At 40.5% G+C, this 72,089-nt stretch overlaps 1 protein-coding gene across 2 annotated transcripts; it reads left to right on the forward strand.

The window, feature by feature from the left end:
* Positions 1–5,650: 5,650 nt before the first annotated feature.
* Positions 5,651–47,327, forward strand: LOC138636778 (ephrin type-B receptor 1). 2 transcript variants are annotated; one of them, XM_069725005.1, is made up of 12 exons: positions 5,651–5,770; positions 13,589–13,751; positions 16,157–16,265; positions 17,509–17,573; positions 23,679–23,867; positions 25,003–25,250; positions 26,586–26,801; positions 37,147–37,296; positions 40,638–40,831; positions 41,967–42,122; positions 43,410–44,884; positions 47,221–47,327. In XM_069725005.1, exons 1-11 carry the CDS (start codon positions 5,666–5,668, stop codon positions 43,516–43,518), a joined length of 1,704 nt encoding a protein of 567 aa, XP_069581106.1. In that variant the 5' UTR covers positions 5,651–5,665; the 3' UTR covers positions 43,519–44,884; positions 47,221–47,327. The 2 variants fall into 2 exon arrangements, with proteins under 2 accessions (XP_069581106.1, XP_069581107.1); XM_069725006.1 differs by having other exon boundaries at positions 23,745–23,867.
* Positions 47,328–72,089: the final 24,762 nt, after the last annotated feature.

A 72,089-nucleotide genomic window follows, 5' to 3' on the forward strand; every position in this document is an offset into this window, starting at 1 on the left:
TCTCTCTCTCTCTCTCTCTCTGTCTCTGTGTCTCAGTCAGATGCTTGGAGGCTTTGACTTTGATTAATGGTGAGCCAAGCTCTGCATTAAAAGCCAGGGGCTGCAAGAGAGGCCAGATAAAAGTGGAGCACAGGAGCAGGGGATAGGAGGGAGGAGAGAGAAGTGCAGGACACAGTCACCAATCACTGTCAGCATCATCGTCCCAGGGTGACAGTGGGGGGACGCAGTTGGAGGGGACAGCAGTGCCTCATTGGGCTGAACCTCACCCTCATACAGGCGCGACACATTGTCTCTGGCAGGCTCTTTACACGTCGGCTTCTAGGACACACATACATGTGCAGATGCTCTTTAATTCTCTCTGGCCTGCTTTTCCTCTTGGAAACAGAGTCACCGTCTGGGGGACACTATGGTTAAACTTTTCTTTTTTTTTCTTCAGTAAGAAGTGAGAATGTACAACTGTACATTGTAAGGGAAAATGTTCCTGTTGTTCTCATTTTTCAGCTGACACTGAAACTTTGTCAGCACTCACAAGCAGATTAAGGTGAAGTGTTGGTGAAGAGTGAGTTGATGGTTAAAGCTGTCTTACCAAGATAATTGCAGCTCCAGTGTGAGTTTCTCTGGAATGGGTAGAAAAATCTATAAAGCTCTGATTGGCCCATTGTTTCTTCAATAAGAGATGTTGATGGTGAATCAGAGACTGCATATGCTCTCGCATACATCAACACTTAGCACTGGAAAACCTGCATAAAAAAATTGCCATTGTAAAAATGGATATTTTTCTGTCTGTGCACCTGAATGCATGAATTGAGTTGGGAGGAGGACTCTCCTCCTCAGCTCCCTTTTTTCAGTGCAGGAATTTCTGTGTGGAGTGCCCCTCCCTTGGGTCTGTCAGGAACAGTGTGTGCCTGTGCCTGTGCCCGGTAATTGATAATGCGGCCCAGGCAGCCCTAGCCCTGGTCAGTGGAGCGTGAACCAGCCTGAGAAGCAGAGAGGCTGAAGTGCAGTGAGGTGAAGCTTCACCCTCACACTCTCTGTCTTGGGTCTAAGAGAGGGAGGAGGGAGGGAGGACAGGAGGTGAGAGCCAAGGGAGGCAGACGGAACAAGATCCTTTCACACTGGCAGGATAAACAGAACCCATTCATTTGTATACATTTACATATTAGGCAATGATCTGACACTCAAATCAAGAAACACTGACCCCAATCAAAACTGTAGAATAAGCAAGGTTTTCCTACTCAACATGATTTGCAAGCACTGAGTAAAAAGGTCAGAGGCTTTTCTCCACACAGGACTCTTCTAACCTGAGTGCTTACGTAAGGATAAAGCATATAGATAAGGAACATAAATAGAATAACCACTGTGATAAAAGGATCATTTAGTTGAAAGAAGGTGCCATTTGCTACCTTTTGAACGGAGGGGTTATTCAGCAAGATGGTGAGCGGAGACCAGGTGGAGCGATGACTAGGCCTCAGCAGTGAGCAGGCCATCAGCCAAGTGGCTGATGGGCACAAAATGTAGAGCATGGGCTTGTGTGGGGCTGTATTTATGCCTGCAGATACGGGGGTGGAGATTTCTTTCCAGCACTGAACACCAAGGCTTTGAACTTAATATGAGCAGCCGCAGAATACGTTTTTCAATCAAACTCACTTGTGTATTCATAAATTGGTTTGATGAGTAAGTCTGGTTGGATTCATCTTTTAACTTCAAATTAGAGTTTATAGCACCTTGAAGGAGTTTGTGATGATACCATTGGTCCTGGGACACATTCATAAATGCCATTAAAGAAATTGATTTGTACATAAAAGTTAAGCAATTTATATTTTGATTTAATAGGTTGTGGCATTTGTAAATGAAAACCATAGAAAAATCATAGATTCATGTATTCGTGCTAAGAATTCTACTTACATTCTACAAAAACCTCTCATTGAGATTAGGACATTAACGTGCTAAGGTAGCATTTATTAAGAGCTAAATACTCCAAAGTGAGATAATCTGCTTCATCATGACAGTGTTTGTGTGACTTGATCATATTTCACCGACAGTACGCAACATGACATACAACATGAGAAACGGTCAGTAGATACTGCAAAGGATTTTCCAAAGGCAGAGAGCAGGATCTGCATTTTTAGGTCCTACGGCATTGATTTTTTTTTTTTTTCTGGGAGAACAATCAGCCCAAAAGGGGTTGAACCTCACAAACTCCCTCTCTGTTTTATGGTTAGCTCCAGTCTAAAAACTGTACTGCTTCTCTAGTTACTCCACTATGCCTTTGTAAGGCAAATAAGCACAAAAAAAAAAACCTGTCATCAAATTCTGATTCAATTTGACTGGTATGTGAAATTTTCCAAACTATCCCTGCCCACTTCACACCAGTCAGAAAACCACACAAATTAAGATATCTCAAAAAACTAGAAAAAATTAGACCTATCCTGACAGACTTGGCAGGAAGTCATTCATATTAAGGAGCTGAGGAGAAAATAGGTTTCTAGGTCTTCTAAACCCACTTCTTTAAAATTTCCACATTTTTCTGCCCAGAAAAATCTTGCTCTGCTGCACGTGTATTTTAAACAGCAATATTGGTTTGTTCAGAATGAAGAGAGGAGAAATTGTGGTAGTTAGCAAGACCTCGGAAATAGAAAATACCCCAGAAATCTTTAACTGGGTCAACAAAAATCCAAATGATCCCCAAAGAAGTACATGGTGATTTGAATGGTGTAGATTTCAAACCCTCTCCTACTGTAAAGCTTCAGCTGCTCGATTTGGATGAGGCCAAAACACTCAATCCTCACCAGCAAAGCCAACAGTATCTGTGACATTTATGAACTTGACAACTCAAAATTACATATATTAATAAAACTAATAGATGAAGAAAAAGTGAAAATCAGCATGAGGAGAATTTACTTTTTCCTTGCAGAGGAGAGACTTTATGGTGTTGGCCTATTTATAGACTACTATTAGCAGTGACAATATATCCACAGATTTCCTAAAGATCAAGTGAGAAAATCTGCCAGAGTGATGATAGGCAAAAAGACAGCGTGGTGGACTTTCTATTAGCATATGACACATTTTCTGCTGGTAAAAATTTGGGTCAATTTCAGTTCAATTCAATTTATTTTATTTCAGACTTGTAGTCCATATAGACTCAACACATATCTAATCTTGAGTTATGAAAAAAAAAAAAAGAAGAAACCAAACTGTTTCAAAAGGGTGTGGTAATAGTGGCTTGTAATGCCTAGAGACAGGCACTTGTTCTTAGACTTCCTTATAACTTCAATTTCAAGATATAAAATGACACAAAGACATAAGGATGACATTTTAAGTTTTATTACCAATGATGTCTTCCTTCTGTCCAATAATACAATCTCTGAGCAGCATTTGAGGAGTGAGGAGAAGCAGAAGGATGATAAAGGGATGACAGTGCAGAGGACAAACACGATGGAATGAGCAGAAAATTGTCAAGTGTCAGGGTTAATTGACAGCCCATGTGTGTGCATTCAGGTGTACTGGAGCTGAAGGATGGAACAGACTGTGCAGCTGGGCCAAAATGATTACATGACTATACTGATTTGATTTCAAAGGGCTTCATTTAATGAATGACATGTAGTTCATATACAGAAGGGGTCATGTTTTCCATTGAAGAGAATGTCATTTTTATAGGTATAATGTCTATGTAGAGTAGATAGATAATAAGGGTCCTTGTTTGGTTGCAGATACGTGACAGACAATAGTCTGCTTGTGCCTTTAAAGTGTCAGTTGCACTGGTTTGCTGCAAGCATACTTTTCTCCTCCTTCCTGCTCTGTGAAATATTTTGGCTCAGTATGACATAATTAATACTGAAATCAGGAATGGAGTATATCAAAGAGGGTGTCACAATTCTTTTGGTGATAACATTGTGCCCATGTTCCTACTTACTGTCAGACCACATAGTTCAACACAAATAGTTTAAGTCATTTTGGTTAAGTTTCTTACAGAAAAGCAAATCAGATTAAACTGCTCTGTTCATTTCAGATTAGCTGATTTATTTGAACATGCATTTATAAACTAATGTCCAACTGCAAGCCTCTTGAATGAGAGAAATGTGATATATTCAAGTTGGTGCAGTGCAAGTTAGTAGTATATAGGCATGGTTACTGGCTGCATGTATAAGTGCACAATGATGGTATTACTGTAACAAAAAAAACACACCCAATTATGCATCAATTATTTTAAAGGTAATGCAGAAACAGTACATTAGTAAATGCAAAGCAGTCACGTTTTCATGTTTTGGTTGTTGAAGACAATTTCCACTCTGATTGACAATGAAGGTCTATTCTATTCTCGTCTAAGTATATAGTGGAATTTTGAAGTCAGGACAAAATATAAAAGTAGTTTATTTGACTATCGTTTTGTGTATTTCCCTTGTTTTTGCCAGCGCCTGGTAGTAACGTCTTACTACAGCCAAAGGGTGGCAGTAATGCAGCTAAAAGCTGTTTGCTAACCACCCTAATCAACAGAAGGAGTAGAAGAAAAACAAATTACCACCAGGCTCCGGTAAAACGTGTGTTTTGTGCGTGTATGTACATGTGGCAGCGGGGAAGAAGGGTCTTTGAATCATAGTCAAATAGTTCCCAGCGAATATCAAATAGTATTTTTTAACTTGAAATGCCCATTGTTAGTATTCATACCAACATTTTTGAAATAGCAAATGTTCCTAACATTTGGTTGTCAAATTGTTTGCGAGGGGCTGTGTGAATAGGAGAATTTTAAAACTTTTGGAAATGTATTGACCATTTCATCCAGGTATATTCTGCCCATGTAACCAAAAGTACTCAGTCCAACATGAATGGTTGTGGGACTCCTGCCAGACTCGTTGTAACTGACAATTGTGGTTCAAAGGTGGCCAGAGTCCTGCTAACTGGAGCTGATACTCAGCCCAAGTCCATACCCACAAATCTTAGCCAAATCTGCCAGCTACATTTTTGCCAAAGCTGTCGGATATTTGGTCCTGCAGTGACAGAATATGGCCGAGTGCAGCTCTAATCAGTCTGACTCTGCTGGTAAAATGGGTACTGATGAGAGAGGCAGTTGCAGTTTAAACCTTCCCTCTGTGAGAAGTACTAATAGATAGATTTGAGGTGTACGTAGCATATAGCTTGTTTTATTAAAAGCACCCATACAGTATGAGATGTATAGCAAATGTGCTTCATTTAAAAAATGTGCACATTCATCTGAAAGTATTCACACTAAATGAAATGCTGAACTAAAATACCCTAACAATTAATTAATAATTAAAATAATTAATTATTATGGCTGTTAAAGCAGCACCTTAGATTCACATGAGATTTTCATATAAAAAAATAGAATAGAATGAATAGAAACGTTATATGTCTCTAGGGCTGTTCCAGAATAACTGGATGGGAAGTTGCACTGCGCATCTAATCCAGACTATCACATAATGCCTTAGGTAATACTGGAAGGGAACTTTTCACACTCATGTGTGAAATTCAGACAGAATTAGCAAAAGAACCGCCTGGATGACTGCACTGTTTTATTATGTTCAATGCCTACTTACAACCAACAAACATTTTTAGGTGAGACAAAACTGTAATCGTTACCAATAATGTGAGAAATGTACTGATTTGGTATCACTCTCTGCTTCCTACAGCTCCCTCAATAGTTCCCATCATGCACCAAATCAGCTCCACCATGAACAGCTTCACGCTATCATGGCCTCAACCAGAACAGCCCAACGGCATCATCCTTGACTACGAGCTGCGCTACTATGAGAAGGTAAGCCGTGTGTGTGTAAGTGTGTGTATCTGTGATGGTGAACGTGTCTCCTACTCTGCATATGCAAAGCAAGTTGCATGTAAAGCCCCCCGCCTGCTAAGAATCTAAGCTTTAACGGATATCTCTGAGCAGACTCCCCTGGGTTGATAATATGTTCTTTCATTGTGTTCACTCCATCTCTCCCACTGTTCTTTGGTTTCTGCTGCTGATGAAGTGAATAGGTTGACCTCTGCTCTAGGCCCACTCAGCACAGTGCAGCAACCTGTCCCGCTGAGAAAATGCATTGCGTCTAGAGGGAGTCACATCGACCCGTCTGCTCATACACAATACGTCTGCTTTATTAAGTCGCCAGCCCTACCCCACAGTGCCTATGCTGCTCCAGTATTGACCTGTAGGCTTTTCCCAAGGCCTTAGACATAATGATACCCCGAGATTGGAGACTAGCTTTTTGTTTGGGCCCTTGTTTGTCCTCCTAAAGCTGATCGATAGGTATAGCAAGGTTGGTCATGCACATTTTTTCCCCCAGTCTTTGTCATCTCAAGTTAAGACTTTTTGTGAGACTTCGTGCACCTTCACTCCTGTTCTGCTTTCCAAATAAAAGATAAAAATCAATAGGGTTTTATCAATGTTTTTCTTTTTTCTGTTGAGTTATTTACTTCGCACAAACTAATTTTGGCTAAGGTTCCTAAGGATCAATATTCACAACAGCACCTGAGAATAGTTGTGTCACATTTAGCATTTTCTATCAGGGAGAACAACAATCATGTTTTTAAATGATGTTTGCAGTTGGAAACTCAGTTATCCAATAATAGCTGCATTGCTTGCTGTTTTCCCCTCTGGCATTGCACAGGTCATGAAATTGAATCCGATTGCCATGGCCCTCGGAAACCTTATCTGCCAGGCAGCTTAGTGTCGTGTAAATAACACTTATAATGCCTCCCATTAGCTCATGAATATCAATGAAATCCTAATCCTATTGATGTTTATGTAGCGCGTCCTCACACAACTAGATGAGCACGTTGTAATCACAAATTAATGAATTAATGAGGACAAGATTGCTAATTGCAGTGGGATCAGGTGACAGGGAGGTTGTGCTCCAAGCTGTCTATCGCTGTTTTAATATACCTTAATATCCCCCCAACATGTACATATTCCATCTCGAACTTATCCATCATGTGAGTCAGAGTAAGACACAGGAGGTGAGTCAGAGTGACTCACCTTTTTTGTTACACACTGGATGGTAGAGATGAGATTTCCACTATGATGGTCCTCTTTTGACTCTTCTTGGATCTGACGGCTTTTATAGGTTCTAAACAGACCAGATCGCAGTCCAAAATATAGAAGGTTGTTATGCATGATTAAGCACCGACTCTCAGGAGGTGGAAAATGGCGTTAAAGGATTTGTGTAATTTCCATACTTGTTAACTTGTTATGTATTATGCACATGCATCATGACAAGTCAACATAAATTCGCTGTCGCACACCTTGGTTTTGGTTACTTGCAATGCATGTTTAGCTTGCTTGCTTGCTGTAGAAATGCGGGAAATTAAATTGCATACTATCTAGGTCAATTCTGCCAGCTCTCCATTGATTCCCTGAATGCCTCAGAGGTCCAGAAAATGTTGAAGTCACAGTGATAATGTGGCCTTTAAGTCATAAAAGTCAAATATGGGGAATGTCTCTCACACTCTCTCTTTTACACCAATAGGTTGTACCCAGTAAAATGGGTCATTTTTACACACATATACTGTGCATCTATTCTGTATATGACCTTGCTGTCCTTGCCATCTTTTATATGCATCTCACTGATGCCTGGATTAATCAGAGAGCAGTCACACTGTTATGGTTCTGGAGTTGATTGTCTCAGTGTGCCTGCCACAGTCAGCTAGTCCTTAGCGCAGCACAGAGCTGTCTTTCTACACACTCCATCTCACAGGAATCCACCTACACCCATTTATAATGGCAGCTTCTCAAGGAGCATGGCATTGTCACACTTTGTTGAGTAATACCTCAGCATACTCATAAAAGAAATATGCACTTCTTTTCACAACCTTGTCATAATGCTGTACTTTTAGTAAGTTCACCCAGACAGGGCTTTATTTTTTAAATGAGCAATTGTAAAGTGTTTTTCTGTTTTAATTGGGGTCATGATTGAAGAGAATGACAAATAAAACAGGGGAGAGGATTTGACAATGATCATTTTGAAGTGGTTACCAGTAGAAATTGCCTTGAATTACCAGACCAAATTCACTTTGTAATTAGATAGGCTTGGCCATACCACATTGAGGATTGTTTGCAGTAAGGTGTAGGCCTCAGGTTAATTTTGAAACAATTGAAGCAGCCTTTAAGAAAATGAGCATTGACCACCATATGATGTGTGCTGTCCGCCGAAACTCACCACACTGTGAACAAAAGGGAGTGTCCCCTAATGTAAGCAGAATGCAATGCCATATTGATAAAGGACCACAGATGACTTTTTTTTTAACATTATGCATAGTTCTCGCACCGGCATCAATTTCTCGATGCTTGCTATAGTTGCTACAACTGTAAGTAAAGCTGTATATAACTCTACCACTGCCGCCATTGTTGGAACTACAATTCCAAACAAGCGCTGGGGTTCAACATCATTACACTTAGACTGGTTGCTGATTGATCCACTCTTCAGAGTGCCTGAGAAAACCTAAAGGCAAAAAGGGTTTCCAGACTGCAAGTAAAGTGACAACTTAAAGTTGTGAGCAATAAGCGGGCGGAGCCCGGCCATACCAGAAAACCCTATAAACAAGTAAGCAATGCTTCATAATGTTGTCCACTAGAACTAGAAGACAAGCATCACACAGGTTGAAACAAGTCCAGTTAAAGCTACTCTTTGAAACTGCAGAAAAGGGTAACACGTAAATTCTAGTCACTTGTCAGTGTAATAGAATATTATAACAAATCTTTAAAGTAATTACATTTTATTTTGAAATCAGTACTGTTGTTGAGAAAAAATAGCTATATCATGCTATACACCATAACCATGGCACCAGTGTACATCATAATGTAGATCACAATTAATATATTTGTTTGATATCTCAAATCTTCCAACTATACTGCCATGTAAAATGTTACCAGTAATAATATTTCCAACAATACAAAAACAAATTCTAATCTTCCATCAGTGGCAATTTAAGCTGCAGATGAATGAAGGAAGGCGTAATTATGACTCAAACGGACTGCATTTTGGTAATTTCACTTGGAAACCGTAGTAATTGTTGAAGGGTGCTCTCTCAACAGGCTTCACTCCCTTCTTTAACCTTCCTTCCTATTACAGAGTAAGTGGTCCCAGGACCCTATAAATTGGCAAGCTAGATTAAATGAGTTCAAGGTTTGCGGAGAAAAAGTAGAATCTCATGCTTTCGTTCTCTCCATTTTCCTCATAGCCTTTTTCCTGTGGATGCTGGAAATTTTGGGGAGGGTGGAAATAACTCAGCATAGCTGAGGTCAGGCCCTCCATTAAGGCTCGAGCAGAGCAGCCACCGGCTCTGGTTACTGATAGCTCTGTTGGTGTCGGAGAGAGGGTGTGTGTGTGCATGTGAGTGTGAGTTTGTGTCAGTGTTTGTGCTTGAGTGTCAGAAGCAGTTCAGGTGTATCCATTCTGGCTGACAGCACTACTGTCATACGACAGTGTGAGAAATTCAAGAGTTAATGCAAGTTTTACAGCATGTCACCATGACTTGCAGCATACTGACCGGAGCACCAGCTGCATTTTTGGCACTCTGAAAGCTCTCTTGTACTTTACATACAATTAGCGATTCCTCAGCAGAGAAGCCAGATGAAAGTATTTATTATTCTTTTCTTCTCTCTCTGCCACCCTTCAGAGTCAAACACAACACGTTTTTTTTTCTCGACACACACAGATGTTCTACAGACAAGTTGGGCTTTTTAATGGAACCTTTGAAAAGCAGGACTTGTGCAGTGCTCCCTCAGTCCCCCAGCAAGGGTATTCACATTTCTTCCTTTAGACTTTCTCTTCTTCTCTCCCTCTTGTTTGTCACTCGACGTGCTCACTCAGGCTTTCTTGTTAGTCTCCAGGTGAATAGAATGCATACAAAGAGTCATCTCAAAAGGAGATGACTACAAATAACAAGAAAAAAAAGAAAACTGAAAAAGCTGAGGCAAATAAATTCCCTTCAAATTTACTGAGGATAAGATGATTCCTCTCACTTGTCTCTTACCATGCTCATTAGTGTTTAACATGCAGCTTTGGAGAATCAAAATGAAAGGAAAATATTAGCTTTTTTTGTAGCTGTGTGGTGATATAATCTGCTGTAACATTTTAGTTTCTTCATTTTACAAAATGATTAAGAGACTATAAAGGTCTTTAATATCAGATTTTATCGCTACTGTAGTCCCACTCAAAATAATTGTTCTTTTTAGATTAGAATTCACAAGGTAATGGTAATTATTTGCATTCAGTAATAAAACCCAATCTAGTCACTGAGATTTAATTTTTTAGCCCTTATTTCCCCTCTTTACTTTTTTTCTTTTTTCTTTTTTTTTTACCTCAGGCAATGCATTTTAATCAGGAACATTAATGGGAGAGGATTTTTTTTTTCCTATTATTTTCACTTCACAAACATAATATTAAAATGTTCTCCTCATGTACTCACCCTCCTTCCCTTTGTGTGCACGAGTGTGTGTGCCTGTTATTTGCAATCATGCATGTGTGTAAGCCAGTGAAGACGACACATGGTATACCACCATGTTTGTCTTTCGGCCAAGTGGCCATGCTGTCCATTTTGGGTAGTTGGCATTTTTTGAAAAACAGACACACGAAGACTGATCCATGCACACACACATGTCAAGTGAAGCAAAGTCAAGTCACGCTTATTTCTATAGTTTAATATGACATATAATGTCTCAGAGGCCTTTACAGGTCCACGATGCTTTTGACTGAAAAACTCAAACCAAAAAACTAAGGAAATAAAGGCAGAAAATGTAAAAAGTGGCAGAGAATAAATTAAAATGTCCCTCTGCAGTTCACTGGCAGCACAATGGCAATTGGGAGGGCACTGGCAGTTAGAAAAAAAAAATTACGGTTTAACAGGTAAAATAAGGTAATTTTCGCAATCTAGTAAATGTAGTCAATCCTGTAAAATAAATCCAATTAATGTATTTGGACAGCTAGCAACATAGGGCCAATTTATTAAAGCTCACTGAAGAAAACGAAAAAAGACGTGAGACGTGTTTCACTATCAGTCAAAACATCTTCGGAAACTTCAAACAACTCATAAATATTAAATATTAGGAATACTGTTCTTGCTAACTTTGTCCCTGTGATTTTGCTGAATGCTGCAGAGACCAAACTCCCCACAGTGCTTCCTGTCTGTCACCCCTGGCAATGCTTTTGATTGGCTGCTCTACCATCTGCCTTCCCACCTGCACCTCTGTCTTTATTTAGCAAGTTGGGGTGTGGTCCTCCTAATCCCCATTTGACTGGCAGCAGGAGGGGACCTCTCATGGCTGGAAGTCCCTCCTGGCATGGCCTTTTATTGGCTATCCCCGAACCTGCTGGAGTGCCAAATGCTAGCTCATTTTTAAGTGGCAGATGTGTGTGTGTGTGTGTGTGTGTGTGTGTGTGTGTGTGTGTGTGTGTCACATAATTCCCATTTGACGGGCAGCATGAAAGGGGCCATTCCTAGCTGGTGCTCCCCATAGGGATGCTCACCCATTGGCGGTTTGCCATCTGTCTGCTCACCTGTCCTCCATTCAACAGATAGGGGTGTGGCTCTGAGAGATTCAGGATGACTGATAGCAGGAATCGGCATATCCTGACCCCAAGTGGTCCATGTGTACTCAAGCATGTCTTGGACCAGATGAATAGGTGACTGTGGTTCCAGTCTCTCAAGGGGCCTCTTGTTTTCTGCACCTCTTTGAAATGCACAAGCTGCTGCTCTAAAGTCAAGTTTCAGAAGTATTCGTATGCAGCACATTGGAGAAATGACAGTTTGTGTGATCTCCTGAACAAAAGGTCTGTGAAATGATTAAACTCTCTAAACCAGTTACATCCAGCATCCCATTTATAAATATCTCTTTCCTCTCAGATACAGAATGAGAGCCTGTTGGTGTGATGCCCTCCCATCCTAAGTCCAAACATTTGTCTTCATCAAGCTCAGTGTCCAATAAGAGTTAATGTGATTGCACACATCATTATGTGTGTGTCTGTGTGTGGGGGGGAAGAGGGGGGGGGCACAGATTTCATAGCTGTGTTTACCTCATCTGCTCAATGACGGAGCAACCAGAATGATTCAATTACACCAATCAGATTGGATAATGATTTCGATGTGGGTTGCTGCTGCCTCGAGTTTCTTATCACTTCCTGCCATCTTCTTCCATCCTCCTCCTCCTCCCTCTCTTCTTCCTTGCCTATCTATTTTTTTCTACTCAGCACTGTTGTCTGAATTGTTTTCGCTTTTTCCCAGAGAAGTCATACATGTATTAGAAGATGTAGCTCAACATTAAACAACAGTGTGTTTACCAAAGCCAGCATCTATTTACACAGCGTTATTGACCCAGAAAAATGTGCCCCTTCACTTTCTACTACCCCCTCCCCCTCTACAGCCCGCCAGCATTTAGCTATCAGCAGCCTGCAGTGGTGAGTGTAGTGTAGGTGCAGTGTTATTTTCTGGCTGTCATATTCACTCTGGGTTATAGGAAGGTGACAGGCCCAAGTCATTACTGATCCCCCATAGCAGATACCTCGCGCAGGTCCCAAACTACACTTCAGCAGACTGCCCAACTGGTTCTGTTCAGCCTGGAAAGACAAAGACTGAGTTCATATACCCTCAATCAGACCACGAATTCACTTAATGAATGGCTATATGTATGCATTTATGCAACAGCATTAAAAAACAACAACATCGAAATACACGTAGCGTAGGACCACACAGACGCATGTGCGTGTCAATAAGGATGAAAATAAAATGTGAGACACAGATTTTCAAATCAAAAAACACAGCAAACAAAAATAAGGCAAATACCTAAATAGATTGTTCCAAAAAAATATTTCACAAAAGATTTTTATGGCATTCCCTTTAATAAAAACATAAAAGGCTTTCTGTGGGAGGAATTGGCCTGCTGTCATATTTAAAAAAGCCACCTACTTCAGACAACAAAACAAGAGGATGTAATGTTAAAACTTCTTGCAGTAATTAAATTACCTCATAAAGCACTTGTGAAGAGGCAAATACATAATGCTGTTTTATTACTGCTCAGAAGCAGCTATTGCTCTTTGGTATGTGCAAGAAATGATTGCCTTTATTTACCATATCATGTATGTGTGTTATTGAATGAATGGGAAGTACTGTTGTTTGTGTATGTGATTTTGTTTCACTGTGTATTTCTGTTGTGTTGTGTAAGTGAAGTTCACACTGTCTGAGACCTTTTTAAAAACTGAGGGAAAAACATATTACTACTCTCTGTTTAAATCAGCCAATTCAACATGCAGCAGGCTTTAAGAGAGCTTCACTGGCCTGCGACTATTTTGTACTTCTGTTTTCATTCTTCTTCTGTCAGTGATGTGTATCAGAAGTACACTGCATTTCCTGTATGTCTAGTTTACAACAACTGATTCCCTCCAATTCCAGTCCAATCTCCCCGTACTATTTCCTCAACATTGGAATCCTTGATAAGATTGTTTGTGCTCCCACTGTCAAACTTGTGCTACCACCGCTGCATGTGGTTTTGCGAGAATTTCCGTAACCGTGTGATTGAACACTTTCCTGGTGACATCCTCTAAGTTATCTCTAACCTGCTCCATGTGTTCATTGCGCCTATCAGGACCATGCAGAGATTAATTCCACCATCCTGCGGAGCCAAACCAACACGGCACGTGTGGAGGGCCTCAGGCCGGGCACAGTCTACGTGGTACAGGTGCGGGCTCGGACTGTGGCTGGCTTCGGCAAATACAGCAGCAAGATGTGCTTCCAAACCCTCACAGATGGTAAGGATCGCGGAGCCAGGAGAAACAGCTCTCTCTGCCTCTCCCTCTCTCTGTCCTTCTCTCTTGTTTTTCCCTCTCTCACACGCATGCGTACACCCTAGCTCTTTCGAACACTCGTTTGTCTCTTTGCGTTTGTTGTTGCATTATTATTATTAGGTGAGATAGAGGAGAACGGTAATGTTTGATTGCACTTCTATTTCTGCAGCTAAATTAATTTCCTTCGTGGTCAGGTTTGAGTGTGTGTGGGTGCTCCGGAAACGTCGAATGCTGAGTGTCTTTTGTTTGTGCAACTAACTGTGCTTGATCCAAAATGCTTAGCTAATTGGTTTTTCACCCGGCCCTTCTGTTGCTGGAGAGCCGTCCCAGAATGCATATCTGTGATTAGTAGTTGATGAGATAAAAAATTTTGCCATGGGGGGGAGAGGCGCTGAAGAGGGGCTGTAGCACCTGGTAAACTGGCAAGGTTGTGGAACCATGTTCATCAGTGTAAGTGCAAGGAGGTGTGGGTACAGAAAGCAGGTGATGGTGGCATCGCATACAGTGTCACTTCCTCATGGCCTTGCTTGGCAGTGAAATTGGTGCTTCAACGTACGCAGTAGTACATCAGTCTGGATGTATTAATCATTTGACTGGATATGAGTGACATTCACAAGATTTGCCATTACAATGCATCGTGCCTTGCTGTATGACCAGCTTACTGTGTGTGTGGCCATAGTTCATAATGTATCAAAGTCAGGAGTGACATTACTGCACTGTATCATTGCTAATAAAGACAATAACAATGAATGAGAGGGTTATGATCTTGAGGGAGGGTAAGATGAGAAGAATAATAATGATGATAAAGGCAATCATTCTGGCTCTTTACCTGTGCAGAGCAGATGTGGTGGCACAGTCATGGCTCCTCTGTTCTCCCTCACGGTCACAAATTATATTTCCCTCGAGCACATATGCATATGAGCCTGTACAAGTGCATACGAGCACATGCGCACACATACTGCACCCTCGCTCACACTAACACTGTTTATGGTTCATCCGTTGGCTGGCTGCCATAGCACGACATTCGTCAACGCAATTAGCAGTAGACACCAGAGGACTGCCGACAATAACACCCACGTTTCCACCTCCTGCCCCTCTACCAGTCTTTTCTCCCTCTGTCAAAGCCGCTTCATTGCCTCATGAAGACAGCCCCTTGCCACCCTGCCATTCCATGCATTTTTTTGTTTTATTATAGAACATATAATCCCTTTTGTCTTCCTGCTGGCACGTTTTCATGCACCTTCACAAGGTGTCCCTTAGCCCTCCTCTGGACACACAAACACAAGCTGCGCAGATTTGATTGACAGGTGTTAAGAAGAGGAGGTGATTGGTCTATCAGTTAGGTGACTGATGTCACAGTTCTCCACTTCTCTAATAGGCCAAAGCCTCGAGAACTAACTGATTGTAATAGGGGCCTATTTACCGCTGAAACATGTAGCTGTTTGATTTCTGGCTGTCGAGGAACGTCTGCATTATCAGATGGGTGAACTGGATAATAATCTGGACCTCTCACACCTAATATACATCAAGAGAGAACAGGAAGACTGCCCAGAAGCTTCAGTAGCTGGAACTGCATTCCCACTGTTTGCTTGAAATGTACTTGATAAATGTGCAAGTTAAAAGAGAGAGCAATTCCTGTCACATTCAGTTTCCTCATATATATCGCAGCTTTCACACTGCTCCGAAGATGCATTACTTCTCCCTTTATCACTTTAATCCAATAGGCCCATTCTACATGGGGGATTGGATTTAGAAGCTGCTGATTTGCCTGCAGCATGCTAAATCATGCATTGCTTTAACTACAGTGTTTGCTGGTGCCAAAGTCACAGAGACAGGCACACAAAAAGATAACTGAGGATTCTGCTGTGTAGCATTTTTAGGCAGGCATTTAGTCTGTCCTCTGTCAGCCCTGGCTAACATAAAACATGTTTGGGCTGTATGTGTAATAACTTGAAACTTCCTTTCAATACTGTAGAAACAACATTCCAAGGTGCCCTTTTTCCGTCCATTTGTTTCTGAGCGCTATAGCAACACAGAGGAGGCTGAGAGGCCCCCTTCGCTCTTTCTCACCGTCAGTTTTTTTTGCTCACTCTTTGTCTGTCTCCTGGTTTATCAAACACAACCTGTCAGTCAGTTTTGCAAAAGCTCACAGGATTTCAGTCAGCACCTCTGAGCAGAAAGGTCTTTATGTTTTCTTTATCCATCGGTACAGCCATTCTGCTCTGTCTCTTCCTCTGCCTGTTTTTCCCTTTACCTCCTAAAAACACACACTTTCATACACGCTTCCAAATAAACACAGTTATGTATCCTATGCCTTACCTAAGCCTTCCTCAATGCCTCTCTGTCTGTTTTCTCTTTGTGTAACCTAGATGACTTCAAGTCTGAGCTGAGAGAACAGCTTCCTCTGATTGCGGGGTCAGCAGCAGCAGGAGTGGTCTTCATTGTTTCCCTTATTGCTATCTCCATTGTGTGCAGCAGGTGACCTTCTTTTCTCTTGTCTCTTGTAATACATGCAGGAACGGCTGCAATGTTAGTGACTTCATTGCCACATATGTCCCTGACAAAAAAATAAAAAAAAAATAATTGAGCCTCTTTTCAGGCTTCCCACTTTTTCTCCTCGAGATAAAAGTAGCTACAAATCTCACCTCCTATAGCCATTGTACTTTCAGGGGGAGTGAAGCGAGTGGACAAAATAACATGCAACACACTACCCCTGCATGCTCCTCATTTTTGCTAATAATTACTGAAATATATATGACAGCACTGCAAGTTAAATTTCCACCACTGTGATCCAATCTCTGATCATGTATGACCAATTTGCCTTGTGTCAGTTTGCTCAATAAATACACTATGTCGCAGTAAAATTCAACATATACAGTAATATAACTAGGAGATTATTACTCTAATTACTGACCATCTTTAACCACTGAAACAATGTTAAAGTCTGTTTCTTAGCCATAACTGTATTTGCAATGTATTTTAATCCTTTGGTCATACGCCTCCTTACTCCTTACATCATAGAGCATTTATTATTGCAATAACAATGGACATGATGAGGGGTATTATGAATAATGAAGGCGCAAACCAGATAATCTCAAAATGCACAGTGTAATTCCAGCCATAGACCTTGGCTGCATGTTGTTCCCCTTTTCTCTTCCTTGTTTCCTGTGTACTTCTACACTGTCCTGTCTAATAAGGAAAAAATTCCAGAAAATGGTGTTAAAAAGCAATAGATGTGATGGAAATGAAAACTAAATACTCATATTTGAAATGAAATATTCAATTCAATAGAGAACTTAACAACACCTACTTTGCCCTGTTAAGCCAATTTCATTTTGCAGCAGTTTGTCACTTTGTCACATTCCTGTCTTGCTCCACTTTAGACATGTGAAAGTCAAATTTTCTGCAGTGCTGGGTGCAAGTTTGAGCAAGTAAAGTGTTCATCAAATGGGCCCGGCTCTTTTGATGCTGAGGCAGAGGAGACAGATGAAAAGGAGAGAGATCCTATCAAGGTCTAATTAAAAATCAGCTCATTTTCATAAACTTCATTTGCCATTGCTAACCCTCTGCAACTGATTCAATTTCAGCCACAGCATTTTCAGGCCATACAGAAAAACACGAGCCATAATAAGACCTTGTTTACTCTTCTTTTCATCCCGTCATCTCTTACGCTCTCTCTTTTTCTTTCTCTCTTCTTTCTCAATATTCATTGCTCTCTTAGGAAAAGGGCATACACAAAGGAGGCGGTGTACAGTGACAAGTTGCAACATTACAGCACAGGAAGAGGTGAGTCCACCCTTATTCTTACAGCTCCTCTCAGCTAGTGGTTTGTTTTTTAGCCCATATTGTACGTTTTTAATGTTTTTATATTTGCTGGATATGTAGAAAGTGCATCCAAGATTTTGGAGACGATGTTGTTATTTATGAAGCACTTTATAGTTTGGCTCGTAACCCCTGAACTGTGAGGCTTTGTCTAGATTTCATGAAAGGATTCATGGATTTCAATCATGGCTATGTCAGTTTCTGCCTGAGCAGCACAATATCTTTTACTACTTACTTTTATATTTTTTATCAGCTATTAAACGTATTGTGCTGTAGCAGCAAAATTAGATGACATATGTTCCTACCCTGTGTACTTTATTACTCTATGTAACACTTAGATAGTTGTGAGTCTAACTCACTTTAAATTTGGTGCCATTCATCTTTGCACAAATACCAAATAGTCCCAAGCATGATAACAGTATACTCCAAAAACCATGGCAACAAACAGGCTGTTCTTATCATAGTCTATCATGTTTATTTATATGCAGATCCAGATGCAGCTAAAGCTTTTTAAACACGACCTTGTTTTACAATAAGACATTTAGAGGCCCTGTGGCATCTAGGTGGGGATATGTCCTTTCTGAGTGCTCTCATACATCTTATTCAGAGCTGCTACACAGCCATCCTTTCCTTTGTCCAGCCGTCTGCTGCTGTCGTATCACCTATGATGTAAAACACGTCCATAAAACGTATTAATCGTACAGTAATGAAATGGAGTTGAGGTGAAAGTGAAAATACCTGAGGTACTAGGTGTCTGTGGCTGAACACGACATTCTCCTTCCTTTACACAGTGACATTGACTGACATCTCTCAGGGCTGTATGATAGCCGTGATTGAGTCATGTTTTAAACACTCCCTGACTGGCACCAGGCACCAACTGATGAGGGGAAAGAGCCTGGAGGGAAACATATAATCTCTGACAAATAGACACACTCGCTCACACACATGCACACAAAAGAATGTGTATAAGTTTTGTGCCTCAACTGAAAGCCTTATGTACTGCCAACCCAGCAGTCTGAGAAGGGGCTCACTCGAGGGGATCGAGTTTTGTTGAGCCTGACACAGCAAAGTGTTTCTACACAGTTACACTGAGTCACAGCTACAAGAGTGGCAATTTGGGGCTCATTAAAACTGCCGTGGACAGAAGAGTCAGTTCTGTCACAGGCTAGATTTGGGAAAGCATAATGCAATTAACAAAAGTCATGAAAATAAACAAAAGATCAGAGACGCTCACAGACCTAATCGTCAAATAAGCAATTTGAAGTGGAAAGGAAATATAACGCCGATAAGGGATCCTATTCATAGGTTTAGTCCTTCAATCTCCACAATGCCAACACTCATGAAGTTTTCGCCCACCCCATGATGCATTGTCTTCAGCTATTCTCTCAAGATTTGATGGACAGTTTAGTAATTACAGTATTCAATGCAACAATAAAATAGAACCATTCAGCCAATTGTTTTGGCTGAACTACCAAAAATGTGTTGACGGCTTTCGCCCAGCTGTCGGCTCTTCCAGATGTTGCCACACACGTCTCATGACATTTCATTTCCAGCCCACTTTTAGAGGGATGCTGCTAATATCATAAACTCTGTGCTACAGATGAATCAAAATCAGACCTTTAATGTTACACCAAATACTGCCTGTGACGTCACAACAAGCCGATTGAAACACATACATTCAATGTTGCTTTTATGTTTTTGCACATTCACCTCCATCAGAGTCAATGGTAGTTTCTGTTTGTTTTGATTGCCCAGAGCATTGTCAGTGTTCATGACATTGTTGAGGTGATTTAATATTCAGACCCCTTTACATTTGGCTCTCTAGAAAGTTTTCCAGTTTTTGAAAAATCAAGAACTGAAACTTCTCACTCATCTAAGAATTCAAACCCATATTCCAATATTTTGTAGATGCCCCTTTGACAGCAATTACAGCTTCAGATCTTCTTGATCAAGTCTTCACATTCTTTGCTCACCTGAATTTGAATAGTATATCCCATTCTTCTTGACATATCCTCTCAGATGCTGTCAGATTGGAGGGAAAGCTTTAGTGAAATACCAGCTTCAGATCCCTCCATAGATGTTCTGTGATGTTTGAATCAAGGCTTTTACTGGGTCACTCAAAGTCAGAGGTGATCAATCACCTCAAGTCGAGCTAGGTTTCTTCAATGACCTCTCTATATTTCATTGCATTCTTCCTTCCCTTAAAATGTTGCGACTAAGAAGCACCCTCAAAAGCATGATGCTACCACCACCATGGTTCACCATGGAAATGGTATGAGCTAGATGATGAGCAGGGCTTGGTGTTCACCAAACATAGTGCTTGGAGTTCTGCCCAATTAGCTCTTGCATTTGTCAGACTGTAGAATATTATTCTTTGTACTTTTAAAGTCCTTTAAATGCTGTTTGGCAAACTCCAATGAGTGGTCATGTGCATTTTGCTTACAGTGGTTTCTGTCCAGCTGCTCGACCATAAAGGCCTAATTGACGAAGCGATGCTAAGGATTGGTCATCCTCCCTACAGGTTTTCCCATCTCTCCAAGGGATTTCTGAAGGTCTGTCTGAATGGCCGTTGGGTTGTTGGTCACCTCTCTGACTAAAGCCCTTCGCACTCAGTTACTCAGTTTGGACAGACAGCCAGGAGCCCTGGTGGTTCCAAACTTCTTACCCATCTCAATTATTAAGGCCACTGTGGTGCTATGGGAGCACTCAGAATTTTACAAATTCTTGCCCTGATCTATGCCTCAACAATTTTATCGTGCAGGTCTATAGAGGGTTTCTTGGACTTAATGTATTGGCTCTTGTCCTGACATTCAGTGTGAATTGGGACCCTACAAACACAGATGTGTGCCTTTCCAAACTATGTCTAATCCATTCAGTTTACCACAGGTGGACTCCAAACAAGTACTAGATAAATCTTAAGGATGATTAAAACATGATGCACCTGACCACAGTTTGGAGTGCCACAACAAAGGAGTCTGACTAATTTTGTAAAAAAATGATTTAAGTTTTTTAAATTTAAAACAAATTGCACCAATTTCTTTGAAAATATTTGTTCTCATTGACATTAATTAGAGTTATTGAGTGAAAATGAATGGGCAAAACAAATTTGTTACGAATAAAACCCACACGAGTATTAATTGTGAAAAGTAAAGGGGTCTGAATACTTTCCAAATCCAGTGTATCACACACACCTCAGGGTATATGTGCATTTACAATTTTCCCAGTGCATTTATTCCCCCCTAACCTTTTCCTCACACCAACAACTATTCCACATTAGTTCATTATTGTACCAGATATTTCTAATTACTTGTGTTTCCTTTATGCTCTAATGTTTCTCTGTGTATGACTACCAACACGTTTTAAATCAGTAATGTTCGAACCCTGTTTGTTTTGCCTTGTAGCTGCAGATGTTGTTTTTGCTTCAGCATCTGGTGCTCACACTCAATGAGAATGGGATTAAAAACCCATTTAACAGAGCTGTAGTAGTTATGGTTAGATGCCAAATATGTTTATATTTCAGGTTTTATTTTCTTGCCACTGAGTACTGCATTCATACATGCAAATTCTAAAGTAAAAATGGAAAACATCTGTAGATTGTTGTGACATTTGCAATTGCCCTTCATTATCCTAAATATTCTAATATATATATAAAATAAATAATAAATAGGTCAAACCTGTCATTACTCACAGTTGCAGAAGGCACCACAGGTCTTATAAACACACACAAACATTTCACTGTCTTTGCCAGTGTTACTGTTAGAATACAATATTTAGATCCCTACTGTGATTTCCATACTAATAAGTCCCAGTGTGTGTTTGACAAATGATTTTCTGACATCAAACGATGGATAATTAGTTTGTGTTTAGGAAGGAAACTCAACTCATTATATTCAGCACCACAGAATAGATTAGTGTGCATCTTGGACCGACATGAAATGGAAAGGAATTCAGAATTAGGGATATAGTGTAGTGTCCTGCAATTGTTTATGTTAATTTCTCAAAGTGCTTAATCACATAAACTATATAATTACTATTTACCAAAATTTCTAAATGACAAACATTGTCAGGCAAAAGGAACTAGAAGAAATTATGTTTCTTTGGTGAAAGGCTAATGTATGAAACAGTCCGTTTGACTAGAAAAGATGAGCATTTATGGAGCAGCTGTTTCATTGACTGACATTGCTATTTGCCTTTAGGCAATATATAAATTCTGTGCAGTAAGACCAGTAATTTGATTGTACCCATTGCCAGTAATAGATTAATGTAAGCATTACTGCTGTGGGGTTGATTTGTGGATACATTAAGGCCATTCAGTAAATGAGCAGGGTAGACTAATAGCAGGGTAAATGTAGGACCCCGGTGAAAATAACATGGTTAAGTGCAGTGGAGTAAACTGTAACTTATAATACCGGTCAACTAAATACTCTTAATTGGTTGAGCAATTGTGTTATTATGGTTTATAATCCCAGTTAATTAATTAATGAATTTGTCCATGTTCCTATTTAAGCATTTTGTGTCTATCTGTTACATAAGGGCATACCCATAATGGTATGTGTTATGGTATGTCTATGCCCCTGAGCCATTGTAGGAAGACATGCATTCTCTCCTGGCAGAGTTGTTGTTTTATACGTAGGCTAAAAATACAACTGATGGTTGGATAAATTTGCTTCATACACTCAGATGAAGGGCCTATGAAATATTAAAGTGGGAATCTATTTTTTATCCTGTGGCCATAAAAAAAGATGAGTCCAGTTAACCAGGGCTGTACCGGAGGGAAGGAGAGAGATAAACTGTTTGCATTTTAAATTATACATGAAAGTGGGCTCTGGACTGTGAATTAAAAAGTAATGGGTGTACGTTTATTTGGAGGTATGTGAACTTGAGATTTTGAGTGAATGTGTTCCTACATGCTTGTTGCTGTTTATGCTCCCCACAGAGATTTTGAGTCCTTCCCAGTGGTGCTGCTGAGTGAGCAGCTTGGCAACACTTGTAAATAGACCGACTTTATGGAATGTAAAGCTGTAAACCCTCCGATGGATTAACTTGAATCCAGTCTGTATGGAATTTCTAATGAGCAATTACACTCACACAGACAGGGTTCAAAGCAATTAGTGTGGTAACTAGAATCAGCTTCTAGTCAAGAGCAAGGTGAGACACCTTGATCCCGGGGCTAGACCCTATCTTCCTTCTGTCTCTTGAGACCCCTCCCTCCTTCTTTGTGGCTTATGCAAATGACTAGGCACAAATTGACTTGATAGAGATGGGTTTATTCCAATCATGGCTGCCAAGGTTTTCACTAAACAGCTCAGAGAGAGAGGGCTGCCCTTCGGTGTCGCCGTAGAAATGACGATTTGACATCTGGGTGCTTGCTGTCCATCGTGTGGCAGCATATTGAATTTGTTTACAAGTGTTTTTCCCCCATCCAGTCCTTCGACACAGAAAATCTGTCCTCATTCGCAGACATTTCCAGTCTGTGAACCGAGCTCACCTATTGCTGAATGGCATAAAGAGCAAGTTGATAGCATGGAAGTTTTATCTCTTTATGAGCTCCTACAGGCAGAGGCTGCAGGGAAATTGGTTCTACCACTATCAAAGAGCAGATATTGCTAGGGTAAGGGATAAAGGAGTAAAAAAAAATGTCTACATTTACTATTTCTATATACTCTCATCTGTCCCTACACCCCTTTTCTCGAAGTGTATGTTTTTTTTCTGGTCTGTTGCCCCCTTCTATGTACTGAATCATCAAATCACAATTGTGTTGTTTGTTTCAAACTCTATTGCTTTCTAAGCTATTTCTGTAATCTATACTATGTAATGCATACAAAATGCCTTATTTTTCAGTTACATATTGTAGTGGTCTGGCTTGCCTCTGATGAGAACCATAGAGTTATCATCATTTCCCACTCTTAAGAGCTTGTAGCGATAGTAAGTAATACTGTGTCACGCTGTGATTTAAGCTACAATTTGAAGGGCAATTGCATCCATCAACCATTGACTCAAGACATTACCCAAAGCAAAAACAACAGTTTCTTCTTCTGCAAAGCTCATTGAGCACTTTGGTTGTTCTAGAACTCTCTTTGCGAGCCGACATGTCTAACTGCCCCTCCCCACTGGGCTGCCCGACCCACTTCTCAGGCTCCCCGGGAATGAAGATCTACATTGACCCCTTCACCTACGAGGACCCCAATGAAGCTGTTCGAGAATTTGCCAAGGAGATTGATGTCTCCACTGTCAAAATAGAAGAGGTCATTGGTGCAGGTATGGTGAATACATGTTAAGTAAAAATCTGTGTTTTTGTGTGCACTTTTATGTGCAAGGTGACTGTGCATTGCAATGTTTTCTTGCATTTCTGTGTGTTGTATGTATACGTCTGTATGCAAAAAAGCTTAGCCTAAATCTGTTCAAGGTCAAAAAGCCCAGCCATTTTGGCAGCCACATCAGATGGGAACATGTCAAGGGCCTATGTCAAGTGCACTAGCGGTATATAGGCCAGATACCCAGGGAGTTAACGGCATTAGAAATAACTCAAGCCTTTCAGCTTATTCCCTGTGCTTCTCTGTTTTTGTATAATATTGGTGTTGAACATGTTCAAACATGCATCATCCCTTTTTGTTTACATGTAAACCAGGTACAGACACTTTTGTTTTCTGTCTTTGTTTCAGAATGATCTCTTGCATCTTGTTAAAATGTCTATTAAAAATGATAAGAAGGTAATTGGGTGCTGATTGCTTTGTACTAAATTTGGAGCAACTGGAGACTTCAGCTTAGTGCAAGTGTCTTGAACATGCCCTTTTCCTTGGGACCAGACACATATTTTTTTTTACAGTCTTGAAGGCATGCTGATACCATATGTATTTGATCAAACAGAGGCTAAAATAACCTTGGTAATGCGGCTGAGCCTGGAATAGCTCCTAAACACTGGCCTACCCAGCAAGCTAGGTGTGAGGAAGTGACAGAGATAGGATAGGGGTAAGGATGCAGGGTGACTAACTAATTAAAGATTTCCGTTTTTGTTGATTTCACTGTGTGGTGTCTCTGCAGGACACCAAGGTGGTGATAATTAATCAAATGGGTTCCAGATATTTACCAGATTGTGCTTGCCTGTTATTCTTTGATTGGGGGATATGAAGAAACTTGGCAGTCTTTTAGGATAGATGACTCCTGTGAGTCAGAGGAACCACACTGTTAAGAATGTCTTGAACAAACAAGAAGAGTCTTAGACAACACTGAGCATACTTGTTCAGACTAAATCAAAATCTACAGTATAATAGCAACTTAGGTAATTCTGCTGACAGACATGAGATACCACACAACTTTATAAATTAAGATGTTTTGTTCTCATCAACTCTACTAAGCTGTAGTTTGATCGTGTTTCGCTTCTGTTTCTTTCCAGGTGAATTTGGGGAAGTTTACAAGGGCCGTTTGAAGCTGCCTGGTAAGAGGGAGATCTATGTAGCCATCAAGACCCTGAAAGCCGGCTATGTGGAAAAGCAAAGGAGGGACTTCCTGTCTGAGGCGTCAATCATGGGCCAGTTTGACCACCCAAACATCATCCGTCTGGAGGGTGTAGTCACAAAGAGCCGTCCGGTCATGATTGTCACAGAGTTTATGGAGAACGGTGCCCTTGACTCCTTCCTCAGGGTGAGTGATTTTTTTTTTTTTGTGAAAATATGGATGCACAATGCCAGACAAATAGTTATATGGGGTGATCCAAAGTCCTAAATGGGAGTTGAATGGAAACTTAGCATTATGGGAATGAGAAGCTAATTGGAGGTACATTGTTAAACAATCCCAGAAAAGGCATTCATGCTAAAAATCCAAATCCTAATTCAAATTGAAATGAGCCGTCTTAATCTATCCAGTGCCAACAGAGAATATGTTTCATGACAATGAACATGATTTCAATCATTCTTAATTTGAAAATGTCCACACTATCTAGCTTTATCAGCCTTCAATTCCTCTATTAATGCCTGGAGCTATTAATGGACTCTTCACTCCTCCTTTTGTAGTCAGGATTGAGGGGACATACAGCTTAATCAATATTCAGCTCGCTTTTTTTTCCCTCCCTCAATCTCATGGATTGGTGTTCTATTCCACTTTGATCTAGGGTGGGTTTAAATGGACTCTTTGAAGTTGGCTTTGCTAACCGCCACATCCGACTTGTGTTTCCATCGATCTCTCTTACCCTCTTATTTGTTACTGTGTTTCTGGGGTTCAAAGCTTGCTCTTCAGAGCATTCACACAGGGGTAAGGGCACCATGCCTGGATGTTAAAGAGATGGATGCCTGCCTGCCCGAATGGAACAATGCTCTAACACCTACAATGCGTATGATTGGCTTCAGTAATCCATTTTTGCTTATCTATTACAAGTAGACACTTCCCCTGGACATTAAGAGAAAGATAAAAGCAAGAGAGGAGCTCAGCTTGTTGATTTTCTAACGACAAAGGGCAACCAATAAACAATTCAAAACAAATGAAGGAATGGACAAAAAAAAAAAATCTGTCTCAAAATAAGTGAGTGGACACCATGTCTTGTCTCATTGTCTGCTACATGCGTGTACCCTTTGGTTGGGGTTATAATTATATACCGCAAAGGTTTTCTAATTCTAAAGGAGAAGAGCAGAGTCCGACTGATCAGCATTAAGGACGAATGCATTTGTGAAGACAACATAATTTTGGTAAAATACATCACAGAACAGTCCAAACATGTAGTTCATTTTGCACTGATATGTCCACCAAGAAAATCAGGTTCAAAGAATAGCAGTCTGGAATATACCAAGTCAGACATTTTTAGTCAACAGTGTCTTTGATTCAGTGAAGAACCAACATAATTAGTTCATTACCATTAAATGCGGTTATGCAAGCATTTACTGAAATCTCTCCATCCTCCAGCTATGCTCATTTATGCTAATCGTGGCAAAGATATTATATCTAAATAACCAACCATTTTCATTTGTTTTCCACTCTGTCCCACAGCAAAATGACGGTCAGTTTACTGTGATCCAGTTGGTGGGAATGATGCGTGGGATCTCAGCAGGAATGAAATACCTCTCAGAAATGAATTACGTCCATCGTGACTTGGCTGCACGAAATATTCTCGTCAACAGCAACTTGGTGTGCAAAGTATCCGACTTTGGCCTGTCACGCTACCTACAGGATGACACCTCTGATCCCAGCTACACTAGCTCTCTGGTGAGTACTTGTAATACTCATCTTTTCTATTTTGCTCGAGTGCCATTAGTAATCACTTTTACTCAAATACACTTTGACCGCATGTCATTTAAAGTGTCCGAACTTCTTTTTTTTTTCTGACATGTACAGAAATCGAAAAACCTCCTCAAAACAATCGCCATACCACTCAACACCGACACTGTCTCATTCTTTTTGAAGGTCTTAGAAAACTTTTACCTTTTCAGTGCGTTTCATTTCATGAGCTGTCATTCTCTCTTCTTCTTCATCCTCCTTCTCCCTCTTTCCTATACTCTGCAAGTCACGGACCGGAGGTCTGTCACATCTTCATTAGTGTGGAGACAAGCCTCCTCTGGGAAGGCTCCCTCTCTCTCGTTGGCATGCCCAGAGTGCAGCGAAACCAAAGGGCATTGCAGCCTCTCCGACTGACATCTCCCACCCCTCCTCTCTCGCACTCCTCATTCATTATTACTGGGGCATCATGGGAGGCTTTGGTTCCTCATTAACTCCTCCACACTACAGATCTGTAATTATTAGCAGCCATCGTTAGTTCATCTTCAGCCTCTCCTTGTCCTAATTCAAAACACACTTGTACGCCCTCGTAAACGCACGCCGGAGGTCATTAGGACTCCCGTCGTGCCCAAGGTTGTGTGTGAGTGTTTATTTGAGTGTTTGTGTGCACATATATGCAATGTTGTGTACATGCATGTGTGTCTGTGTATGTCACGTGTGCCTATGTACGTGTGTCCAGTATCACCTCACTGACTCTGCTTTAAGACCTTGGTGCAAATTATTATTATTTTTTTTTTTTTTTTTCTCCCATTTGGGCATCATGTGTTGCTGCCTTCCTTTTGTAAACTGTAAGGTCCTTTGTGGGTCAAATTGGCCCACACAAGATAAAGAGCATAGTCCTATTTTATTGAACCTAAAGGCAGATTTATTTATTTGTATCCCTATGTACAATCAGCTTATATTAAAAAAAAAAAAAAAAAAGAAGTATATTATACGCTATTTTCATTTCACTGAGCCATGTCCTGTATTTTACCTATCCACTTCTTATTTTGGGTTGACAGTCTCCAATGGCCCAGCACTCCCCTTGCTAACAGTGTTACCTGGGAAAAGGGATTTTCCTTTGTTTTATAAAACTGCTTTGGGGTTTTTCTTCCTGAAAATGATTAATTGTATACAATGTGAATGTACAGCTTTGTGGTAGCAGAGTATATATTATGAATAAATATGAATTTAATCTGAATATATTACGCTATAAAAAGGAGCTTATTTTCGGACTAGCTTCAGAGGTATTTCGACACATGCAAAAACTTGAGATCAAAAGCAGGCAGTCAAATAGCCCATGAGTCAGTGCTACCCATGTATGAAAGGAAAGTTCTCAAAATAATTTGTTTTCATCTAAACATAGGTGAAGAAACAAAACAACAAGACAATGTATTTTACAATGTCATTTCTCCCTCTGTGACTGAGCTGTGGCAGAAACCTCTTTATTTTAGAAATATTTTTCTATATCATAAACACACCGGCACAATAAACAGTGCAAGCCCAAGAGAAACTACCGATTGGCAGGAGGTGGTTGTCCAGGTGTGAACAGTAGCAGTGTCACAAAGCCAGAGGAGATATAACCTTGCATTGGTGTGACTGAGAGCTAATTGCTCCCCAGGAATAGCTTGCTTTGTATGCTTGACCCCTGTGGCTAAACCTTGCTGAATAGGTATTATTTAGCAACAAAGAGGAGCAGCACCTATGTTGTCTGCGCCGCTGAGCTTGCTAATAAAACAGGGTGTAAAAGGTGGGGATGGGATTATAGATTGTGGTTGGGTATTTTGATGTTGTTTAATGCAAACTCTCCAAAGTCTCCTCGAGGGCGTTATCTGGAGAGTCCACAGAGCTGGTGAGTTTTGAAGTCTGAACCCGGGGAGCCGTTTTGATGGTAACACACACAGGTTTTTCGATGGCGTGTTTTTTTTACTGATACAGATTTGAAAACAAGCACATCAAAGCTTTGGCAGTGCTTCGCTTTCATGAGTGCTGTCTTATTATCATACGCAGGCGTCAGTTCCATGACTATTTTTGTTGTCAAATCAAGAGAGCAGTTTTATTCAGATCTCACCACATACTGAGAGGCTTATGCCATCAATATGCCAGTTCTGTTTTTAAATTAAAGTAAATGTAATCACTTAACAGTCTGCAGGCAATTCATAAAGACAAAGCTGATATTGCCACAGACTTTCATGTCACTGTCCTTCGGATCTGACATACCCTGTGTTCTGAAGAACATGCACACAACATACATGTGACATGCATTGGGGGGAAGTTGGGGTCCATAGGTCCTCCACATGTCCTACAGGGTCCTATTTTGTAATTAAGCTATGCCTGGTTCATGCCCTTCACTCCACGACCTCTTTGGCTATGACCTGATTCTAACCAATCAGTGAGCAAGGCTGGCATTGCAGACAAGGCCCAAGGAATCAGGGAAATTAAATTGCACTGACAGGAGGTGATTTACATCGCCACCGACCTCCTCCTCGAGCAAATTAATCACCTCTTTCCCTCCACTGCTTTTCTAATTTTTGCCTGCAATTCTAGGCACACCAATGACAGTCCCTGCGGTGTGATGCTGGATGTATGGTTGGGAGGACGTGCTGGTAATTGTTATAACCCTGGATGTGAGTTCACTCTGGAGCAATGTTGTGGAGATTCAAACAGAAGGAGGCTGTCCTCCCTCTCTGTTGGCTGCTCACCAAAGTCGTGATTAATTAGGCTCACAGGACAATACTTGAACTGCACTGGTCTTGCTAAGGTGATGTGTGTTAATTAATTTAAAGACTGTGTGTGTTTCATTGCGCCAGTGGCTTTCTCCCATTTGCATTTGCTTCCCTGCTTGATTACATATACTTGGTTAAAAATCAACCCATAGGCCTGGTGAGATGTGAGTGACCCTGCTTTCCTGATAAAAGAGCAGAGGAAAGATTTCACATTACTCTCTTTATTCACCAATCCATCAATCAGAGTCATCAATCCATGCATCGATTTTTCTCTTTCATTTTTCTATCCGTCTACCTATGTCATTTTGAGGGTTTTTCTAGGGAAACATGGCCCTCTCAGGTTAGATGTGATTCATGACGGTGTGTGGTGGTGATGGCTCGTATGTTCTGCTCTGTGCCTTATGTTCATGGGTAAGTGAAAGTCTGAGATTTGTGCATGGTCACAGGCATTGGTTTAATACAGTTTGTGGCAAAGATAAGAGAGCAAGTGGTTGAGAGGGAGTTTGTGTGTGTCTGTGTGTTTGTGTGGATACAGTATGTTTCCTAAATCTGGTGTGCAAGTATAGCGTGTCAAGCCTATAACAGCTTGGACAAGGGGTGTTACCCTTTTTTATTGAGAGTTCATGCCCCCAGGGCAACAGTGAGGAGGGCAGGCATGGGTCAGGAGTTTCTGCAGTTGCCCCAGCTGACGATGTGGAAAGGCTGCCATTGCCTTGATTGTCACGAGATATGTGCTGCATGTTGTGGCTAAGTGGGCAAGTATGTGGTTAGAGGTGTGAGTTTGTGCTGTGTTCCTGGGCATACACATGCATGTCCCCTAGGTATTTTTTCTGAGTGTGTTTGTGTGAGTGTGTTTGCTTGTGTCATTGAGGCTGAGAGAGGTTGAAAGGCGAGGTTACACAGAGCCAGTAACAAAGCTCATCCGTCAAATCCCTGTGACCTGAGTGACATTCTCTCAGCTTCGCTCCAGTGCTCACACTTTGTGGACAGCGTTGCTGTTTCTGTCATTTGTCTGTTTTCTATTTGCATCCTTTGCCACTCTCAGTGGCTCCCGTGCACTTTTTTGGCCTGTCTTTTCAACTTGTCGTGAAATATTTATGCACTAGGAGGTAAGGGGACAGAGCCTCAGTGTAAACAAGCAGTGAAATGGGAACATGTCCATATGGACGGGGCCAAAAGAAAACAAAGGCACTTTCTCCTAGACTCTTTTCTCATGCATCACATTTTGCACGCACATTTTTCTCCCTTTTTTCTCTCTGATTTGTCGTTCCCACAGTACCTTTTCATTGCCAACTCCCTCCTTTAGCTTCTACTGTATCCTGCACGTCGAGATGCCAGGTACTTATTTCATGTGTCTCTGGAATAGCATGTAGCGAGGTTCACACTCTCCTGCACAGATCCCCTACCTTTCCACCCCGACAAGTATGAGTCACCAGTGCAGTGACCAAGCATGATCCCCTACTGACTTCCCACCTGAGTGTTATGCCAAGAACTGAACCAGTCACACGTAACAAAATCCTCAACTTTCCACTTTACTCAGTTTTTCATCTCTTGATTTGGTATTTAGGACTAATTAAGATATTTCCAAGATAATTTCATTCAGATCATAGAATTTAATGTTCTCACCCTTGAGGTAAATGTAGGAACACAAAGCATCCAAATTGAAATAAATCTGAGTATATAAGAGGTATAAGAAACATGATCCATACGTGGTCCGTGCGTCACATCGGGAGCCACCATCCAAAGCACTCGACATGATTTATAACTTTTGTCATGTTTGCTGCAGTCAGTAGAAGGTGGGCATTGATTCGCCATCTGTGGCTGTTTGACTGCATTTGCATCCAAACAGGATTCACAATGTAGTAAATCCTGCTCACTAAATCCATGAAAGAGATACCTTGATGTTGGTGAGCCTGTGTCTCCATAAAAGCACAGATTTTATTTGTTGGTTAACCACAGCAGTAACTTAAACAAAGCTTTTGGTGGGCTAAATCTTCAAAATAAAAGCAGTGACATAACCACTAGGTTTTTCATATCGTTCTAATTAACCGGGCCTTCACAACTACCTTCCCAGTAGCATTAAAGGGTTTGCTCCATTTTGATAAGACTGTGATGTAATTGCCTTCTTTTTTTTTTTTAGAAACTATGAGACCAAGGTAATGTTCTAATATTATTAGGATTGGTGCTAATCAGATAGGATACTTGCTCGGGTTCATTTGATGGTGCCAGTAGATGCTTCAAATGTTGAGGTCTGTTGGTGAGGATTTCTTGAGGTAGTTTCAATTTCAAACAAAACAGAATAAAGTAATGCGGGTGGGGACAATTATTCAAGTAAAAAGACATACTGTAGCAGGCTCTGGGAAACACAGTGAAGCTGAACTGAACTCAGTTGTGCGCTGAACAAAACATTTAAAGTTATGAAAAAGTAACTCATAAAATTACCATAGGTGGGAGTGAGTCAGACTTTTCTGAGAGAAGTTTAAATGGTACAATGGGCTACTTCTATGACATGCAAATGCAATTAAGAGAGACAAAGATACTGTCTCCAAGATGTCAAAACAAATCTCCATGGTAAGGTTGCTAAATCACCCTCACCACTGTGTAGCGTTGGTGGTTTACAGCCATGAAGGCAACAAAAATAATCTTGCATCCTTTGCCAGAGAAGCTACATTAGACTGATTAAAAATAAGCCAATGAATGTCATGATAAGGTCTGCATTCTGCATGGCATGTGTATGTATACAGTATAAGGCATTGAAGTGGAGATGAGCGCTTTGATTTTGCAATCTGTACAAGCTGTTGAAATTAATGTTTGCCAAATGCTATACATAGCTATAGAAGTGAAATACTGCATGTGTACTATAACAGTGATTAAATTATATTAATATCAACAATATATTTTTACTGGATGGTTCATTATTCTCACCTGGGGTTGACACGCACTAAATATATTTACCAAGGCAAACTGGTTTTGTTTTGTTTGTTCTATAGTGTTCAAATAAACTGCACAGGTTTCTGCTGCACCTTACGGCTCAACACAACACAGATAACTATTATCTCTATTCTAATTAAGTATTGACCTATCAGTCGTACAATAATCTTTGCTCTGGAGAAGCACTAGTCAACTTTACCCCTCTTGAGTTAAACATTGAGCACTTGCTAAGCCTCACCCCCTTTAGGAAGTGTTAATACTTATAAAGTTTTGCATCCTTGCAAAGAAAATTCTTAGTATTTTTTTTAAGGAAATAGATCCTTGATTTTAGACTGACATAACTCAGTGGAAACTTCTCATTTTGCTTGCAACCTTTTGATATCCCTAACTATTGCCAACAAAGCAACTGCCATCCCTTTTAGCTAGCTAGGTTATTGCGCTAACGGTATCGTCACTATAATCAATGAGTTAAAGATGAACTGAGAATTAAATCTGGCAATAAGTGTTAAAACAGTAAGACAGCTCTGAACAGCTAATTTATATCATTTTTAAAGAAACATGTGTTACATGTGAATTTACAAATTCACTATCTTGGGTTTTCTATAAATATATGACATTTTAGACTAATTTAATTTCTCTGTTTTAAATCATATGATATGATATATATGATTAAACATACACTAAACATACACTAAAATAGTGCAGCATCTTCACTCTTGTTCTACTGAGTGGTAGGTTAATGTAACCTGAGTGGATTTCTCTTTATCGCAGCAATTATTTTTGAAATGGGATCAGAGTGGTTCAGACAGAAGGTTTCTGGCAATATGAGGGATACGTTTTTTGTTTTAATCTTTGTCATGATTTCTTTTTTCAGAAGTAGAGCAATCAAAGAGGGTTTTTCTGGGTAGATGATATTTTTTCATTCCCCTCTTTTAATGTGCCATGCAATATAGAGACATTTTTAGAATGCATTTGTTAATAAAATATAAAAACAAAGACTTTCTCTGCCAAATATCAAAATGTCTGTTTGGGATCTTTGGAATGCAAAATAAAACACTGACAAATGCTTTTCTCAACTTTTGCAATACTTCCCTGTACATATGGTGAAAGATCTGTGTCCTTCTCCCCACCAGACATTCCCATGCATGTCTGAGGAACCAACATCTCCGCCACCAACCCACTTTTTTTTTGTTTGTTCTATTTTTCACCCCATCTTTCTGTGTCACTCTTCCTCTCTGCCTCTCTCTCCATCTCCTTTACTCTCCTTCTCACTCTGTTTCGGCAGACATCCAGGGCAGATCGTTGCTCTCAGGATTTCATTAAAACGATGTTGATGGAGCACTCTGCCCAGCCTAAGTAAATGTGCTCAAGTCCATTTGAGTGTGCATTGTTTGGAAATGGATTACTGAAGTTGGAGGAGTAAAGGCAAAGAGAAGAGGAGAAAAAACACAAAGAGAGGGAGATCTACATATTTGTCTTCCAGATGAAGGAGAAAGTTTATTTGGAATCTCTAAAATAGCTTCTGTGAAGTGAAAAAGCAGAGAAAAAACAAAACGCTGGACTTTTCTTTTTCAATTACTGCTAGCTTATCTGGGACATTGCTGCATGTTAGTGACAACTGTTCATTGTACTGTGACAGGTATACATGTCCAAGATTTTACTTCACTCTGCATCAGCATGTCGGTGACAGTCTACAAGAAGTTATCTGGCACATTGGTGGATTCATAGCTCAAGCTATTGCAAAGACATGACAGGTGTTTCATATCCGAGCAATGTTTTTCGGCATCTGTGCACACACACATTACCAAGCCAAGGGACCATAACAGACACCAGTAAATGCTCACATTACCTGACCACCAAATGTTTATTATCCTTCATCATTCAGCTCTGGCTGTCATAGGAACACACTTGTCTCGCCATGATACCTCTTGACCTGACAGTCACAGCACATCTTTCCAGTCGCGCTTCAGACGTATCATTAGCTGTCACAGGCGGTCACAACCAGGTGAAACAATTCGCGTAGTGTGATCTTGCTCCAGTGACATAAGGGTGACGGCACACTCCCGTGTCGGCTCCAGCTGTTCTGGATGGGAATTTTGTGTGAAAACATGGTTGGATGTGTCGTCCGCGAGCATGCGTCATGTGGCAAGGGGCTAAAAGGAAAACAACCCAAATTTTCTGATGTATTTTTCTGATGAAGTTTAGTGAATATAAAACACACAGTATATGGTAAGTTGTTGCACCTTCAGGGGCCCCTCGCTTTTTCTTCCTAGTGCCAAAACTTATCAACCAGAAAATAGACCCACCCAGTTTCGCTGGGAAATCGGACACTGTATGTCACACACTTTATTTATCACAGACTGAGTTTTGTGAGGTATCACTAGATATCATTAGAAATCACTCCTCTCAGGCTTCGAAGTTCTGCGGCTGTAGTGTCCGTGCGGTCTGGCTCGTCTACACACACTTGGAGTCCTCTGTCTGAGATCATAGGAGTGTGTGAATTCTACTTTAGAGGCAATATTTCACTTCACGCCAAACAGAAAACAGTTTGTTCCTTTTTCAGTAGCCAGTACAATATAGCATATTCAAAGTCCTCTCCCCGTGCTTCAAGGCTTCACAAAGCACTTGCGCTTTTGTGTTGACATTAGGTCTGTTTTAATTCCCATCATCACTTCTGCTACCCCTCAAATCATTCCCCATGGCATTAATGCTTTTTCGACTGAAAAAGTCAAGACTTTTTATTATGTTTTTGCCTCGTTCCCTGTATGCATGAGCTGTTCAGCTCTTCATGTTATTAAAGCAGGATTTTGGCAGAGCTATCACTGGCCCACAGCAGTAATTACTAAAGGTTTGCGTAGCTGCCTCTGACTCACTTGCCTTAGAAATGTTATTACTAAAGTCTGTCTCATTGGAGGCGCACAGGGAGCTTCTTGTAAAGCCTGTGTCTTTGCTCAGGCCATTCCAGCGACATTTAGCTCATATCCCAACAGGGTCCTGGGGCATGAGACCAGAAGTACAAAGTGAGGATGGGAGCGAGCAAGTAATGACAAAGAGAGGGTGTAATGGACAGCGTTTTGCTTGGAGCAGCTGTTTTTTTTTTGTATTATTATTATTCTGCTTTTATTTCTTCATTTTTCATCTCACGTATGGTCATCCAAACAAAACAAGTGAAATGAAGCATTGCCCCTGACAATGTGACTGATGACGAAGAGGAGGATTGGTCATTTTATATTGTTGGAGGGTAGATATCTGGCTTGTCTGCGTAGTTCTGTTGCCCTCAGACAGAAGAAAGGGCAAGAGAAAGTGTCCTAGGGTCTCAGTGTAGATGAAACAATTCAGATATGAACTAGTGTGATATATGAGAAAAACACTAAAGTCAGTGGGGCTTATATAGACTTTATTCAACTATTGATCTCTTCCTCTCTGTATTCTTTCTTTCTCTCTCATGTTCTCTGTCTGTCACACACTCACACAACATCACACTGCACCAATGCCTAATTCCTTCAGTGCTTCATGTCGTTCTCTCCACTGTGATGTGAGTGTTGCCTCTGCATCCTGCAGGGTGTTGTGATCCCCATTCAGGGTCAGATGTTAAAACTCTGCTCAGGGTCGGCAGCATATCCAATGTCAAACCATAAAGAGGGGCTCATTAATGAGGTCAGCCTCTCCACCTCTGCATTGCCACACAACACAGACCTACAATGCCTGATAATAATACACAGTTGTGCATAGATGTATAAACCTGTTTATGGTTATTCTTGTCTTATTCTCAAACATACAGTGAGCCCACAGAATGGAAACACTCCCAAAAAAAAAATGCTGTTTCTCATTCTCCTCAGTCATCACTTGTTTCTCTATTTTTCTACCCCTTTCCCCCTCTCCCTCTGACTCCTCTTCCCCTCTCGCGTTCTCAGAAAGCAAGCAGGAACAGGGTGGTTTGTGTAGGTTTCTCTCGGGTTTGTTTCCAACAGCAGCTTATCTGCAAATGCTCAGGTTCAGCTAATTGGCATTATCAAGCTCAACTCAGATATAACGGGTGTTATTTGGGGGGGGGGGGATGTGGGGGATGTGGGAGTGTTTATGTGTGTCTGTGCGTGCACACACTCATCTCTGTATGTGCATGTGTTCCCAGCTGTGTCTGTATATATGTGTGTGTGTGTGTGTGTGTGTGTGTGTGTGTGTGTGTGTGTGTGTGTGTGTGTGTGTGTGTGTGTGTGTGTGTGTGTGTGTGTGTGTGTGTGTGTGTGTGTGTGTAATTTTGAACAACCGCCTGTCAATTTCAATCAACAGGACGCGTGGCATGCCAGAGGCCCGGGTAGCCCAATTACAGGCAGACACGCGCGACGTACGAGCCGAAGCCCAGGCCTGTCTTCCTCTATTCAAACAGGGGTGTGGGAGAGGACACACTAAATGTAATGTTGTTCGATGACTGTTGAGAGCAGCTCCTGAGACAGATGCAGAATCTGTGCATGTTTTGGCTGCTGGTCGATTGATACACTAGGCAAATGAGGGGATAAAGAGTTAGAGGGATGGAGTAGGAAAGTCGAGACAAGTGCTCTGGTGTTTAGGGTAATGTTCTGAAACTAAAAATGACTCTCGTTTCACCGTCTGCCCCTTTGTTCCTTTCTTTTTTTCTTCAGGGTGGGAAGATCCCAGTAAGGTGGACAGCACCAGAGGCCATTGCTTACAGAAAGTTCACCTCGGCCAGTGACGTGTGGAGTTACGGCATCGTCATGTGGGAGGTGATGTCTTTTGGAGAGAGGCCTTACTGGGACATGTCCAACCAGGATGTAAGTGCTTTTAACTATTAAGAGGCTGTATAGTCATAGCATTATTTTCTTTTGAAAAAGGATATTGGGGCAGGACATTAGACATTGGGTGATCTGCAGGGTGTCACATATGGAGAGAAAGGCAGTTTTGTATGATAGGACAGGCAGGCGTTAGTAAATAAGTGTGTTAAGCACTAATTCACCATGAACCAAAACTGAAGATACACCTTTTTTAAGAAGTAGCAGTTTTCTAGGAGGTTTAAGTGCCCATTTCATGAGAATTTTAGGAAAACATCATAAAAAAAGGAACATTTAAATTGGGCTTCATCATTTTATCAACTTCCATGGCATATAAAAAGAAAATAACTTTGAATCTGAATAAACAGCCTTGTTAAATAGAACAGCTATTTCCGTACAGATGTGGTTATACTGTATTCACTCCATAGATACGCAATCAAGGATAACTCATACGAGAGGAAGCTATAATAAATCACACATTTATTATCAGCCCCCCATCTCATCGCATCATCACTAAAGATGTCCTTGACTCTGACTTTGAAAGCAGACTTATTATGGGCACCATCTCACACTATCCCCTTTCCTTCCTGGCCAGCTTTTGAAAGCAATGAATGATTGCTGAGAGCTCTGCTTTGTTCCCCATGTCCGCTTGGACAAGGTCCACCTCACAGGCACCAACACAAACACACACAACCGTTGGATATAGTCCCGTACTATGAGGTCTCTCTCCCTAAGCTGCCTTAGTGAGACAACTAGCCAACCATCAGGCTCTATGGACCTTACTCCATAAGGACCGTCCAACCCGGCAGATGTTGCCTCAGTGGGCCAGCAGCAAACACTGCCTGGTGGGATTGGCACCACTCAGCGTGTCCGGCTGCTCAGTCCACACACTTGTATGCACTTTCCTTCTCCATTTTGCATCCTCTCACACACCCACATAAACACGTTAACCACTGTCGCTTTAAATTCCTCTTGCTTTATATTGCATCAAAGCCGTGCTCTATAGCTCCTCTTACCCCCTCCTTGCCTCCTCCTCTCCTCCATATGCACTATTTGTCAAGATTCTGCTGAGTTGCACTCGGCTCTGGGGTGTAGTTGGCAACCTACAGCGCAGCCCCTAATTTTTAATGATAGGATCTTTTACACATCATTTTACATCAGAATTTTATCTCAGCTAAGAAAAGATTACATCTACAGACAGTGTGGATATATAGATACCGGTGAGCATTAAGTCCATCACTGTGCAATGCAGCATTCTGGGTAACCTTTAGTAAGGATGCAGCGCTATTTGTTCCAGTACCAAAGCACACTTGTGATTCACAGTTTAGTTTTGGCTTGTTTCTAAAGTTGTGTAACCACCGTTCATACAATGGAAAGTTTAAACACAGTTTCCATTGCTTTAAAATAATAAAGGTTACAATATAATAATCTACTTTCAACACCTGTTCTGGATTATTCATCTTCAATCACATCAAGCTCCTGCAAATATTTCAGAATAAAAATACAAGATTTCTGTCTACTGAAAGGCTAGAGGCCTTTTAATTTGAAACAGATACTAGAAGTGCTGGGTTTGTATTTACAGCATGATGCAGTAACTTTACCAGGGCAAACCTGAGCAAAACAAAAGAAAAGCAAACATTTTATTTCCTCATTTGGAGAAATAAATTGCCGAAGTGTTTTTCCGATACACGGCAGCACTACACCTATGACCTTTAGTTTTTGTGGTGTCTGAAGTAGCTTCCTAACAGCAGGTTAAACATGCTTTAATCTCATATATTCAATTTAATGTAATTGTTTGTACTTATATTATAAACCATTCATTATAGCTGGCAAAAAAAAGTGTGACTTCTGCCAAAGTCTCAAATTTGCCTCAAGGTCCGATCAAACTTACAAAACACTTGACTCTTACTCTGACTACCCTGAAACTCTCAGTCTTAGCTTTTCTCTAACAATGCCAGGACAGCTTGAGAAGCCTTTAAGAGACATGTGTCAAGAGGCTGTTCCTCACAGTGTTAATTATATGCAATCTGCCCATTCCCCCATCGAGTCCTTTCTGGCTTGACACTGCCTCCACTCGCCTTTCCCTCTTTCTCCTCGCTCTGTCCTCCAGGAGTGACATGTGATTGGCTCGAGTCAAGAGGAAGGGTCAGCCTGAATGCAAACTGTCACTAGAGTGACCAGTGAAAGTGTTTCTATAGAGGTGGTAGTGGGGTACTGCCGGGGTTGTTGTGTTGAAGCAGTGAGAAGTGTGCCATAATTACAGAGCGGATATGGTTCATGTAATTACTCACTGAAAACTCAGATTAGTGTTTTGTTTTTAATAAAGTACTTCAGTCACTTTTAGACCAAACAGCTCTGGGGACTTCCTGAGAGGAACTACCCCCTGTGGAGCTCCCCGGAGAACTACAAACTTTTAAGGGCTTTTTTTTATTATTTTTTATATCCGCACCGCCGATAAAAGCACTGAAATGATAAAAGCTGGCCGATGGTTGGCAACATTTCCTCTGCATAACATACAACAGCAGTCCATCTGCTTTTTTTCTTGTTTGAATTTTTTTTTTAGGGCAAAGAATAAAGGGATGGTGTGAATTGTTCAAGTGGGGTTGTATGAGGTACTTATCAATAGTCAGTGTATTCGTAGATGGGGGTCAGCATGTCCCAGTTTGTAAAAGCAGCCAGCTATACCTGCATGGAAGCTAAGCTATGTACTGCTGTGGACAAGGTCAACAACAAAATGTATTTCAGCCACGTAAATAAAACCACACCTTAAAATATCAGTTAAAGTATACTCTATTTTCACCAGTTTACTTTGTCTTCAGGCAGCCCTTTCCCATGGGCGAACTGAGGCCATTACATCGCACTCTTCAAACCCACCTGACTCCATTGTAAAAAACTGTAATTTTACCTCGCAGAACACAGGAGTTACTGATCTCCTGCTACCTCAATTGTGAGCTAGTTTGTGCTATTTTGTGACTTAGCTGTTTGTTCAGATCCAAATTGGTCCAATGGTAAAGCAGAGAGCCAATAACCGCACATTTACATCAATGTAGTCCAGAAAGTAACTACCCTTAAAGTAGGAGCTAAAAATGTCCCCCAAAAATGTCATTCTAATAACAACAATGATTCTCAGTTCCTGCAGTGCAGACACAAAAAAAGTGAGAACTTCCTCCAACAGTTTGCCAGCCACTTCGTAGAGAATTACTATGCAGTAACTGACAGAAATGGTTTGTAATTAATGTGTGTACCTGATATGCAGTGTACAGTATATGATGTGCAATCATCAGTGGTCTTAATTTCTGCATAGATATCATCTTAAATAACTCCTCCCATCCCATCTTCCCTAGGTGATTAATGCTATTGAGCAGGACTACCGTTTGCCACCTCCCATGGACTGCCCCAGTGCCTTGCATCAATTAATGCTGGACTGTTGGCAGAAAGACCGCAATGTACGACCCCGCTTCACCGACATCGTCAGCACCCTGGACAAGATGATCCGTAACCCCACCAGCCTCAAAGCTGTAGCCAACATTCCTGCAGTGTAAGTAAAAACACTTCATACCCAACACACACTTTTACCCGAAAGTTGACATTAAGTACACACAAATATGCTTTTCATCTCTTTATATATACAGTTTTTACATAAACAGTTTTTGCACAAACTTACCCAGCATGTACATGCTAATTTTTTTTAATCCTCTCATAAAATAAACATGAATTTATTACTGTTGATTGCATCAAACCTGAACTTTTGCCTCCCAAGAATTTTTTTCCCCCTCCCATCTAACCCCTATACCGGCTCGAGAGAGTTTCACTTTTTTACCCAATAACGAGCAAAACATGTTTTTAGAAAATAAAAACTAAACATATGGAAATGTCTAATTTTAATATTTAACACATATTCCGAATGTTTATTTCTCAATTTGAGACACCATCGGTACTTATTTGTTTTTATTCGGACTGGATATGATTTTTGCCAGTTTTGGACACCTGATTTTGGACAATTTCAGCCACCTTTCCGCAGAAATCCTCTCGAGCTCAGCCAGATTCGAAGTGGTCTGTCTGTGAATTGTGAGCTTCAGGTTTCTCCACAGATTTTCCAGGCTTTGGCAGGGGCACTGAGAGTCATTCAGAGACTAGTCCTGAAGCCACTTGTTTTGGCTATGTGCGTTGGGTTGTTGCCATGTTGCTAAAAGTGAACTTTTGGCCCCATGTGAGTTTGAGTTTGAGTTTGTGCAATGGACCATTTTTGTCTTCAAGGTCCCTTCTGTATTTTGCTCAGTTCACTGTTTGCTTTTTTAATTGTGGCAGGCTGCCAAATATTTGACTGAGAAGAATCACCATTGCATGCTTCATTGTAGGGAAAGTATTGGCCAGGTAATGATTGGAAGTCAAGCAAGAAATGGAGGTTTTCACTCACAATACCAAATGTCTTTTACATTTTTTGTTCTTTCATAACATTTTTAGATAGATAGCTGCCAAGATTCACATAATAAAAACTCTCTCTCTCTCTCTCTCTCTCTCCCCTTCTGCGTCTCATACATCCTTTCACACCCACCCACGCAAACACCGATACCACAGTTATTATCCATCTCTTTAAATCCCCCTTGCTTAATATTGCATCAAAGCCATGCTTTACCTTACCCGCTCCGTCTACCTGTTTTTCTTTCCTTCAGCCCTTCTCAGCCACTGTTGGACAGATCCATACCTGACTTCAACACCTTCAGTTCAGTAGAGGACTGGCTCGCTGCCATCAAGATGAGCCAGTACAGAGACAACTTCCTCAACTCAGGCTTTACCTCCCTGCAGCTGGTGGCTCAAATGACCTCAGAGTGAGTTTGCCTGCTTGCGTGCAAATGAAGAGTTCCAAACCCATATGGCACTTGATGGGCACACTTCGATAAAATGACTCAGTGTCAAGATCATGTATTTTTAGCATCAACGTACCGAGTGACTCAACTCGCTCAGTGACTGCATCAAGGTGAAGCCTGTGTGGATGATAAAAATACTCATTACAGAAACTAACATACTGACTGTGGTAAGAATACTTACATCTGTGATACTTACGCATTATGACTTTTATCTCATAACTAATGGTGATGGGTCATGAGTTTAAAATAGTCATTAAATCATACAAAAAAATCGTATAGCTTTTGCAACTGTTGCCTTAAAAGACAGATGTCCCTTGTTTTACCGGTGGATGGTAGTGAAGTATTACTACTGTCCGAAGGTGGTGGTAATGCTCCCAAAAGCTGTTTGCCAACTGCCATTAAAACTCACGAGAAAGAGACGAAAGACATGTTACTGTCAGGTGTCATAACGTGTGCGTGGCGCTGAGATTGGATGCTACGGTACAAACAGTAGAAATATATCTTAAATCTACCACAGCTATGCAAAGTCATTTGAGAGCAAAGCATTTGGCAGATAGTCCATCCACAGATTAACAATCAATAGCTAACTTTGTCACCAGGAAAAGTACGTTTGATGTTAGACATAATGGTCCCCATTTCAAAGTTTAATGGTATTTGTTGAACCAGAGTTTATGGTGTCATAAATTAGCATTTTCTGTTAATATTTTTTCAAAATAGATACGGATGTAAATTATTGAAATAGACATTTCTATGAGGTATATTGCTGCTGTTTATGTAGAGTGTTTCAAAGTTTGGGCCATGACATTTCTCATAACACTTGTAGTACGAATAGACACAAATATTGCACTTCATTCATTTTAATTAACAATGTTACTTGGTCTACAAATTTATGTGAAAATGTAAAATCATTCAAACATTTTTTATTAAAAATGTATGCTTGGGGCTTTGTAGCATTTATGCAGGATTTTGCATTGCAAAAACATGCATTACTGAGTCTTATCTCAAGTGATAGAATTCATTTTGTAATTTTGTGTTTTCTGTTCATTGCCACTAGCTTTCCATCCTTAAATTGTGCTTTCATATATAGTGACGTTAGGACTGTAAATGCACCAAGAAATGATGGGCGTTTTTTGCTGGAATAATCGCATCGTATTAAAATGATCCATTCCATCTCACGTATGATGGAAATCCTTTCATCTATTTCTTCAAAATATGTTCCTGCTTTTCAATTTATTTCTCTCACTCTAGGGACTTGCTGAGAATAGGAGTGACCCTGGCAGGCCACCAGAAGAAGATCCTCAGTAATATCCAGTCAATGAGGGTGCAGATGAGCCAGTCACCTACAACTATGGCATGACTACAGGGGGCGCTGTGCCACGGAACGGGCAGCATTCACAGGACCAACAACAATAGCAGCCCTCGAATGACCCCCGATCCATCGGAACGCGCCAGAGTCGAGACTATTGTCTTAATCTAATCCACTACCATGACAACAGGAGACCAGGGTCTACACTAACACATGGTTAAAATCTGTCACACTTCATGCAATCCACACCAGGCGTTCAGGGTCCAGACTTGATACTGTTTCTCCATTTATCACGAAAGGAAGATGGGTGTCAGTTGTTGTGGTTATGAACTACAGTTCACGTCATTGTAAACCAAAATAACTTCAACAATCAGACATCGGCACTGGGAACTTGTCACAACTTCAGACTGTGGTAAAATGAGTGATATTGTACTTCTGTATTACCTGGATTAGAAGATGTTAAAATTGTAAACAGAAATGTGAGACATTTAGAAAAATGTGACCTGTGATATTACCCATACTGTCGTCAGTTGATGCAATGAAGATGCCTTGACCTGGCGAGAAATAAGTCCCAGAAGAAGAAGCAACTACCAGTAGAAATAATTAGAGGGAGAAGTATACAGGGATGTACAGTGCAGCACCATTTTCAACTTCCATATCACCTTTTGCTTGTTTAAAGATTTTTGAAAAATGTATTGTAAAGGAACTGGTGAAAATTCAGAGCTGAGTTATATTTTTTGTCTTTTACCATTTGTTGGTTTGTTTGTTTGATCACTATAGCAAGATGCCGCCCACTTGTATTTTAACTTTAACACTACCTGTGGAGTTCTGGGTGGAAGGCCTCGCCAAAGGACTTCTTAACCAGCCCCGCCCAGATTCAGAGAATATAAATATGTTTATCTCTTGCTAAATATGATTATATCTTTCATAATAAACCTTCATATTGAAGGTGATATATATGAATATGTATGTACAGAACTCTGCTTGCATTTTTGGCAAAGACATGTTGACTAGATTGTGATTGACACATGCAATGTGTAGATTACTATGGTGCCCTGGTTTCCTTTGGACAACTCAATGACAGTCACAGGGTTGTACTTCTCCATGTTCCTGGGACTCAAGGACAATTTTGACTGAATCTAAACTGGAGAAAACGTACAAGGAATCATGGGGAGAAAATTGGTATTGTAGATCTGTATGAAAATTGCTGTAGAGGTTAAAATAATTGACTAAATATCCATTTACTGGAGATCATGTTAAATGTGGGTGTACACATGCTGTCTCTTGCTGGTGAGCACTTACTTGTACAGATATGTTTTATGTTCCATTTAGTTTTTGACCTGTTGTTTGTGTTGCGAGTGGTCAGCACCATCCAGAGGGGAGTGACACATCATGTCTTGGCCAGCCCAAATTCATGGTAAGCACTCGCTGATCACACAGAAAGAACACAACTTCAAACTGTTTGATTTTATTTTGGGCAAATCTAGTTATGGGTGCTGCAAAATATCCAAATATCTTGGCCAAGGCGAGATTTTCAACAAGTTTGAAATGCATGGGAGAGTAGCTAATCACAGCACTGGAAATCAGAGTGAATCAGCATCACTTCTCAACACACTGAAAATTAACATCTGGGTTGGGGTCTGCCAACAAACGCCTGATGCCATTTTGAGGAACACAAAGACTTAAACAGCCCACATGGGCTCACTACTCAGAGTGTAACACAGCCTCCGATAGCCTGCTGGAGCTAAGCTGCTGAGTTTATCTACTATGCACTCTGACTATATGTTGTTACCATATTTTTAGGCAAGTTGAAGGCAAATACCATGGTACTACAGCGAGTTTTGCGCATACTTATAAATTTCGCTCTAACTCTAGACTGCAGGAATTGTTTTTTTGAAATGTACTCTGGTAGTATTTGATTGCAAGATGGCTACGTTTTTCCCCAAAGTATCTCATGGATGACTGGCTGTAAAATTACACCTCAGTATAATGGAAGACATTTCTTGGACATGCACATGGATGATTTCTTATCCCTTGTCTGGGAATGATGCTTTTCGATTGCAGTTTGATCAGACTTTATAAAGTGACAGTGCTTCATAAGAAGTACTGGTGGTGATGCTGTTAGTGTTACTTTTTATCTTCTGCTGGTCATTTGCTTGAGGCTCGGGGTTTGGGAAAGCAAAAGAGTTTTGTTTTAATATATTACCAATGAAGTTATGTTGAAATAATGTTAACAACAATGGCCTTTAAAAATGAGAGAAAACATTACCTGAACGTTCCTTTGGAAATATTCCTTTGACATACAGCCACGGTAGCAAAGTCTCTTAACTTGCCGTTATCATGAACTATTGTAGTATAAATTCTTTGCAGTAGTTGTGACCCTGATGAAATCCCTTTTGGCTCTATTTGAAGAGACATGAAAGACGACAGTTCTAACCACCTTGCGTCCAAAATTAGAAATTGATGGCAGGCCCATTAACAGATTATTAAGTATATTCACCCCTCTCAAGTCATCCTCCTCCTCCACCTCCTCTGTCTATTCTGCCCTCTCTCCCCGGCTACTACTGCTGGCTGGCAGATCTCCAGCTCGTTTATCCTGGGTGTAACCAAGCTGTCCTGAGCTGTGTCTGGGGCCGGGCTTGGCCAGAGCTGGCCTGAGAAATGGTTGGTTCCATGCTTCAGTGGGCCCAGGCAGGGGTGCAAATACCTGCTAAGACCACCCTCTGACAGGCATCTGATCAGCCATGGGGAGGAAGACTGATGGGACCATCAAAAAACAAATACACACACACACACACACACACACACACACACACACACACACACACACACACACACACACACTGAGGAACCCTCCGTTATGTTATTCTCACGTCTGGTTTCCAGCCTGATGCTTAATGAAGAGAGAGTGGGCTGAGACCCGACAGAGTGTGTGCATATGTGATAGAAAGAGGAGGATGAGTCAGTTTACTGGAGGGTGGGGTTGCCAGGCAGACGTGGCATGACGAAGGGATGGTTAGATGAAAATCTGAAAGTTGGTGCATTGAAGTGAATCAGTCGCATTTATCTTGCAGAATGGTTTATGTGGCAACATCTCTTTCATTATATAAATGTTAATTTCTTTGGTTTACTTTGGTAATGGAAAATACTGTAATCAAGCAACTGGTTTGCCTCATGGGCAAAATCAATTGCTATTTTTCTATTCAATTCTCCAAGTCATTGATTTACCAAGTATTCCTAAATATAATCACATGCTCCTCAAGATTGGCATAAATCCCTTTCACTGAAGCCAGTGAATCAATTTGAATGCATTAGTCCCCTATTCAGCTCAGTCTCATGTATTTGCTTTTCAACCCAAGAGCCTGTGAATGAGATGATAGAATGTATTCATTATACAACAGTGTAATTCTTTTTTTCCCATTTGCTCTGTTTGTCTTTCTAAATATCTGACTGTAATGACACTCCAGTGTGATGAATGGAGAGGCGGTTTGCCATCCCTCTTCGTAAGCCGCTTCATATGGAAGCCATTCATCACACACTGATACAAAACACAAGAACACAGCTTGTTAAATGTTTCATGGTGCTGTAACTGTCTGAGAAGTGACCAACGATCCTTTTAGGAGCTGAAATCATGCCTGTCATTTATGGATCTGAGCAGTGGAAGCTGTGTTCACCTGACAATGACCTGACATGACTCCCCGCAAAACTAAACTCATTAAACTTCTCCATTCTCTCTTTTTTCTTTTGTTTCAGACTGGGAGGATTTACACACTTATAAAACATACACCCAGCACTTCACATTCACACATTCACACACTCACCTGTGTGCGTGCACACACACACACACACACACACACACACACACACACACACACACACACACACACACACACACACACACACACACACACACACACACACACACACAGTAAACACAAAGAAGAATTTCTGTGGCCAGCCAATGAGGAGGAAGACTAGGTGGAATGGGACGTTCCCAGTCTCCCCGTCACAACCTCTCTATGTCGTACTCAATGGATGGGGTAGCTGATAGTGAGTGTGCACGTCATTATTTGTTTATTTGTTTGTGTGTTTGAGAAAGAATGGATGTGTTTTGTGCACATATAAGACACATTTGTGTGTAAAGACATTAACGTGTGCGCAGTTACATTGTTTAAGAGTGTGAATGTTTTTTTCTTTTTTCTTTTTTTCTTTCTTTAGTTTCTGTATAACCGCCATTTGTAAACCGTGACAAGTACGTGTCAAGAGTTTGTAAGCTGTAACTTTCTGAGAAATATTGTACTAAAATGCACTCAATAAACGCCTTGAAAAACAAGTCAATCACTTTATAGTGTGTAACTCATTGGACTGTAATTCTATTCTTATTAAGAGGAAGTCAAGAAAGCACAGTGGAAGGGTTATTATCCAGTAACACTACTGTCAGCACTGCGCTTGACTGTGATGTCTAATGCTTGGTTTCATTATGGCTAAGGAAATAAACAGCATTCTGTCACCGCCGGTCTGTTTGGCAGCACATGTTAAAAGCCATCAGCCACTAATAAATGAGGCATCACTACCATTACATAGAAACCCAAGAAAATGACTCTCCAAGAAAAGTGACAATATTTTGACAAAGTAGAGGAAATTATCCTCCCGTCTAAAATCTTATCTGTGCCTCGAACAACATACAAATGCGCCAGCAGTTATAGTGGTCTCATAAATTGCAGTTGCGAGAGAGACTTTCAGGGCACTTCACACACTGGAAACTGTGTTGCACAGTAATGATATGGTTAATGAGGTGAGTCAAAAGATATGGGGATATAGCCAACTCTCAGCATTCCTGCATAACAGTTTATTGACTCTAATTGATTGATATTATCCAGCTTCATATTAGCAGAAAGACTGCTTTCCAAGCGCTTGTGCCAACCAGAGAGGAAGCCAACAAGACTTGTGAAACAGTCAATTTTCTGTTTATGATATTAAATAAACTGCTTCAGTCGACACTTTGTTCTTCTCACTGCATGTTCTCCCTGTGCCTGCGTGGGTTCTCTCCGGGTACTCCGGCTTCCTCCCACCATCCAAAAAACATGCGTCTCAGGTTAATTGGTGGTTCTACAAAATGTCCTTAGGTGTGAATGAGAGCGTGAATGGTCTTTGTTTCCGTCTGTCTCTATGTGTTGGCCCTCTGATGGACTGGCGACCTGTCCAGGGTGTACCCTGCCTTTGCCCAATGTGAGCTGGGATAGACTCCAGCCCCCCCCCCCCCCCCGTGACCCTGTTCAGGAAAAAGCGGGTATATATAATGGATGGATGGATGGATTATAAAAATGGTTGACAAATTAAAGGAAAAAAATCCTTTGCAGTTTCTGATTATGACAGTGGAGTGTGCTCTCTTATCCACTGGCTGATACATGTTCGTATTTACAGAGTAGAAAGTGATGACAACAGTAAAATTACACAAGGGAGAGGCATGATTAAAATTATGTAAATAAACGGTAAATGTGTGAAGAACATGAATGCTGGAGGATGATGAGGAACCCCATGAGCTACCATAACTGGATCTGAGCCACATAACTTTCTCTTCTCACAAAACATCTGCAGCAAAGACAGGCTTTGTGTACCCATCAGAAATGAGAAAAGAGGTGAGGCTGAGCCTCCTGGGAGACGAAGATCAGAATCCAAGAAGGGTTTACAGTAAAGAAACACTGCCTGTTCATGTGAATTTCATAGCAGATGTTTCTACTGTGGGGAAACAGATTCACTGGTACAAAAACATTTACTGTAAATACGTAGAAAACTGCACTCTCCAACTGGCTGCACAAACAGGTAAGGCACATGTCAGTCTCTCAGATTCATGCAACCATGTGGGGTATGGATGAATAGGTATTGACCTTCATCTTATTTTCCTTGCTTCAAAACAGTGCTGCAAAGAACTGACTTTGGTCTTTGCAGAACAACATTATTACTGATCCTGCATTTTCTAAATCAAACTAAAGAGTATTTTAATATTGTTTTAATGATGATGATTTAATACTGGCATACCTACCTAAAGCAGTAATATAAAGTGAGTGTGTATTAAAAAAATTTAAACAAAAACATAACTTTGAAATTATTTGAAAAGAGTACTCCAGTAAAGGACAAGTACCACCAGGCTAAAAAAAAAAAAAAAAAAAAAAAAAAGCAGCATTTCACTGCCGCAGCTGGTTGAACGTTTCAGGTCTGCTTTTCACCTCTGATCAGATTGAGTATCACTGCTGTGCATCACCCAGTGTGAGGTCAGAAAAACATGAATTTCCAGGGGGCGTTGAGTTACTCTTTATGCTATAATGTTAGATTCATGTTTGCCCCCGTAAAAGGCAAGTCTGGCTTCTTATTTTTGTAATTTTGGCCATCCAGTGGTAATAATAGCATCATAACATTGTCAAATGCTGATATTTAGGAATGAATTCTGAATTAGAAACACAGTAACAGTAAACCCAGTTACCTTAACTGTCTATCTCAGTTTTAGTAATGACTACACTCACTGACTTCACCTACAACTTTCCATACATTGTCGGTGAAGGATTATTAATAACATTAAGTGTGCATTCACGTTAGGTTTTACCTCAGAATAAAATGAACGTGTTGACTTGTTTACGACCTGTCTTAATTTGTCTGAATGCTTGTTTCTCGCCCTTTTAGATCATGTTGTAGTGATGTTACCGTGCTCCCAGGATCACAGCAATTATTTGCTTACATAACCTTTAGAAATGAAGGCAATGCACCCAAGGTTTGTTAAAATGTTGACGCTGTCTGTGAAAGAAACCCTTTCAAACACACCCACAGGTTCCACAGGAGATGTCTAATTGCTCAGGAGACGGTTCAAGGTCATGGTTGATGGTTTAATTGCACTTATAGTGCTCCACTAATAGTAAAACAGATGTAATGACCATTGATACTGTGACATTCTTCATGGCATCCTCCCCCTACGTCTTTAGTTTAAATGAGCCTGTTTGTCACCTTAATCAGTGCAATTAGAGAGATAGAGGAAGATATTGCCCGACTGACAAGGAGCATTACATTACATTAGGTGTGAAAGCTGACGTGTGTGTGTGTGTGTGTGTGTGTGTGTGTGTGTGTGTGTGTGTGTGTGTGTGTGTGTGTGTGTGTGTGTGTGTGTGTGTGTGTGTGTGTGTGTGTGTGTGTGTGTGTGTGTGTGTGTGTGTGTGTGTGTGAGTAAGAGAAATGGGATGAAGTAGACAGATTGAGGCTGACAAAAAGCCAAAGAGATGAAGACAGAGATGAGTATAGAGAGCATTCTCTGTACGGTATACTTCATCCATAACAGGATGTTTATCACTGACGAGGGAGTCAGGTCACTTTATTTCACATTAAAGTCACAGGAAGTTTGAAAAGTGACTTCTCAGCAGCAAATCTTTGCCTTAATCAATATTCCCTGAGCAATCACCTGCGAGAAAGGGATCGGTGCGCAGCAGGGAACTCCTGCAGAGAGAAGAGGAGAGGAGTTGGAGAAAAAGCAATCCATCCAGTGGTGCAGATCTAAGTGTGAGACCAGAAAACTTGGTGTGAATACTGAGTGAAGGACAGCGGAGGAACACAGTAAACTATTTGACAAAGGTGATGGCACAGAGAGTCCTTGCAGAGAGAAAGAGGAATGATGGAACTGATAGTAATCATTTCTCAAATCCTTGTCCTGGTTATGTGTATGTGTGCTTATCTGTGCGCATGTGTGTGCATTTTTTTTTTAAATAAATATTTAGCAAAACACTGAAAACCTAACAAGACTTGAGTTGTGCTGATCCCCAGAAGCTGGTTGTTCGTCTTGTGAGATTGTCCAAGGCCTAAATCTAATCTCAGTGCTTGCTGGCTGCTGGGCCTCCGTAAGCTGTCTGCATATTTACAGTGATCTTGGAGGCCTAGGAAAAGTCCAACACACAAACAGCTTTATGGAGGCCTGTGTTGTTTTCAGATGTGTATTATATTACTGATAATAAAATACAGCATCCAGATGGATGAGGAATGGGATGGAAAATAACATAAACCACGAGGACAGCTTCAGTGCTTGTTTGCATGAATTCTAAAAGACCCTCCTTTGCTGCTTTTATTGTGGCGATCAAGAGTACTGTCTTACACACTGGTCCAAAATGTCCGATAGGTTGTTCAATAAGGTCTAAATCTGCTGACTCTGTCCCGATCAACGCAAGTTCCTCTCTAGCACAAACACCTATTCCTAATAGGATGCTATTCATATAAAGCGAGCAGAGACAAAAGGTGAGGCAGAGTCTCCTCGGGGATGAAGCGCAGAATCCGAGAGGCTCTGGGACATTTATGGCACTGCTGACGTGTCTACCACTCAGTTTTTCAGGGAAACAGATTCAGACGTATGGAAAATAAATCTGTAAATGAGTAGAGGACTGCATTCACCGTGTGTCTGTATAAAGAGTGGTAAGGCAAATCTCGAGCCCTCTGATTCATGCAGCCGTGTGTGATATGCCTAAATAGATATTTACTTCAAGCTTCTTTTTCTTGCTTTAATAGCCGAGGTTTGGTCATTGTAGAACAACATACTGTAGTTTATCGAGTTCAATTCACTCCATTGCAACCAAAGATAATTTGCGTTTCGCTTCTTCAGTAATTAACTTATTGACGGAAATGAGTGAATTCGCTAAATGTGGAAATACAGTTTGGCTTAATCAAGATGTCCATTGCAAAATTCAAAGTGTATCTCTCTTAACAGTAGAATACATTTCTCCTTTTGTGTATAAAAGAGAAATCCAGCACCTGGGTCAAATGAGATTTTATGTCTCGGAGGAGTTCATCAAATTTAATTATGATACATATAATTACCAAAAGCAATCTTCTGTGTGGTTCGGAATAATCATTTCAGAGAGACGTTGGCACCTGCAGGGGTAAGGCATAATTTAGAGACAGTCTAGAGTGACAGGAGGAGGAGAGTGAGGCAGAGAGAGACAGAGACAGGTGATGGCTGTAAACCCCACTGAGAAAATGACAGCAGTAAGCTGGCAATGGTCTCCCGTTTCCCATTTTAGAGCTTTGAAAATGACTGAAAATGTCAACTGCACTTAACCAGTGTTAGTGTTACTTTACTATTTCTGATAGGGTTACAAAAGAACATTTGATAAGTACTTGATTTTGTTTCATTATGACGACATGGCCATGTTTCATCATATTTATACTCGAGGGAACACAAACAAAAAGCCTCAGCGAATCCAGATGTTTGTAAATTAACTGGATTTATCACAACAATACGTGAGGAACGATCATCAGAAGTTGTAGAGTGAACAACGGGAGCTGGAGAAAGAGGTGAGGGATGATGAGATCACAGCCGTAATGGGTTCTTTCAGAGGGTGAGAAGGGGTAGGGGTTATGAAGAGGGACATTGCACACATTCCACACACACACACACACACACACACACACACACACACACACACACACACACACACACACACACACACACACACACACACACACACACACACACACACACACACACCCACAGCCTTACCACAAGTTCCCCACCCATCCCTGAAACCCCCCGCAGAGTCTAATCCTACACAGAGCCCTTCTCAGCGCCGCCCGCCTTCGATTGCTGCAAAAATCAATGAAATATTTTCCCACCAAAATGAGCAGGAACAATGGATGAGATCCGCACGTCAAGGTCTCCCTAATTAGAGAGTTCACACAAAAGGGCTCCTTTGCTTTCGCAGCTTGCAGAAGAGAGGTTGGGAGACGAGAATGAATGGGTAGTAAGTGATGAAGGTCATACACTTCCCACTCGTTGCTCCCATCTCTCTAATATCAACTTTATAACTCATAACCTTGGCTGCCAAAGCACATCTGATCCACTGACATCCCTCCATGTTTCTAGCCATAGCTGTGCGCCCAGCATGCCATGCAAGAAGCTACAAGCTTTTCCTCTCTTTGTCTCCTTCCCTGATGTGTAAAGAGACGTGTCACTGTGTTTTATCACATCTAACCCTCGAAATGGAAGTGGAAACCCTGCTATATTGTTGTATTATTGAAAGGCCTTCTGATGTCTTTGCTCTGGGGGAGTGCAGAAGGTAAACCTCTACAATGCCCTGAACTTGGCTGTCCTCAAAGAGGGATGTGAGAGAGCAGATGATAAGAGAAAATGTTGACATCTTCTTAATGAGGATAAAGCACCGGGATACAGGCACATACATTCATCAAGGAAGACACATGTCTTTGTGTATGCAATATAGAGCTGTATTACCATGACTACTGATGACTAATTAAAACCTGTAACCGGTTCTATGATGACTTGGTTTTGTCATAAAAAATATGCTCCACTTCTCCACAGATACAGCAACATGGTATTTTTCTATGGCCGAGCCCTATGCAGGCGTGATGCATGTGAAGCAGAATTATGTAGAGCAGTGAAACATTGGATAATCGCTGTCATTATTGCTCTTAACCAGCACCTGCCATCTTTACAGATGCTCACAGCAGTGAGAGCGACGCTCCATAAACGCACTTCAACTGGAATAATGGTATTCATACGTGGTGAAGAGGGATATACGGCACAGTCATAATTTATGTGACATTGTTAACTGGCTGTTGCAGTGCTCGACTATAAGAAATATATATCATGTTTAGTTTTGTTACATGCATTGGTACACTGACTAAAGAGCATGTAAATGTTCTGATTAGGGCTGGCTATTGTCTGTACTGGTGCTGATCCCTTGACATTACTACCAGTTCCTGAATGACACTTTTTCCGATACCAGTTTTATCAAATCTATTTTAAGAAAAAGATAATTGTATCCATATTATTGTACAGTTCAGTTTTCATGAAGTTTAGATGGGTACAGTGTAATACCAGTTGTTTTCTGGACCTGCAATTATTAGTGTATAGCATCAATGTTCGCTGACGTTCCCGAAATGCATCACAAGCAATCCCTAGACACAATTTACAGATGCTCCCTTAACGTCTCATATGTAATAAGCCGATGCAGGCTAGCCAGCTGCGCACAAAAAAAGCCTCCAGTCACTGGAGAATACACAACTCAGGAAGGTGTGTAGCCATAAATAATGAGGGAAATAATGTGTTATAATTTTTACTCACTGGGCCGCCCAAGTCGAGGCTACATATGGTAAATGTTGTTGTTTACTAACACTGATGAGATTTACTCCCGTTTTCGATACTACTTAGCAAGGAAATTGCTCTGTGACATAACCCCCCTCCCCTCCCCCCAAAACAACCCCAAAAAACAAAAAAAAACATCAAATTAAGACAGATCTCTGTCACTTCAAAGACTAAAAGTCTTTTGTACAAATACTCGAGGGGCTGCAGCAACCTTAGGGCTCTCAAGTTGGAATGTCAGACAAAAGATCTAATATAACAATGGGATTTGTATCACTGGTAACAGCACGATTGTGTCATCTTCCTATTTCAACTGTCAGATAATTAAATACAAAAAAATTATAATAGTATAAAAAGAAGACAAACAAGAAGAAACAGCAGGGACATTACTGCAATGTTTTGCAGTCGAACATCAGTACACACATCACATACTCCAGACCAATCCAAATCCAACAGCGTAAAAACGCCACAGTGCCAGTAACTCAGACACAATGCACAGAAATGACACCTGCACATAGTTAAGTGTTTTCCAAGAAAAAAAAAGAAGAAAAAAGTCACAGCTCTTATAGAAGTAATTATCATAGTATGGGAGGAAAGAGGCAAAACGTGTCTGTCGGAAAACATCCCAGTCATTTTACCCACTCAACAAATGCCACGAGAATCTGTTGATTGGTGTAATTACTGTGTAGAGTTAACATAGAAAAATGATTCATATCTCATGGCTGCACAACACTGAGAAACCGTCTCTGATCTTTTAGGGTGAACCGCATATACAACGATGTGTTTGTGGATACACATATACGTGTCCATCTTCTAGTGTTTCCATGTGTGTTTGTTAGCGCTTCCGGGTATGCGTGTTTGTGTATGTATGTGTGTCCAGATGGCAGCTCCTCTGATGGGAGCATGTGTGTGGGTGAGCTGTAACTCAAGAGGCTAGATGGAGGACAGACTAAGTGGCTCTCAGGGGAGAGTCGATCGGTTGTTAAAGACAGTGGAGAGGGACACAACAGCCTCGGCGCGCGCTAACAGCCAAAACACAGTCTTGGTTAGTGTAATTGCTATAGACAGGCATCCATCTGAATGTCCTCTCTGAGTCGGCGTCACTCTGCGATGCCCTCAGAGGCCTTTCACCTTCCTCTAGTCAACTGTGCCAAAGATGCATTATAGTGACAGAAATTAATGGGATAAAATCTACTGCCATGGAATCTGTGCTCTTATCTAGGCCACTAATGTATTCACCAATTCTCTCTCTCTTGGCATAATATTCTGATAGATGTACACTAGCAAGGCTGAACAAAACATAATGCTTTTTCAAGGCAATCTATCGTTCATTTAGTCCATTATTACAGGTTTCCGTTACTGAGAGTGAAAGCTTTAATTGTTCCAAATCAGATGCTTGTGCTAGCTCAAAAAGCCTGGGGTAACAAGGGACGGGTACGAGAGGAGGCGCCATCAAAACTTCAATACACTTCAGATTTGAGTCTACCTCGAACAAGATCCTTCCTTACTCCATGAACAACCCCTTCCCCTTGATACCGCCGCATTCCCACTTCACCCACATGCGAGGCATTATCCGAAGTGATGAAAGGAGAAGAGGAATATCAAATGATAACGAAGTCCCCCTGGACGTCTCCATCCCATTCCCGACCCCACCTTCCTTTCTACTGTCCGCTCCACTTACCATCTGCACTGTGACCGCCGCTCTCAAAAGGCTGGGAAATGCCGCTGCTGTCAGCTGCCAAGGGCCTCCAGGCTGATCTCTCACTTTCTGGAATGTGCAGTGCCATAATGAGCTCTTCCCCCTCTTCCATCTACCACGTCCCTGCTCCATCTTGTTTCCAAGAGTTCCGCTCTGCTCCTGCAGCATAAGGGAATAGCAAACACGTGCTGATAAATGACAAAAAGAAAGACAATAATGACAAGTATTCTTTTTTCCAAATTAATAAAGTGCAGCTCTGAAGTGAATGTGTTTCATACATTAAATAAGTTTGTACTCATCAAATGAGTTGATTAAAATGAATAAAAGTGCAGTGAAATCATAGAAATTCTACGAACAGCTTTTTAGGTGACAAAATCTCTTATTATTAATTAACATCTTTGGTTCACCACTTTGGTTCTGCAGTGTCAATAAAGGATGGTTATTATTTCTAAATGATGGACTCCTCTGGGAGATCTGTGTACCAAAGTTTGTATGCAGCTGTGCTTGGCCTCTGTGCTTACGCTGACTCATGACCTCTGAACCAGAGTCATTACTTACACCTGTCAGTCAGTGGAGGCTCGGCCTCTGGAAGGGATTTGTGACAGCTGAAGGGTGAATGAGACATGCCTCACACCCTAAATCCAACACTCCACACTCCCCTGTGGTCGCAATAATCATAACTCAAGGGCTGACCTCTGACACGTTACTTATTACACCAGGGAGACGTGGGCTTATATAAGGGCACAATGCAGGATAGTATATCCAGCAAGACATATTGTTGAGGTCTTTTCATCTTAAGAGCAGCCATCTTGATATATTCTCTGGTCTGAACATAGATACGGTAGAGTATATATATTTTCAAAGTGAACTTTAAGCATCCCTTTCTTCTTATTTCTAGTATGAGCATTTTGACTTGTAGACACGGTAGTTAGGGTTAAGTTTATTTTTACATGTTGCTGTAGTTTACAGTCCAGAAACACCAAAGGTTTGATATCATATTAAATGGGAACCAAAAGGCATGCAGCTGGAGTTTGGTCCCAGACTCATAAATTATAATAGCCTGTATTGTCCAGCAGAGTAGAGACCTGCCCTTATACAAAGTCAGAATAGGAAGTTTTAATCTCCGGCATTTGTGAGGCTTCCTTTTAACAAGCTAATTCACCAAACACAACATGGTGGGTGTCGACTAACTTGACAGTTTTCTTCTGCTAGAAGTTGACCTTATCTTTGTTTTGTTCTGCAACATTAGAAAACACTACTTATTTTCCTCTGTGTTTGTTTATCTGTGCATGTATGTATTCTCTATGCATTAAATTCTGTCAGTACATTAGCATATTTTCTCATTCCACTCTCACCCATCGCTTGGCCCAATCTGTTGTCTATGGGAAATGATATTGGCTAAAATGAGCCCCTGAAGCAGGCACATAGTGTTGATAATAATGATAGAAATCTAGTTTTCCTTTTGATGCATGAATGCATTTTAGATTTAATAGCCATATGCTGGAGCTGTTGTTGTGGCTGCTGCTGCTGTTGTTGTTGTTGATTGTTTTTAATCTTGCCGAGTGTTGGACATCAAAAGTCTACCCCTGACTGGGTGATGTAGAGGATAAGATAACCAGCAGACTTTTAAGGCAATGCGTGTGTGTTTGTGTGTGAGTGTGTGCATGTATGTCAAAGAACGTAAGCAAATGTAAATGTGAGCCTAAGTATAAAATATATTTGTGCATGAGTGACTTTGAGGGTGTGTGTGTGTGTGTGTGTGTGTGTGTGTGTGTGTGTGTGTGTGTGTGTGTGTGTGTGTGTGTGTGTGTGTGTGTGTGTGTGTGTGTGTGTGTGTGTGTATATATCAAGGCTGTCCTAATTGTGTATCTATGCGGCAGAACCTTCTATCAGGCACTAGATAAGCTGCAGCCTTGCTGGGTCAGGTCCTCTGAGAAAGCAACCTATGGCAATCTGCAACTCAAGACTGCTGCTCAGATAGGAGATTTCCCTCTGAGTCAGGCCAATTACCTCACTTGGCAGACATGAGGTTGGATGGGGGGGGGGGGCTGGGGGGAAGGGATGTGTGTACATGAGTGTGACTTGTATTAGAAGCAAAAATGTGACAGTGTGTCCATCCTTTACTGACCTCTGATGTGCAACTGTAGGTGGACACATGGCAAGATTGACTGAAGTTCTTTAGTGTACTTGGGAGCTGAACATTGTGTTTTTGCCCTAGGCATGTTCAGAAACTTGCTGTTATAGGCTTCCACAAAAAAAAAAAAAAAAATACAAAAAAATATTTCTTTGTACTCAGTGCCTGCTGTTCTTAGGTTGGTCTGGCTGTTTTTGACTGCTCTGTCTTCCAAAAGGTGGAGCCTTGAAACTGTAAACTGTGGTATTGAGTTCTACCTCTTCATCGGTTTCCACTTGCGATAACAGATTTGTCTTTACCTTTGTTTACCAATGGATAGCTACAGTAGATGTTTCCCAGAGAGTGTGGATGCTGGTTTATTGAGCTTCATATATATTATATGCCGATACATCTTTGATAGGCGAATATCAGCTGATAAAATTGTTTGGCTGAAAATTCACTCAAATTCTAATTTCTAACTCCTGTTTTTGGGCATGTAGTTAATACTGTTACTGGAGAGGCAGTCACAAATGTCCTAGTTTGAATATCAGCATTAGTTCTACTCATTTGATCATCATTTTCTGTCTTTAGTAGGCTCAGCAAGTGGTTCCCCAAGTCATGAAAATAGTATCAAAACTGCAGCTCAATAGTCTTTGCTGTTTTAAAAAAAAAAATGTAAGTAAACCATCACAACAGCATCAGAATATTGCATAATTCGAGCACGTTATGCTAGTAGCTGTTAAAGTAGCCTTGAGCTGCTGGCTTTAAACAGATATGAGAAGCAGGTCAGAGAAGACTGGTGACCTCATCTCTTTCCAGCTCCACATATGACAGTTTCTTATTTTCAGTCTTCTGCCTTAACTGACTTAAGTGGCATCACTTTAGACTTAACACAGCTCCGTCTGGAGTTACAAAACAATGTCCTCACGTACTGGAACATATTACGATGTGTGGAATCTATGTTTGCCTTTAACCTCTAACTCTCAAGACATTTCTGACCAAGTTCCCCTTTTATCTTCCCTATTACCCTCATCAAGTGGCAAACACTTTGGGGACAAAATAATACAATGAATGACTAGATAGAAAAATGAATAAATAAATCAAATCTAAAATCTAAAAAGCCAATACAGATGACAGCAAAGGTTCAATCACTTTTATTTGATGAATTAATGAACCTTTGTTCACCACTTTTGTGCCACACTGTAGTTAGGGACAATCCAGGTGTCAGGTAAAGAGAAAATAGTTAATGAAACTGTCAATTAAATACCAGATGCATCAAATCACCAAGTGAGATTTGATTTAATGAAGAATTAGATTCATGAAGCACCGGGCCTTAAAATAAAAGGATATAGTCTTCAATTACTGTAATCTGCTGTATGGAAAAAAAAAATATTAATCTGATTATTTAAAGACTGACTAGAGTGTATGTTCAAACTTGAAATGAGTGGATATAAAGTTTGCAACTTTGAAATTGGAGAGAAAATGTGAGTTATTTTGTTACTCTGTGGGCTATTTCAATCTAGGACATCATGTTCCACTGGAACGACTTCCCTGGAACCAATCAGTGGGGCTGTGCATAATCATGTACGTGGGCCAGGCTGACTGGATTTCCTAGAACAAAATAAGACTCGAAGAAAAGTTGGAGAGGTAAGGAAACGAGAGAAGAGAGGAGACCAAAGAGTAAGAAAAGATGGGAAAATAGCACAAAACTGGTGGCAACGAAATAAAAGAGGCATGAAAGGAATATGTCAGAAAATGAAAAGATGCAGAACGTCCTCCCCAAAAATTTGTCTTCTGTGCAAAGCAGCTTAATACGAACGACACTTAATTTTTTTGTGACCACTAGGGGTCGTGGTAAAGGAAGAAGTCAGGTGACATTGGGTGGACACAGTGGGAAGAATCAAACAGAGGAAGGTCACCCAGAAGACCGCTGTTCGTGTCCAGTGTGAAAACAAAAGTAAACACTGAGTTTTTTAACATATGAAAGGTAACTTGCTTTACATACATGGACTAACTTACATTTCAAACAAATTTAGAATAACCCAAACCACGCTCTTCTCCTAAACCGAACCAACTAGTTTTGGTGCCTAAACATTACCAAGCTCGTATGTCAATGACAGTCCGGTAAGGCTGTTGCTAGTATTCTCCAATGTTCATAAATGTTATTCTGGCAAATTACATGTTCTGTCCTTTTGGTAGTAGTAATGTTGGAGAGATGATAGGGGTCAAAACACAGAGGAAAGGGCAAGACTAATTGCAATGGAGTGGAGTGCAGTGCAAGAGGGAGAAGAGAAGAGAGGAGAGGAGAGGAGAGGAGAGGAGAGGAGAGGAGAGGAGAGGAGAGGAGAGGAGAGGAGAGGAGAGGAGAGGAGAGGAGAGGAGAGGAGAGGAGAGGAGAGGAGAGTTACTTTAATGACCTGTCTAAAATGAATGGAGAGAACACTGGAGTAAGGATGACAGTATAATAGACTGCGATCTAAAAGCAAAGGAACAGCAAAGAACCAAAACAAAGAAAACAAACTGAATAGGAGAGGCCGAGGAAAGAACAAAAGATAATAGCAGAGCAGAACTAAACAGAGCCTTGCATGCAGAGCAGTGGCAGGTAGACAGGACAACACAAGATGAATGAGGTGGGTAAATATGCCATTATCAGCTGATGATAATTGCATAGACTTACTGAGCTATGACATCCTGTGAGGGTGTTCAAGTTTAATTTCGTATGAGTTTCCATTGGCCCTCGCTGGGTTACTGAAAAGCAGAGTGTGCCTACAGTCAAGTAACTGGCATACAAAAACTCTACTGTGATTGAGATCAACACGTTTTATATGTAAACACCTACAGACATACACATGTGTTGAATAAATCTGAAAATGAAGTTGGATGTAATTATTTTTTATTCTGATGGATATTTTTCATGGAAAGCTTTTAAGTATCATTCTCTGTTTTTAATATGTCAAACAAGGTTGAAAAATATAACACCCCCATCCCACTAGTCTGTAAATGCTAATTTGTCAGGTTTGGCATTTATCATCAATCAAACTTTACTTTCCCATCATAGTTTTTTTCTTTTGTTGTTGTTATTTTTTTTTGACTGGATATGTGTTTGTCATGCTTGAAAAATAAAAATATAAAAAAAAAATGCTCTATCAAAGTTAGCCTTTGCCGTTTGCCTCACTTCTATGCATAGATCACAGGAAGCTTCTGAGACTGTTTGTTGTCTACATCTGAGCTACGCAGGAGTACACAGTGGGGGTCAGGGACTCGTGTCTGTGCATCTCCACAGAGGTGTTTTTCCTGAATAAAAAATGTGTTGTTTACTTCTGTATCAGTCGCCCTGGAGTAAATGAGTTGCTCACGTAAACTTTTATTTCATTGTTTAACTTCCGATTTCCTGAAGAGCTCTGAAAAGTTACCGACACAAAAAGCGCAGTATTGTTGTCAATCCATCTGTGCATTCAACCATCTAACACTGTAATCCTCCTTATATGAACCTGTCTGTGTGATTAGTCAGGAGCAGAGAGATTATTATTATCATTCTTACCCCAGCACATCTCATGAAGCTCAAATGTGGATTTTTCTTTTTCAAAACACACTCATCGATGGCTCCATCTCTTTCAAGAATGTATCGCCAGGTAACTTAAAGCAGACTAACTTCAAAAGCTGGAAGATTCAGCCTTGAGTGTGAAACACTGAGCTGACCAGCAAGATGCTGGTCTCCTTGAATCTCTCTCCAGCACCTCTGTGATTGGCACACATCTGTCCTTTTGATGTTTGGACTACAAGGTACAAAAAAAAAAAAATCCTGGTAAACTGTTCGCTCTGACTGTATTTGTTAATGGCCTCAACTCTTTTAGTATGCAGAGAGTTTTGATAAAAGAAGTCAGCAGATGTTCTTTTGTTTCTTTTGTAGACTGCAGATGTCTGTCATGAAAACTTTGGATGTTGAGCTGAAATTTGAATTCTTCTCATATTTTTGTGGGAGCAAATATAAAATATGATGCTACAAGCAGCTGTTGTGCATATTTTTAACTTTCAAAAGAGAATAAAACTGTTTTTAGATACATTTGTGGGAGCAGTATCTATAAGCTATCTATAAACTCTTTGCTGAGTATTAAGACAGCTTGACTGACATTTGACATCTGGCTTTGCTTGGGGATCTGCTGTCAACTTCTGAGGTGCGCTACTGAATGGAACATGTCTTACAGAGGCTAAAGAACAGCTGATGAAGTCTTATTTCCTGTTAAAAAACAAGTAGTGTAGGTAATGTACTGTTAGAAATTTAATGTCTGTCCCTTTACAAGCATTTGAAAGGACATAGTTGACCTCACTTGGCAACATGAGCACTGATTTCCATTGGACAGTACTTTTCTCTCACATTATATTAACACCTTCTGAGACATTAGCAGCTCCATCACAGCTCAATGTTGCGTAACTTTCAAAATTTGCAAAGGAGGCTGGTTTAGCTACAGCTAGCTGTCCCTTTCACAAATTCAGTTGCACGGACGGCAAATGACAGTCAAAACTCACAACAATTATATCCTTTTCCTGTAAACACAGACTTTTGTTACATAATCTGTGATTCAAGTAAAGACACACAGTACTTATAGAGTTACAGAGTAAAGTAGGAGAGTCCTGAAATCCCAGATGAGACTAAGCAGTGGTTAGAAATCATACAGGTTCAGAATGTAGGATCTAAGGGGATGTATTGGCAGAAATGGACAATTATATTCATTATTTTTGTTTTCATTTATGTACAATCACCCAAAACTAAGAATTGTTTTTGTTACTTATGAATGAGCCCTTAACATCTACAAAGGGAGCAGGTTCTCTTGCAGGAGGCATGCCTTGTTGCACTGCCATGTTTCTACAGGAGCCCAGAACAGGCTAATTAAACACTGGGTCCCAGAAAGGGCCTTTTGTGTATTTCGTAAGTTTAGCAGCCACCATAGATTATCTTACAAGCTTGAAAGGGGAGAGTGACATGATTGGTACACAGATGGTTGCAATCTTCAACCTCACCATTACACTAAATCCTACGCACTGATATTACAAAATATCTTTAATGCCTACCCACACACATATTGCAAAAATAAAATATCAGAACCAATATTCTAATTTATTGTTACACACATTGAACCAAAACATCCAGTTCTAAAGTGAGTGGTACCCTCACTGCATAAAAATGAATACGATTTCATTTGACTCTTTTTAATAATAACAATTTTGATTGAATACACAATTCAAACCAACACTAAGAATACATGCAGTACACAGTTTGTGTGCACAAGCACGGGCTGCCCTCTGAATGTGAACAGGTGCATGCGTACCATATTGTATATGGACAATTATGTTTTTCCTTCCTCCTGTAACTCTGACTCAACAGAATTCTGCATCATCACATTGTCCGATATGTAGCTGTCATGATGGGAGCATCTCTTGCTGGTATCTGTAAACAACTGCGCAAGGTGAAAGTGAATAATAAATTTACTGGGAATCATACGTTGAATGTCAAAATGAAAGGAGAAAAAAAAACAAAAGAACAAGGAAATAATGGATGTTTCAGAAACCTCTTCAGACTCCTAACTTAAATTGGATTTTAACTCCATTGAGTGCAGGTTGTAGATGTTTATTTTCACTCAGTTGTCAACCGCAGCTGATGACAAGTTAACAGCCCTGGCACAGAATGCTAATCATTCTGGCTTTCTCATTTTGCTGCCAGGTGGAGTTCTCAACATGTCGTTCAAGTAGGCTTGCTTCCACCACAGAGGCTAAATAATGTATAATTGAAAAGTCTGAAATTGTTCCATTGTCAGTCAGTATTGTTAAGTCCTGGCTTCAATGCCCGTCATTCTGACAGCCTATTTTTAATACCTTCCAGAAATTAACCATGCCTTTAATTTATTTAAATTTGTTTCCTGTCATAGTGGTGATTTAATATATTTTATGAGATTAATGAGAATATGAAGCAATAAACACAAGTGTAATCACAAGAAGTAAGTACAGTACAATGCATTGACTGTATTTATATTAACAATATAACATTACATGTGAAGGAAATTAACAAAAAGCCTCAGGAATCCAGCTTTGACTAGATTTTCTTTATGGAAACCACATCTAAAAGCACAAAACATACGTTAAGATATATTCACAGGGACTCTGTGCCAGTACGTTACAAAAATTCTGACCACACTTTATGCTCCCTGCCTAAAGCCATACCTATAAATGGCTCCCATGATGACAGTTATATGCATTATAATCCCACTTACTGTCATGCAAAGCTTGCCTTATAGGAAAAGACAGATTTGCAGCGGGGAGTGCTGAAGACTGGGTGCAATTTTCTCTGAGGACAGAGACAAGGACGGCGTTGCAAGTCTTGACAGTTCTGAGTGTTCTCTTAACATACACACATTGACCACCTGCTACACCCTCTGCCTACCATAGAGAGACAACTAGCCTAACAGTGGTGTCGCTGCAGAAGAAAGAAGGAAACTTAATAAGGCAGAAACTTGGTTATGGTCTGTTTTTTCGAACAGACATGTTGAACAGATACATTTGATCAAAGAGGAATTTGTCTGGTGATTATGCCTTCTGATGTAGAACACCATCAGTTTTAGGCTTGTGCGTTGGTGTTAGTCATTGAAGATCAGTTGTACAGCGATCACATTTTTTTGTCTTCTTTGAAAGGAAGTCAAAGAAACGCAGCCAGCTTGTAAGCTACAGCAGTATGCCTCTTTTTGCAGAATGTGTGTTTGAGTCTTCTGTGAATATTTGATATGCACAACATTTGAATCATAGAATCATCATCATATGTGCACACGGAAAGATATCCTTGCATGCATGTTTTGCCTGTTGTTGTGGATAAACACTTTCTGAATCAAGGATACAACTTTTGTGCTTTAAGTGAGGAAACTGTCTGTTGTTTTTTGTTTTATAATGGTTCACATGTACATGTTTGACTTAGGCGACCCAAACATCTCTGACGGTGTATTTGTACCTACCCGTTCTCATCCGAGGATGTCAATGTTTCACGATGTCTCATTCATAAATATAAGATTCCTCAAATTTAGACACCAAAAAACACTTTATTGTATTTACAAAAACATTATGGTTTGGGTTAAATGTGACCGTCACAATTTGGTCCGGGTTAAGCACCAAAACTACTGGGTCAAGGTTCAGTAAAGATCATGCTTTGTAATTTTACATAAATAATGTTTATGCATATGCTTAAGGTAACATATTTACCTTGTGCAACATATGTAAAGAACTAAATATGTTACACAAGTAACTTAAATTTGTGTTCCTTCCACAGACTAAGGCCAGATATATACTTGCTTTAAACTACACGCTGGTATATGCATGATGGCAGCCTTGCTGTGTCTTGTTTGAAACGTCGGTTGTGCACATCCTCAGATGTTCTAATGGTATCCTTGTTTCTCAAGTGTGCGTTCTAGCGCATGGTTCAAAAAAGAGTATATCTTCAGCCATAGTTAATCTTTCAACTCTGTCACATGACCTCCTTCTTTGACCCAAGTGGTCACACTGCTGCCAATAAGTGGCATCTTGTGCACATCTGTCTGACACCAACAGGTTTGACAAAACAACAGTATTTAACGCCCTGGGAATAAGGGCTGATTTGTACACAGCACTCAAAATATATAAAGTGCTTTTTCTTGACTCTCTGGAGAAACATCTGTAAGGATGGAAAACATAAAAACACACTGCTCAGCAGACTTGATGTGCAATAAGCCAGAGGTAACCAACATCTTTCCTTATCTTGGACCACAGTGGAAGACTGCAGGGCACATCATAAATGTGGAGGGGCTGTCTTTCGTCATCAGTCAGACTTTAGCTCCATAGCATGCAAACAGGACTACAAATGGTACTATAGGAAAGACACGTGGACATCTTAACACATTGCAGGGTTCGATCTGACCGACGTGGAAAACAGATTGACGATCAAATATCTTCCATTAGATATGGTCAGCTAGTAATGCAGACTTCTCAGGAGGATAGTCTCATACTGCAGGCTGAGAATGTTACACATCAAGTCTCAAAAAGCAAAAAAAAAAAGCTTCAAGGCAACATCGATGTCCCCATCTCTCTGAGGAAGCATGCAAGTTGAGATCTGTACATTGTGACACCTTAATGCAGCCTCCGCATGTGACGTAACCCTCATCCCCAGGCCTTGACAGGACAACCAGTTTTGACACAGACAACTTGTCAGACAGTTGCTTTTGTCACGGCCGTAAGGTCGAAGTGTGCTGGTGAGGTAACAGTCTCACAGTGGAGGGGATTTTACTAGCTGTAGTTACATGTCCATGTGAATGGCTGAATCACCATGATTCCCTGACTATAACATTCACAAGCAATGACGTGTCCATCAGATGCACATGCATTAGTACAGCTTGTGGGTGTCAGTCTGTTCCTTTGTTATTCTATGTGTGTGGAGCCTCTGGGAGGAACATCAGTGCCTGAGTAACGTCGGGGGAAGGCTCAGCCATTCCTGCATCAAGTGGCCTTGTCTAATTGTCACGCAGCATTTTTCTTACCATTCATATCATCCATATTTCCATGGAATTCAAGGTGGGAGTGAGAACAAAAGCCGCCACAAGTGGCTGAGACATAGTAAAACTGAAAGGAAAGGGAAGGTGTGAGGGGGAGACAGATGTTCAGAAAAGGAGATAAATAACAGGACAAAGATGTGAAGACAATCACACGTGAAGGTCAGTGTAGTCACATTCACACCCCAGATTTTCATGTGAGACAGATGTGTGGCACTAGTGTAGAAAAATCCTTCAGTGAGATCACAGACTATTGTTCGGATATCACAGAAACAAAGACAGAAGAGAAAGAAAATAGAGCAAATGGAGTTATGTTTCGTTTTTGCTTTGACAGCGTATGGAAAGACACAAGTAAAAGGCAACTAACCATGAGAGAAATATGTCACGTAATCGCTACTCTCTCTTCTTGTGTCTGCCCTCCTCCTTTTCCTCTTGTTTCAGCTCATTTCTTGCATTTCCTTTTCTTCTTGTAGTGTCCTGTCAACACCTGCCATATTTCTCTGACAAGTCATCGTTAAGTGTAGAGAGAAATTTTTTTTTTTTAATTGAATACTGAGGGCTCTCTAAGAGTGTTTGTGCAGTACTGACAAGTTTTTAATTAAAGTGGCCAAACAAACATGTTTTCCTGCAAAACAAAACAATGCAGGTCATTTCAGAGCGCCTAACTGTGAGCCGTTGATAATGAGTGTTCTATATTGCCAGCAATTCACATTGGACAGCCGAGACATAAATGGTGGACATCAAAGAAAAACAGGTGAAATAGAATTTCCTGTTTTCACACGCCGTACAGTGAATGTGCATATACAGGTACGAACTGAACATAAGCTATCTCACTGATGCAGATGTGCTTTTCAGAATAAATCTGTATCTGAAACGTGTTGTGGGGCATTCAAAATAATGTTACCAACACTGATTAAAACAGATACAATAGAACCAGTTAAAAATTAAAGTAGTTATTCCTACAGCATCTAGCCACTGAACTCGGATTAAACCTACAAAAACGGAAGTCATTGCAGTTTGCAGTGATAATGTAACACTGACAATGTTTGGTAAAAATAATTTGCTTAGATTAGGGCTGGGTACCAAACTTCAATAATTTTATGGCACTGAGAAAAATGCTATCAGTTACAAAAAATAGCTTATCGTTTTATTTAAAAATGCATAACTTTTCTTCCATATCCACACATTTTACCAGCATCAGTGAGCCACTATGTTTACTATACATACGCTCTACTTATAGGGTATTGTGTGGAGAATTTTGAGGGGAAAAAAATCAATTGAATCCATTTTGGAATAAGGCTGTAACATAACAAAATGTGGAAAAAGTGAAGCGCTGTGAATACTTCCCGGATGCACTGTACTTATGTCATATATTTCACTGATTTCCTAAACTTCTAACTACTTACTCCTTTCCCCTGCTAGTTGTTACCTTTGTCAGTGTCCCATTTGGTGGTGGGAGTGTGCTGAAATTTTTTTGGGCTTTGCCATGAGCATAAACCAATCCAGGAGATTGCAGGTCAGAAAAAACAATCAGCTAAAATAAGCCAAGTTAGGTGATGTAGTGTGGCTGTTTTCATGAGCTACCACTTTCATAAAACTCAAATAACTAGTCACAGTAAAATAATATGGTAATAATAATGATATTGCTAGCCAATGGAGTGTTAGGTATTTGGGGAAAAGGCTCACCACCCCTTCATTTTCTGTGGTAGTTTTAGATGCTGCTGTTGTGAAAGTGTAAATAGTTTGTTGCGTGCCATTACTAAATGGGCAATAGAACACAACGACAACCTGTAGCCTTTAACATGTAGTAGATTTTATGATTTGCTGTCCTTACCTACAATTTTAAGGCAGTTACTTAAACCGATGAGCAATTACATAATTAACTGTAATTAATATCAACGTAATTTCGAAATAATTATCAACATTTCGATTGTTGACATTCAGTGGTAAGTAATGGTAAGTAATTCTTTCCTGGTTGATTTCTTTTTCTGTTTCTATTTACTGTCAACAGAAACCATCTTCATAACAACCAATTCAATTAACTTTTTGATAAATGCCACAGTAATCGCCTGAGTCTGAGCATTTCACTTTAAGAAGCAAACAGTCTTAAAGAGTCACGGTAAATACTTTAGCTGGTAGTGGGAGTAGATGATGCACCAATACATGGAGCAGGTATTAAATCGTCTTTATTACAGTTTTTCATTAGCATGCAGTGCGCTCCACAAGCTTTCATGAATTCTTCACTTACCAGGAGATGTAATGAAGTCTTTCTTGCAATTTGCCCCATTAATAATTAGGAAACCTCACTCAATGGTCTCTGGAAATGGGGGCTGCGAGAAATCCTATACCATTAATATTGCATTGAGCTCTTTCGGGCTTATTAGCGAGGCTAGGTCCTTAATGAGCCAATAGTCCTTAGTATTGTCAATATTTTATTCCTATGTACCTTTGTCGATTGAGATGGAACTTCAAGCGTTGCGGTTAATGACCCTGAACATGAGGGTCAAAAAGGCAATGGAGAGCTTTTTTGTTGTTGTTGAGCTATAAGGCGGAAGATGATCTCTAAACGCCTGTACTTGGGTCATTCTATCTCCCAAATACTTTTCAAACCTTCATATAACCTTTGCTGCTGTGTGCAATCTTTTTTGTGCTGAAGAGAGAAAGAAGAGGAGTGGCACCATACAGTTTTTCAAAATAAACTACTAGATCCATATGGGTATCTGTGCTCTGTAACACACAAAGGAAGTCTTTAATTTCCCTGCAGCATTCTAATCAAAACTCTTCCAGTAATTACTCACTGAGGAGAGTCCAGGTACTGGCAGGAGAGTCAGAGGCATTCATGCGCTCTTTAATGGCACCACTTGGTTATAATGCTGAGTCCACCTACACACGCCATTAAGGGGTTGCACACAGCCCGGTCATGCATATGCATTCTCACCTTGGCTGATGATTTCAAAAACTAATGCAGAGAATGAAAAGGAACAACAAATAGTGTCTGTTTGTAAATGGCTGTCAGCAAAGGTAATATGCAAATATCGAGCCATTCTACCCAGTGTGGCATTGAAGAGCTGTTTTTTTGTATGTCTGAATAGGCCCTGATCAGACAGCAGTCGCTTGAATTAGTCTACCAGACAAAAAAACTGCTTTACAGCCTCAGTTCTCAAAACAAAAGTTTTGTCAAATAAAAATATATAAAAAGAATATTAGAAGCTGCTGAGATTAAAAGAAAGCGCATTAAATATGTGTGGTATCAAAAACTATTAAGCTGCAGGGCAACACAAAAAGCAACTACAAATTTGAATAACTGTGACCATTAATCATACATCAAACACACCCAAAAAGAAACTTCTCTCATTGTAAGTCAAGGCTCTGTCAGCATACAATGATGGAAAACAATAAAGATGTTATCCTCTACACAGTACCCTGACAGCTATTGAGCTGTCATTATATGATCATAAAGTCATTTCCATGCCTAACTTGAAAGCATATTATTATGATTAAATACAACAGTGAAATGTCAATCAATGCCATGCCATTATTGCTTTGTATTCTGTTGCCAGAGATACCCGCATGCTCTGGTTTAATTTTTCTGTCCATTTTCTATCATGATATTATAACCATCACAGTGGGGAGCATTTCAGAGCATACAAAAACTAGGACAAAGCTTTTTTTTTTTATTTAAAAAAAAAATCTTATACCATTTACCTTATATAGAGATAAGAATGATGTTTGAAAGGACATACACATTTATAAATACTACTACAAGCAGTGAAGAGAAAATAAATAGATGAGATGTGAAATGTCCACTACATTCATCCTCAGATGGTAGTGTTAGAGTGGTTTTACATTAGATTAAATCATACATAGGATTAATGGGTACACTGAGAGATCACTGCTCACTGTAGTAGTTTTTGTAGTCAGAGTTTACCAGTCATGAGCGAACACCTTCTGTCCCTGCTGGAAAAAAACAGGGAGTCTGTTCGAGCTTTAACAGTCACTCGGAGCATGTTTATGGCCCTTTGAGAGAGTCACTGTGTGTTCACGTGTGCTGCAAAGGAGACAACAACTCGAAAACAAGAGGCTCTCCCAGTGTGTTGTGTACATAACTATGCCCATGCTGTCAATTGCAGTTAACTGTTTCCGAACCATTAAATTCAAGAGCACAGTTATTGGTGGGAATACGTGTTGTGTTTATTGCCAGTGAAGATGGATAAATTACATTTTGTTCACACTGTTTCTTGTCAAGACTTGATAACATTACCAGCAACTATGTATGAGAGGGCGCAAACTGTTGCTAAAGTCAGCCAGTGTTCCCCAATTTATACTTGGCATAGCTGCTGCTATCACAGTTGGGGGAATCAATGCAAGAAATATAGCCTGGAGTCTTGGCTATATGTCACAGTTAAAGAGGGACTTACAGAATTCAGCTGAACTTTCAGATCCAAAAAGGCATATGCAAGTCAACTTTGAGTAGCGAAAAGGCTTCTTATGAACACAACATACCCCAAATAACCTTTTCAATAATTTGTGTAATGCATTTCATAAAAGAGATTAACACTCAGTCACAATAATCTGTTTCGTCAGGCCCGTGTGGGTGTGATTTGATCAGTTCTGACTGACAGCGAGCAAACAACTCCACAAATGCCATCACATTTTGATTCCAAGTCTTGTACTGCTACATTCTTAATGGTGCATAAAAATATGTCACACGACCTTCATCAACAAAACCCCACCCAGCCAGATCGAGACTGAGGCTGTATCTAAAATCACTGCATTGTTCACTTGTTTGCTCCTCCCAAGACAGTGTAATACAATCTAAATAATTAACTCAACAGTTAGCGAAAAAAAATGTAGTTTTTACACTTGTTAATCATCATCACAACTTTGCTTCATCACAGGAAGAACAGGAAAAATAATCTATTTGTGGCTCCAAAACATTGTCACATCTATTTCCCCCTTACTGCCTCTACGATAGTTACCAAAGGAAAGAACAACTTTACAACTTTTTTTGTCTTCACAAATTATCCCGAGATGGTTAGCCCTACTTCTAATCTTGTAGTCACATCAAATGAGATGTTTTTAGAGCCATGATGGCCTTTTGTTTGTAGTCTCAGCAGATTTATC

This window comes from Brachyistius frenatus, unplaced genomic scaffold (genome assembly GCF_029030835.1).
Source record: "Brachyistius frenatus isolate BFR_SWC_R1_liver_20210118 unplaced genomic scaffold, ASM2903083v1 Contig_406, whole genome shotgun sequence".
NCBI lineage: Eukaryota > Metazoa > Chordata > Actinopteri > Embiotocidae > Brachyistius > Brachyistius frenatus.

Excerpts from the sequence above, each read along its gene's own strand:
- LOC138636778 (XM_069725005.1), top strand. The coding sequence starts at position 5,666 with ATGCACCAAATCAGCTCCACCATGAACAGCTTCACGCTATCATGGCCT. Across the intron at positions 13,752-16,156 it reads CTTCCAAACCCTCACAGATG|ATGACTTCAAGTCTGAGCTG; the intron begins GTAAGGATCGCG and ends TGTGTAACCTAG. Across the intron at positions 25,251-26,585 it reads CCCTTGACTCCTTCCTCAGG|CAAAATGACGGTCAGTTTAC; the intron begins GTGAGTGATTTT and ends TCTGTCCCACAG.